We start from the raw sequence: 61,097 nt of genomic DNA on the forward strand, positions 1-61,097 counted from the left end.
CCCCGTGAGCTCGAGCTTTAAACCTCACCCAGCATGGGGGATTGGCAGGCAGGGAGGAAGGGGGACAGCAGTCAACGGGGTCTGCTCAGGGGGTTGATTACCTTGTGGAGAGCCACATGGCCGGCCACAGTGAGAGGGAGATTGAAGAGGTTCAGGCAAAATAAGAGTGAGCCTCGCGCCTGCTTCCGAGTCTGGAAGGGGAGGAGGGCTGGGTGGGCCCCTTAGGGTCACCGCTCATCCTGGTTTGTCCGGACACCTGATTTATGTCTGTCTTCCCGGTGTCCTTTCTAATTGCACCTCCTTTCCCTGTTGGAGGGATTCAGAAAGTGGATGCTGGGGTCCTTGCAGGACCAGAGCAGGGGAGGGCTGGGGAGGTCTCTAGGTGGGACCCAGGGCAGGAAGTGCCTCTGCTGGAATTTCCCAACCAGGCAAGGAGCCTGGGGCTGGGGGCTGGGACTCAGTTCCCCACCCAGCTCTGAGAGCCTAGTAGGGGTTCATATACTGTGTCCTGAGATGCTCAAGCACAGCTCAGCCATTATCTCCCCCGGACAGCTGGGGACCAGCCCATGACCTCCTCAAGCCGCCTTCCTGACACTGAGGCACACAGTGCCAGTCCCTCGGGGCTGGGTGTTCCAGGCCAGCACAAGGAGGACAGAGGATGGTCAGTGGCACAAAAGAAGCTCCTTGGGAGTACCAGGTAGCAGGATCCGGGTCTTGGGGACATCAGAAAAGTCTTTGCAGGAGGCAACGCAGGAGGAATGAGCAGCAGAGAAGCTTGGGACCATCTTAGGCAGTATTTTCCAACAGTATTTTCGTGAGAGGGAGGACCAGTTAATGGCTTGCAACCAGCCTTTTGGGGCTGGAGGTGGGGGGAGGAAAGAGAACACAGAAGAGTATGACACATGTAGTAAAGAGAAACCGGAATTTACAAAATTTGGTCTCAGTTTTAGGTTTCATAAATCAGCATGTCGTGATTGCATGGTGTCCTGATGTTAAATCCATTTCAAAAATGTGTGGAGAACAGGAGCTCAGCCCCAGCCCAGAGAGGCCAAGTGATCTGTGTAAGGTCACACAGCAAACTGGTGCGAGGGCAGGGCAGTGACATGATGTCCTCTGGCCGGCAGCCTACCCGAAGACTCAGTGGCTGATTTTGGAGCTCCTGATCTCTGCCTGCAAGTGCTGGGTGCTGGGACAGGGCTGCTCGGATGACTGAGGCCCTGAAGCCATTTCAGGGCAAAGGATTTATGGGGAGCCCAGAAGAGGGACACCTGGCCCAATCCCCAGGTCCGGGGCTGAGACTGGAAGCAGAGAAAGGCAAGGGAGGGATCAAGAAAGGATTTGGCTCCCCCCAAACAGCCAATGACTCCAGGTCACTGCAGGTCCTCAGCTTAGTCCCGGCCCTCTGTCTGACACCTCTGACGCCTGCAAGCCCCTTGCTCCCTCCACTCGCTCTGGGCCTCGGAGCTGCCCAGCCTACCCAGTCCTCGTGTGCTGCGGAACTCCAGAGGATAGCGGTGGTGCCCACATGGATCCTGGGAGGGGACTCATAGACACTGGGTAAGGGGACACAGGTCTGAAGGAGATTTATGCCTCTCTGCACCCCAGGCTCCTCACCCCCCAGGTTTTAGACCCTCTTCCCAAGCCCCTGGTTTGGAGTGGGGGGTGGCCCAGGGCAGCGTGAACGAGATCCCCCTAGAAACCATCCCTTCCTGGACAGATGTCTCTACTATCTCTCAGCATCCCATTGGAGACATTGTTGGGCTCGAGCTAAAGCAGGGGGTGGGAAGAAAGCCTAATTAATGCAGAGAGCACTGGACTGGAGCTCCTCCCGTCTGCCATAAGCTATGAGATGGGGAGCCAGTGATTTCCCTCACTCTGTGCCCTCAGCTACAAAAAGAAAGCCATCTAAAGTCCCCCTCCTCCCCCAGCCCCAAAGGTTGATGATCCTCCTTAACCTTGACCTCGACCTCTGGAAGTTCTTCTAAGCGTCTAATTGCAATCCCTAGCTCTCTGCAAAATGCATGAGCAACAGTTTGCTTCAGACTGAGAACCCAGGAGCTAGAACAAGACCCCACTTGCCCTGGGATCCCTGGGCAAACCACCCTGCACTCCTTCCCAGGAAGCCCCGCCCAGATAGGGGTCTGACTGAGGAACTAGGGACAGGGTGTTAATGTGCTCTTGATGGTGCTCCTCTGACTGCGGGAGAGTTAATTACTCTGGAGACCAAGGAAGGATGAATACTTCATAAAGCTAGAGCCACCTGTGAATTATTCATTCATTCATCCTCCGTGGTTGTAAGAACAGGCGATGGGATGACTCAGAAGCTGGGGGTGCCCAGATGCTCCAGGAGCTGCCATTGCACACCCAGAAAGACGTGTTCCTCTCACTCCCACCCCAGCCCTGGCGTACACCCAGATGCCGCTCCCTGGGGGGCCCTGGACCCCTTCCTTCCCCTCTCTAGCCCTGGCAACACTTGCATATTTACCTATCAGGCATCTGCCAGGACCCAGACCTGAGCCATGTAACCCCGGGGGTTTTGGGGTGGGGGGTGCTGCTGCTGGTGGCCAAGACCTCCACCTCCCACAGGAGGTGCTAGCCAGGGAGAGAGAATAACCACGACACAAGCAGCTCCCCGAAGGCCAGAAGCAGTCAGGCAGTGGGCACTGGCCACTGTGGGCTAGAGATGTGGGCGTGGGCACTGTGTTGTGACATTTCCCTGTTACACACACACATGAGTGCGTGTGCACACACACACATACATGCAGCTGCATGAGTGGGTGGTCTATGCCCTAGAGATTCCCTGACCCTGACCCAGCACTGTCTACAGCAGCCCCAGGGTCCCCTGGGGGCTTAGAGCCCAAGAAAGCGGGGACTGACCTTGTCCCCACAACAAGAGTCAGTCCTACAACTTCAGCTTCCTGGACTGCCTCCTGAGCCCTTAGGTACTCCTGAGGGGTTCAGAGGTCCTGTCAGGCACAGGGCCAGCTCATCCATCACAGCAAGCACAGATTCCTGGAGATTCCTGCTAGGAAGCTGGGGAGGGCAGCCTCCCTATACCTATGTGGGGCCCTGTGCCCCCTTGAGTTGTTCCTGTGCATTCCAACTTGCCCAGAAAGCCGGGGGCAGGAGTGCCTGGGTGGCTCAGTCGGTTAAGCATCCAACTCTTGGTTTCAGCTAGGTCATGATCTTGGGGTCCTGGGATCGAGCCCCGCGTCCAGCTCCACACTCAGCGGGGAGTCTGCCTAAGGATTCTGTCTCCCTCTGCCCCTCCCCCTTACTCACCTGCACTCTCTCTCTCAAATAAATAAATCTTTAAAAAAGAAGGGAAAAAAAGAAAGAAAGCTGGGGAAAAGGTGCTCCTGGGAATGCCCCCCACTCCCACCCCACCAGGCCCGATGCCCTGACGCAGACCTGTCTCCCTGTCAGGCCAGGCTCAGGCAGGATGTCAGCCCTTGCCTCTCCTGCTCCTTCCCACCCATGGAGCTGAGCCCCAGCCCTGGACCAATCTGTCCTCCCATGGGACACAGAGATGGCTCACCCCAGCCTAGCCCTGCACCCCAGGACAGATGGGGGGTAGGGGACCAGGAGAGGAATGTGAGCACGGGACCAGTATGGGGGACCAGGGAGGGAGGGGAGGCTACCCCAGGGGTCCTCCCATTCCCGCTGCCCTCCCACCTGACTACTGGTACTCTGATTTGCACGGCCTCCCCAGACGCTAATACAACCTTCATCGGAGAGGACACTTGGTGCGGGGCAGACATTGCTCTTGGGCCTTCTCCCCAAGACTCCATCCCCATCTCCGCCACTATCCTTCCCTTGGGTCCATCTCTTACCCTCTCAGGACCTGTCTCCTCATGTTTTAAAAGGGTGCTGTGGGCCTGTGACCTCTGGGTCCCCTTCCTGATGCTCCCGCGCCTGAGGCCTCTTCCCTCTGGCTGAGCTACCTCCTTCTGGATTCCCTGGGGTCTGGTGACCAGCTGTGTGGCCTCAGGCAAGATTTCAGCCTCTCCGAGCCTGTTTGCTCCTTCAGACACCAGCAGGAGCCCTCACCCTGCTGCCTTGGGAGCTTGTGTGAGGATTACACCTTACCAAGGACAGGAGTGTGTCTCAAAGCCATAAAGCTCCCTGCAGAGGTGCGATAGAGGGATAACGTCATTCTGGGGTCTCCAGAGTGACAGCCCAGCTCCGTTTGGTTTGGCCGGTCCCGTGTCATTTATTTGAAGGCCATCAGGTTGAGCAGTCACTGTCCAATCTGCCTGACGCCTCCCTACCACCTATTCCTTGAGACCAGCCAGCCGTGTCATCAGGCTGCCTTGGCGTCCAGCCCTGAGTTCCGTGGCATCAGAGTCCTCAGTCTCAACCAAAGACTTCTGGGGTCCTATGGGTTCCCCCCATCCAGATGGACCACACACGCCTCTGCCTCTGGTCCACATGCTGCCATCCCCACACCCTCCAGTGTCCCGGTGCCCCCAGCCTCCTAGGTCCGTGGGTATGAAGGGGTCCCCGGCTGCCACCTCCGGCCACAGCTGATGACAAATTGTCCCCTGTGGCTCTGAAATGGCTGCGGAGTTTTCCCTTTCTCCATTCAGAAATTTGCCAAGTCTCCCCCAGCCTCGGTCCCCAGTCTATACCCTGCCTGTGCTCCTCAGACCTTAAAGAATATTTAACCACCTGTTAAATGATTTATCCCATTGAGGCTCCGGAGCTCAGGGCATCTCACGGGCCTCCTCGAGAATTAACTAGAGCCATAAATCAAAGCGACATTTGAGAAATTTCCAGCCGCCCCAGACAGCAGGCAGTGACTCGGGCCCAGACAGGGGAAATGGCATTTAGATGGGGGGGGAAATGGCATTTAGGACGGAGAAACAGGAGTGCTGGCTCGGAGCAGACTCCAGGCTTTCTCAGAAGGAGGTGGCAGGCCAAGGACGTCCTGCTTCTAGAAGGCTCTGGAGGGACTACACTCAGCTCTTTGTGTCACACATAGGTGATGACCTCACCCCTCACGCACAAGGAACCTTCTAGGGCGGGCAAAGGGCTCTCCCACCTGTTGTCTCACCTGACTTCTAAACAGCCCCAGAGGCTGGCAACTGCCACTGGGGGGTCGGGGCAACCTTGACTTGCAACAGCCCAGGAATAACAAGTGTGACAGGACGCAGGGACCAGACAGCAACTTGAGCCAAGGCACAGCAGCCAGAAAGGACCAGGTGCGGCTATGTTTGGACTCTGGGCCGGGGATTGGAGGGCAGGAAGGAAGAAGGGTAGGAAAAGTTAACTGATAATGAGTGTCAGCTACGCGCTAAACCCAGAGCCCAGTTGCTGATGGACACCTCAGCTCACAAGAACCTAGGGAGGTAAGTAGGTCATTATTTAATCCTCATCTGACAAATGAACAAATGGAGCCTAATAGACGTGGCTGAAGTTGCATAGCCAGCAAGTGTCAGAGCCACGAACTGAACCCAGATTTGCCGGACTTCACATCCTATTCTTTTCTTCCCCGCCGTCAGGTCTCCTAAAAATAAAATCTAAAATGTACCGGGCAGGGGCGCCTGGGTGGCTCAGTCGGTGAACTGTCTGCCCTTTGGCTCAGGTCATGATCTCGGGGTCCTGAGATCAAGCCCCAGGATGGGCTCCCTGCTCAGCAGGGAGTCTGCTTCTCCCTCTGCCCCTCCCCCTGCTCATGCTCGTGCTCTCTCTCACTCATTCTCAAATAAATAAAATCTTTTAATAAGTAATAAGTAAAATGTACTGGGTACTTAGGCTGTACCTGGCACTCCCCTAGGAGCCTTACCTGCCTTATTACCTGGAATCCTCCCAGCAATCCTAGGAGATTGGTTCTCTTATTCTATTCATTTTACAGATGAAGAAACTGAGGCCTGTAAACCCTCAGCTTTCAGAAGCAGGGCAAGGGCTCCCATGCAGGCAGCATGAATCTCTGGTCTGTACCTGCCACTCGGTATGACAGTGTTCTGTGTTTGGAGGCCCCATGTAGGAGGTCCGATGGCAGGAAAAGGCTAGAGGGAGGCAGTTGGATCATCAGACCCTATCTTGGAAGGAGGGGAGAATGCCACACAGAGAGGGGGTCAAGCCAGATGCTCAAACACCAGACCAGGGCCAGCAGACAATGTTTAACAAGAAAGCTGCAAGGAATCTCTGGGGGTTCTGTGGGCAACCCCCCCCCGCCGCCATGCCAGAGCTGTTGGCAGCCATCCTCAGTGGGCCCCAGGCACCCAGTCAGGACTGGCTAGAAGGGAGAGGAGGGAGGAGAGGGCTTAGGCTCATCTCCATCTGGTGGGGCACCCCCAAGGAGGGCTCTGCACCCTGATGTTTGTAGGCAGTGCCCAGGGGCCACCCTCCTGGGCCACCCTCTCTTCTATCGCTTGAGAGTAAAGCCTCTGGCCCCAGCTGTGAGAACCTCCCCATCATCGACCCTGGGGCCAGAATCCAGCTGACAAATGGCTGCCTCCCCAAGGAGGAGTCATGTCCTCAGTATCCTATCCCTTGTCCTTGTGACCCTTGAAATGTCTTGGAAATGCCAACACTGGGCACCCAGATTTTGTCCCTCATGCTGCTTCACCCCAAGAACAGGACAAAAATTCCCTTTTAAAAAAATGATTGAGAGAGAGAGCGAGCGTGCGAGCATGAGTGGGGTGGGGGGGCAGAGGGAGAGAGAGAGAGAAGAGACTCCCCACTGAGCAGAGAGCCTGGCGAGGGGCTCGGTCCCAAGACCCTGAGATCATGACCTGAGCCAAAGGCAGATGCTTCACCGACTGAGTCACTGAGCACCCCCAAATTCCTTTTTTAATTTATGAGTCACAGTTGGTGGTTTGAAAACTTCCAGATTTGGGAGGAGAGGTGTTAAAGACCAGAGGGCATCAGCTTGGTCTCATGGAGGCCCGAGCCCAGCATGGGGGGATGGAAAAGTAGCATGAAAATATTCATACCCAGCAGCAAGCTGGGGCAAGACACCCCCTGGCCAGAGTGGCTGTACCTTCCCTCATATCTCCCCTCCCCCTGTCTGAACCCCCTTGAGCCTCAGGATCCTTCAGGCCACTGGGGAAGGCCTGAAGCCCGTGCCTCTGGCAGCAGGGATGAAGCAAGGCCCTTCCCGGGGAGACGGGCCCTGGTACAAGAACCCTGCCTCTGGCCACCCCCTCAGCAGCCTGGCTGGTCAGCCCAGGCTAAACCACCCTGAAAAGCAGGACTAGGACATGCCCCTCCCCCACCTACCCCTTCCAAGAGTGTAAATTCAGCCAAGTTCACAAAGAGTCTAGCGCCCCCTAGCGTCTGATCATAGCATATCCCGGGCTCCCTTGGCCTGGAGTCAGTCCTGCTCCTGGGAAAAAGGCTAAGAGACACCTCAAGGGTCCCAAACACAGGACGGGGGCAAGACTGGGTATGTTCCTGACCCCACCTGCCCATCCTGTGACCTCATGCTGCCCTCTTAACAACCCCTCCCCCTCGAGCCCCAACCCTTCCACCCAACTACTCTCCGCAAGTCAGACCCTCCTGCTCTGTTCTGCACATCAGTTTCACTGGCTGGACCCCAGCTGGTCTTGACCCAGAATGTCAGGGCCAGAAGGGGTATAGGGACCCAAGGTCTTCTTCCTGGGCCCATGGTGAACGCTCGTTTGACCAAGGAGCCAGCGCCCACTTTGCAAAGGCTCTGTGCTGAGTGACATCCATGGCTGAACTTGCCCCATACTCCTAGCCACCTACCCCTGCACCATGCTCCAGGCCCTTCTGGGGCCGCCTGCATTTAGGGAGGCCTTCAGCTGCCTCTGGGTCCCCTGAGAGCTGATATAGGAATGGATTCGTGGAGCAGGGAGTGCCGAGACCCTGCAACAGGAAGGTGAGGGCACATTGCAGGGACACAGCGGGACCTCTAGGCTGGAGCAGGGAAAGGACGTGGGCCCCTAAGAGTGGACTCTTTGAGCTGCCATTCTGAGCGACTATCTGAATACCCCTAGCAGATGGAAACGATTCAGGGGCTTCCAGAAAAGGGACAAGGGAGACCATTTCTGCCGGAACCATCTCCTGTCCTTGCCAGGAAAGCAGAGAGGTCTAGAGCCTAGTGCAGGATGGGAGGAGGGATAGACCTGATGCACTGCAGATCTTAGACTCGGGGCCAGAAAGAAAGGACCTACCCTTCTTTGTGATTTCTGTCAGTGGAGCCCCAGGGTCCCCTGCCCCCAAGAGTGAGTTTAAGGGGCTGACAGGCTCTGACAGCTCAGCATGTCTTCAAGCAACAAGTGCATGTTATTAGCACCCTGGGTGCTGAGAGAGCGAGATGGGTACCCTGACTGGCTCTCCTCCTCACCTCAGGGATCTGGGGTCCAGGGTCCTGGGCTGGAACATGGTCTGATGGACGTGGCAGAGTGGCTGGAGTCACCCTGCCCAGCACTTCGGGGGCAGCCAGAACCAGACACTTGAGCTGGAGGCTGTGATGGTCTCTAGAGGCCCCAGGAGGGGCCAGGGGAACAGGGATCAGGGTGGTGGTTGGGGTGTCCTCCCAAGGGCCCCTCCAAGAGACTCAGAGGCAGCTCTAGTACCCTCTCCCTGACCCTAGGGCTCAGAAGGAATCAAAGAGAGGCCCAGCCTGCAGTCAGATTGGTGAGGACAAGCTGTTATTTGGGGGCCCAGCTGGAGGAGACTGATCTATAGAAAACAAGGGATACCCAAGGCCTAGTATCTCACATATTTTCTCGCTTATGTGCCTTGTAGCCTGTCATGACAGTGTTCCATCTTTTCTTTCCTTTGCTTGTTGTAATTAAAGAAGATACGCAGAGGGCATTAGCTGGGAACGTAAGGCAGGAGCTGCTCATGGCATGGTGGCTAGTATTGTTCTGTGTGAGCTGTAGGGACATAGGACAGAGTGATGACCCCCTATTTGCCGACCAGGAAGGAGCCTGAGGCCAAGGACGCAAAATGATGAGCTTAGGGTGCAGCAGTGGGTCAGGGCAGATTTCCCAGTCCTGACTCCCACTCTCCGCTCCTCCCCAGGCTTCCATACCTCCAATCTTGGCCTTTAACACAGCAGTCCCAGAGGCAGACCCCAATCCAGCCCCACTTCTCAGCACAGTCTTTAACCGAGAGCACCAATCCCAAATCTGGTCCGAAGCTTTGTTCTTAAACTGTAATTGACAAGAATCTGCATTCTATCCCAATTCCAAATGAGCCTCATTCCCTAAAGCAACCTTAACCCCAGTCCTTCTTCCCCCCACCCCGCCCCCTCTAGTCCCAGCTCTGGCCACAAGCACATTAGTGTCCTGCTCAGACCCCATGGCAAAGATCTGCCTGGAACAGTGGCAGGTCCATCTCCACTCCTGCTTTGAGGCAGGTGGCGTGAGGTTCCGAAAGATTAGGTAACTTGGCTTCAGTCATGCAGAGTGAGTAGCAGAAGTGAGCCTGGAGCCTGGGCCCTGAGGCTCTGGGGTATCCTGGTGTGAGTGGGTAGCAGATGGCTTGGAAGATGCTGGGGGGTGGGACAGTGGGCACCCCAGGCCAGTGACAGTGATAGCCCTCCATGGAAGAGCTCTGATGGTGGGAGCCCCATAGCATCTGGAGAAGTCAGCAGCTCGGCGATTATTAATCTCCATTTTAGAGATGAGAAGACTGAGGTCCAAGTAGAAAACCCAAAGTCACTTATCAGGTTGGTGGCAGAGCAGGGCAGGAGCCCAGATCCCCTGGGAGCACCCCCCTGCCCCCACCCAGGGCTCTCTCACTGTCCTACCCTGCCCTCCTCCCACTCTGTAGGGACGGGGCAGCCAGCAGGTGCAGAGGAAGAAATAAAGTGATAAATCGTACAGGGTCACACACAGTGGAACACCAGGTCTTTACACCCGGAGACATGCCAGAAACACTTCCTTGGCCCCGAATGGCCAATACGAACTCACAGATGCCTTTAACTGGGAGGCTCTGTGGGCCCCGGAGTGGCCAGCCCCAGAGACCCACCCCACCGTACCAACAGTGGGATAGTAATCAAATGAGCTACCTCCCTGTACCCCACTGTCCCCATGTGTACAATGGGACCTTATAACTACATCAAGATGTTGCTGAGTAGGCACGCCTGGGTGGCTCAATTGGTTAAGTGCCCAACTCTTGATTCAGGCTTAGGTCATGATCTCAGTGTCCTGGGATCGAGCCCTGCGGCAGGATCCACACTCAGTGCAAGCCTGCCTGAGGATTCTCTCTCCCCCTCTCTATCTAAAATAAATGTGTCTTTTAAAAAAAAAAAAAAAAAGAATGTTGGGATGCCTGGGTGGCTCAGTTGGTTAAGCAGCTGCCTTCGGCTCAGGTCATGATCCCAGCGTCCTGGGATCAAGTCCCACATCAGGCTCCTTGCTCGGCAGGGAGCCTGCTTCTCCCTCTGCCTTTGCCTGCCATTTCTGTCTGCCTGTGCTCGCTCTCTCTCCCTCTCTCTCTCTGACAAATAAATAAAATCTTAAAAAAAAAAAAAAAGAATGTTTCTGTAGTGGGATCAGATGAGGGATGCCCGCCCGCCTCGTTGTAGGAGCTCCCCAACATAAGTTCCGGCCTCTGTCTGCCACACCTCGCACCTCGTCTCAGGGGAGTCACCTCTGGGCAGCCCTTCACTCCCCCACCTGTCTCTGTAGCCAGCAAATCGGCTGGGGTCACCTGCTCAGTCCTGGAACCTGGCCAACAGTGGTGGGTTGTGAAGACTGAGACCCTGAGTCCTCAGGAACCCCTGGAAGGCTGGCCAAGAGTATTCAGCCCTGCCCATCTCTGGAACATTCTAGTGGACCACTCAGGAGTGACTGGCAAGTCTCCAGGGCCCAAGTGGAAACATCCACAATTTGGAGTAAGCCTGAAGGCCAAAGAATGAAGAGTGATGGGAGCATACGGCCTGGCCAAGGGGTTGGGGTTGAGGGGCCAAGGAAGGAGCCCCTAGGGGGAGATCCAGGCTGGGAGCCCGCGGTGCTTGGGGCCCAGACGGAGGAGCAGGCAGCGAGTGTCCTGGACAGGCAGAGGATAATCCCACCAGGAGAAGACAAATGGCCAGATGGCAGAGGGAAGGCACGAGCTGCAGTCTCCGCTGGGAAGATTCATTAAGCCTTCAATTAGCGCAAGCCTGCCCCTGTCGGCTCCAGGGGGCGCCCGGGGCCCTGGCTGCCCTGCCCCAGCCAGGAGTTAATAATTCACCCTCATATGAACTCACCAGGGAGACAGCCAGAACACCCACCTACCAGCCTGCCTGCCCTGCCTGGGCTCTGGGCCTGAGGGAGAGATGGGGCGCCTCTCTGGTTCCCCTTATCCTCTGAGAGTCAAGTCTTATCATAGGCCAGCTGGAGAGGGCTGGCACTGCAGACTTCCTTGCCGCTGGGACCCGGGTGTCCTTGTACTAGTCCGAGAAAGGAAGGAACCAGAGCCCCAGCATGCCCGAGCTGAGAGGCCCCAGAGCTTTCAACATTTGCTGTGTCTGACACTGTGCCTGGCACTGCTGGGGACAGAGATGAACTAGAACCAAGCCCTGCCCTCCAAGAGTTCACTGTCAGCTGGTGCAGCAGGAAATGGGGAGGAAATAGACCCGTAACATACCCTTGGACATTGGTCAGAGCATCCACGGCCATGGGGTCAATGGCAGCCACCTCTGCGAGGTATAGGGGATGGGTCTCAGCTCAGGGCTGGGGGGAGAGCTGTTCCAAGGTGGCCAGGTAAACAGAGAAGTCAGGGTCGTAGAGTCCCACCCTTTGTTTTATGGATGCAAAGCTGAGGCCCAGAGAGGGCTGAGGACCGGCCCAAGGTCACACAGGTATTGCAGGGCAGGACCAGAACTGGAACTCAGACTAGAACCCATCCCTGAGGCTATCAAGAGTGTCCCTCCTCACACTGAACAAGACAAACTGAGGTCCCGAGACTCACTTAACTGGGACATGGAATGCATCCCTCCCGGCGTCCACACTGGACTTGAGAATGGCTGGCCATCTGGGGGTCGCCTCACACATCTCACCCTCCAGCAAATCTTGCCCGCGAGGCCACACATTCTTTTCCACTGAGAGTGCACCAGTGGGGGGGCAGGGGGGTGCTCCCTGGGCTGCCCAGGCTCTCCCTGTCCTTTCAGCCGGCCCCTTCCACCTCCATATCTCCTGCTCAGCACCTTGAACTCTTCCCCACAATGCCTTGGGCTGACTGCGAAGGCCACCAAGCAGGGCCCAGTTTTACCTGACGCTCTCCAGCACCAGCCAGGACCAGGTTAAAGCCTGCTGCTCAGAATCAACCTGCACCAGAATCCCCCAGGTAGCTGGTTCAAATGCAGACACCCAGGTCCCACCCTGGACCCAAATGAATCAGAGTCTCTGGGAGCAGGTCCTAGGAACCTGTATTTCAAATCATCTCTCCGAGGTTTTCTCATGCATGTTCTTAGTGGATACACGAATAAAGAAGATTGACCAGCCGTAAGAAGATGGAGTAATGCATTTTCACAAATTGCACCTGTTTACTCACCACCAGATCAAAACACAGAACTCAAACAAGCCCTCGGAATCCCCCCAGGCCTCCTTCCTGTCCTTAACTTCCCCAGAGGGTGCCACTAGCTTGACTTCAAACAGCTTAGATCCGTCTTGCTTGCTTTTGAACTTCTCATGCATAGAATTACACAGACGCTTGTGTCTGGTCTTCTCTGCCTGACTCTGGGAGGCTCCCTCATACTGTTAGGTGCCCATCGTGGATTATTTATGCTCACTGCGGAGTGGCATGCCAGCTGCCTGTGCCATGATGCGTCTGTGTCCTATGGGCAGCGGCACCGAGGTGTTTCCAGCTTTATGACAGGGTTGCTGTGAAGGTTCCAATGCACACATCTCTGTGGACACATGCACAAATTTCCAAAGGGTCCCTATCTACCATGCATAGAACCATTGCGTCCTAGGGTTTGTTTGTGTTCGGGTGTCAAAGATACTGCCCGGTGATTTCCCAACGCGGCTTCACCAATGCGACTTTTGCCAGCACCATCTCAGAGTCCCACTCGATCCACAACCTCCGGGAGGACTGGTACCTTTCTCCGTTCATTTGAGCCATTAAGGTGGGTGTGCAACTGTATCCTTTTATTCCTCAACTTGCATTTCCCTGGTGACTAATGATGTTAAAGCCCATTTCCTTATGTTTATTGGCCATTTGGGTCTCCTCTTTTATGAAATGCCTATTCAGATCTTTTGCCAATTTTGTAATCCGATTGTCTGTCTTTTCCTTATCGATTTAGAGGAGTTCTGTAGATATTCTGGATTCCAGGCCTTCGTTGGACACCTGCACTGCAACTATCTTCTTCAACTTGGCCTCTTGCCTTTTTACTCTCACTGATGTCTTTTGATGAGCAGAGGTTTTTTTGTTTGAATATAGTCCAAATTACCGACTTTTTTTTTTTTTTCACTTTGTGGACACTTTCTGGGATGGGAGTGGAGGCCCTCGAGATGGACAACAGTCCTTGTCATTGCTAAATGCTACTTCCTTCTCCGAGACGCAGAATTCACTCAGTCATGCGATGCGAGCTACACTTATTGAGTATTTAACCTGCTTTCAGGTACTTTATGTGTTATGGCAGACAGGCTTGTGGGCCTCTGCTCTGCCTGTGTCCCTGGGACCATGTGTGCTGAGAGCTGCTTGTGACCCAGATGGGCTACACTACGGTGGCCAAGTCGGCATTTCCCCCAGCACCGTGGCTGTGGGTGGTTGGACGGGAGCAGACACTTACCACGCCAAGCCAATCAGGCACTCTCTCCTGGGGGGGGGGGGGGTTGGAGTTTGTCCTGAGGGGCACCACGCCCAGTCCAGGCTGAGACTGAGGCTGGAGAGGTGGCAGGAGTTCAGGATCCAAGGCTGTCATGGCTGAAAGCCAAGAACACGGTCTGCAGAGGAAGACAGAGGAAGCAGGTGTGTGGAGACAAGGAGAGATGAAGGATGGGGTATGGACACTCTCAAGGTTACCAATTCTCCTGGTTCTCGGCCCTCCAGCTGCACTTCGGCCCGGGGGGTCCCTGAAGACCCCCAGCATCTTTCCACTACCTTCCCCTTTTTGTTGAACGTGGATCCTGTTCTTGCAACCAAGACAGTCTTCACTAAGATACAAGATCATCTCGAATCCTCGGAGCAGTGGATTCTTCCTTTTGGCGAGAAGATGAAATGTAGACTTAAAAGATTGTAAACACGCCCACCCTGCCCCACCCCACCCCCCAACCTGGCTGCCACTAAGAACCAGAGCCAGGACTCCAGCCTTATCTGCCTGGCTCAAAGCTGCCTATTATGTCTCTTCTGCACGGAGCTGCACGCCCTGAGCCTGTGATCAAAGTTTCCCAAAGTGTGTTCTCTAGAACCCTGGGCTCAGGAAATGAACGGGGAGGGAGGGGGTATTTTGGTTCCCTGATGCAGCTTTGGGGACACTGAACCAAACACATATTAAGTAGGATCTTCTTCACCGCAGAGCATTTCAGAGCCTTTGATAGAGGGAACATGCCCGGAGTGTGCAGAATGCAGAATTTCTCGAACTTATTTGGCCACAAAACTCCTCCTGTAAGGAGCATTTCATGAGATTTATGTTTTATGGAAAATGCTGCAAGGAATCAAATTTCTCCTCCCCGCCCCAAGGTGGTCCCCCTGGAAGGGGGCGTCCTAGGCAAATAACTGCAAACGGCTTTCCCTCCGGATATGTGACTCCTTGTTAGACACACACAGAAGGAAGGGATTTATTTTACCAACCTGCCTCCTGGGGGTTGGGCTAACCTGAAGCAACTCCCTTAGGCCTGTGTACCTCTGGATGGATCAACTCAATTTCAGAGCCCTCCAAATAGTTGACGGGCTTTACCACGTCTGGGACTCCAGGCGTACTCCAGGCCACCAGCACCCCCCAGAGCTCAGCCCTGGAGGTCCTGGTTTTCCCCAGCCATCCCCTTCCCAGCCACGATGAGCCCAGGGAGGGGCAATTAGAGAGAAAACGGACCAGGACTGAAAAAAAAAACAAGACCCGAGTGGAAGGCAAGTCAGGAAGCAGATGGCTCCTCACACGCGGGATGGCGTGCCAACGCCAGAGGTGACCACAGGACTCCGGAAAACCGGCAGGCAGCATGGGGACCCATGAGCTCCGCTAACCTGCAGGGGTGAGGGAGACAGTGGGCCTAGAGAGAGCTGCCACACAGGAACGGCCGGGGCTTTGGTACTTTTTAAAATTTTTTTAAACATTTTATTGATTTAAGCAATCTCTACCCCCATGGTGGGGCTCAAACTCGCTACCCCCCCAGAAGTCCCACTCTTGGCTTTTCGACCATAAACACCCACCCCCATTACCCTCCCACCCTTTGATCTTCTGCGGGTGCCTCCCCTCTACCCAATCAGAGGCCCCCAAGGGCAAGGAGCCTGTGCAAGCCACACAGGGGCGCTGGGAGGGGGAGAGAGTGAGGGGGTGATGGGCAGGCAGCCTTTGGAAGCGGAAGAGGAGGGAGGGGAGATGAAACGCAGGGCCGACCAAAAGGGAGAGGAGAGGGGAGGGGAGGCTCAGGGGTGGAAGCAGCTTTGTTCTGCTCCCCCTAAAAACAAGGGGTGGTTACCGAGTTTAAACCCCCAGATCTCTAGGTACCCGAACAACACGCCCTGGGAGGCAGACCTGTGAGCGCAGCCGCAGAGGGACGAACCCGGCCTCCCCCCAACTCCTGCCAGCTCCCACATATCTGGTGGGCGGAAGGCTCTCCACTGAGATCAGTTCGGCAGACCTGCCTCTGATGTGCGCCGTCCTCCCTTTATACAAGCCGCGAGTGCCGGAAAGGTTGGAGAATAAATCAATGCCCGGCAAAAGAATACTCGTTGAAATTCACCAGGAAAACGCATCACTGAGGATCCTACCGTGAGTTCCTCTCTGCAGAGGACAGTTGCCCTCCCCACTTGGTTTTTGTCTAAAAGCAGTTGCTCACACACTGAAGTGGCTGCAAGGGGGCTGGCTTTTTCTAGAAGATTCCATCATGGGGATGTTCTGGAGGACAGTGATGGGTGATGGGCAGCCTCTGCTTCCCAGAACCCAGAATTAAAGGAAGGTTGCCTTCTTGTACATCTCTCCAACTTCTGGTTAGTCTGAGGAGGGAAAGTGTGTATGCCTCTACTCATTCTGCAGAGAGATAAACTGATGGGTCAGCATTGGAGCCTGCTGGTTGCCCAGCACAGCCATCACTCCCTCAACCACCAGCCACTCCCAGATTCTGGCTGGTGCCACAGCAGGGACATGGGGGGAGTGTCACCTTTCTGGTGCATTCCAAACACAACAGCACCAGTTCCTTTGGCAAGATGAATCCAGGAATGCTAAGGCAGGCTGGGGAAAGTAATATCTGAGTCTGGGAAATCCATCAAGGAGGAAGGCAGGTGCTGTAGATCAAAACCTGCTCTGTCTGCCTCTGCCTCTACATCATCATTAACAGAGGGCAGAGGTAGAGGGAGGCCAAGGGGCAGGAGCAGAACCGGAAGAGGGATCTCTGGGTCTACAGAGTAAAAGCTGGATGACCCAGAGGTGCCTGGTGAAAGTGTGGGGGACAACTGCAATGCCCTCTGAGCCCTGGATATGGTGGGGCCACAGGAGGAGCTCCCTACAGGCCCCAGACACATGCCTGGGAAGGAGGAAGCATCTGAGTGAAGTCCTAAGGAGATGCTGGAGGTATCCAAACAATGTGTGGGGAGATAGACCCCTATGTTGAGGGAGCCTTTACTCTTGGGGGCTTAACAGAAAGAAAAGACATCACCAGAAGTCTTGAATCCAGAGATACATCACGAGGTGCCCATTGATGGAGTGGATGGGTGGGAGATCAGGAAAGGCTTCCTGGAAGAGGTGAATTTAAGCAGTACTTTAAAGAAAGGGAGTGGAGAGAGACTGCAGATCTGGCAGACTCCCCAGCAACCTGCCCTCATCAGTCCCAGGATCATTCCTCCTCACTCAGCTGTCGTCTCAGTTTAGAGTTTACACGTCTCTAATTCTTCAACTAACATCAGCCACCTGGACTGTGGGCTCGCAGTTTGGCTCACCATGGAGACATGATGAATGCTCAATATTTTCACAATGAATGAATGAACGAATGAACGAATGAATAGCCCTACTTCCCATGTTGGCCTGGAAATGGAGCAGATTGGTCCCATGGAGGGATTAGAAGGCAGCAGGAGACCCTGGGGATTTCTGAGCACAGGTAGAGCCCGGGCTATTTAGCAGAGCTGTTTGGAGAAGTAAGACGATAAGCACAGAGTTTGTTGTACTTATTTTGGGGGGAACTGGGAAGAAGATGGGGCTTAGGAGTGGATCTAGAGCCTGTCATCAGGAACGTGGGGGTGGCTGGAGCTTGCAGGCATGGGAGCCCAGAGGTCCCAGGATAGAGCTGAGCCTCATAGCCTCAGCACCCCGACCCCAACCTGGGCTTCTCCAGGAACCACTCTGCCCCTGCCTCCGGGCTTCCGCGCTGCCTCCTTGGTCTGATGGCGCAGAGTGATTTGTGGCCCTGACAAGTTGAATTGTGGGTAGAGTGGCTGTCCAAATGGGGAGCAAATTGGAACTGCGGCTCCAGCCAGCGGGTCATCCATCATGGGGAGAAGGGCTCCGTCAGCACCTTGCCGCCCCTAGACCGGCCGCGCCCAGCCCCTCCCTGAGCCTGCCCACGGGTGAAGGAGGCTCTTCTCTGTATCTTGGGTCTGAAGGGGACTGTGGAGGGTGGTCTGGGCTGGGGGCCTAGTTAGGGGAGAGACAGATGGGGGGACTGAGTTCACCATTCCCCATAGGTTTATATTTATGGGACCTATTTTGTTCTTCTCTGTAGCATTTCTATGCTGATGAATGTTCTGTAAGTTTCCCAAGAAGTGTCTATATTTACAAAAGAGGAAACTGAGGCACAGTGCGCTCACATGACAGCCCTAGACTGTCAAGAGGAAAAGGGGCATGGACTTTGCTGCTGGAATACCTGAAATTCTTTTTTTTTTTTAAAGACTTTATTTATTTGTCAGAGAGAGAGAGTGAGCACAGGCAAGCAGAGCGGCAGGCAGAGGCAGAAGGAGAAGCAGCCTCCCTGCCAAGCAAGGACCCCGATGTGGGGACTCGATCCCAGGACGCTGGGCTGTAGGGAGCGGCTTAACTGACTGAGCCACCCAGGTATCCCAAGGAGTAATGGAATTCTTAACAAAGCTTAACAAAGTTTCCAGCAACATGGAACAACTCAAAAGCAGATGAACACTCGATCTGGTAAAACTCCTAGCTCCCTTATGGACCAATCAGGTGAAGGAACCCCAAAAGCCCTATAACCTCTGGGCCCTGCCTTGAAGGACTGGCCATCTGTGAGAGGAGCTTTACATTCTAGAATGAGGTGTGTCCACTCTGTCCCAACCCACAGCTCCCTCTAAACCTCCTATGCGTGGCACCCCACACCTCCATCCATGGGACACACTTCCTGGCCACAGCCTCTTAGACCACAGGTGGTCAACAGAGCCAAAGGCCATCTCCTCAGAGGCAGGTCAGTGACCTTGACTTGGGGCCCAGCTGAGAAAGAGGAGCTAAGCCAATGAGATTGGAAGAATCTGGAATTGGAAGTCAGCAACCCAATCAGGGTATGAACCAAGCTTAAAGGTCACATGTGACCTCAAGACTCCTCTTTCTCAGGGGCCTAAACTCTCTCTGCCCTGCTTCCTTTTCCCTTGCCTCTCCCCCAAGTCTTCCTCCAGAAGACTCTGTGTGTGTGTAGACGGGACAAGGGTGGGAAGCTTGTTCTGTGTCATCCCACCTGCTCATCTCTTGAACCGTTATCCACGTGAGTCATTTCCGTTTCCCTTTGAGGGATGCGATTTTGAAAACTCAAAAGCTGGGTCATGACTGCTTGTTTCTCTCTTTATGCTGACTCATCCCTTCCCTGAGACGACAGCTGTCCTGCTGGCTGCTGAACTGGAATGGCCGAGGTTGGGGATGGGGGATTACCATGGAATACAAACTGACATTTCAGCATGTGACCCAGCAGTCCAAGGCTATGTGTGGCCAAAGACCCCAAACACTGGAGTGTTAGTGTTTGGGAGAAAGCACCCTTCTGCCTCCTTCTAGGTTGTGTGTGTGTGTGTGTGTGTGTGTGTGTGTGTGCATGTGTGCTTGTGCGTGGCTGGGAGGCACCTTCTCTGCAGACACAGCTCCAGATTTCACTTCTGTGTGGTCCTTCGAGGTTGCCCTGGTCCTGGGGCCTCTCACGACCTATTGGCTTCTTGCTAAATGTCCAGACTGTTGGCACAAAGTACATTTGTGTCTGTTTCAATCAAGGTCCAGTGCAGGAAACAGAAGAAGCGAGGGGATTTTAAGCAGAGAGGGAAGTCATACAGGGAACGAGGTGTTTACCAAGTCAGGGGAAGAGCTGTAGGTATCAGCTCTAGAATGGACCTCCAGGAATGTCTCAGAGCAACCCTGCTGAAGTGGTCCCTCTGGGGAGGGCTAGCCCCATCAGAAAGGTGGGGAATCCAGAGCCAATGGGACACAGGGCTACAAACAACTGTCACCACCATCCCTGCATCTGGGCTCCTACAAAGCTGGTGACTGGAAGTGGGGACACCCGCGTGCCATCAGCAAACAGCTGAAGGAAAGGAAGCTGTGGTGTTTCCCTTCTGCCCTTCCCGCTCTCATGCACGTACACTGATTCAGCAGGACCGAATGTGAGCTACGAGCCTCGGTGCATGGGAGTCTGGGAAACATTGTCTTTAGCTTTGCAGCCTCTGCAGCACCAGGAGGAATAGAAGAGATGCTGAGCCCGAGCACGGATCTCAGAGCAGAGTACCAGTTTGCCCAGAGACCCCACGGGCTGACTCAGCCCAGGTCTTATAGCCAGGGCAGGCTGATGGCTCTTGCTGGAGGCCTGGCCATGAGGAGGATGTGTGAACCCAGAGGGTTTTGTTGGGCTGCTGGTCAGGGCAGGAGACTGAAGAGCTGGTTACATATATGTGAGTCAGTGTGTGTGTGTGTGTGTGTGTGTGTGTACGTATGCACTCATGCACACACATGTCTGGGGAAGAGGAGCAGAGGACATCTTTGGGGTGGGGAGATCCATCCCAGCTCTCTCCACATTCTCACTAGGACTCTGAGAACAGGAGCAGCCCAGGGAGTTAAGGTCAATTGTGGAAGTCAGAGGTAGGGGGTGGGGCACCCCATAGACCTGAGTCATTACAGTTCTTGGATCATTACAGTCTTCTCTCCCTGAGCTATATTTTTGGGTGTCCAGTCATCTTGAATTCAAAAAGCAGACTACCTGAGTGTCCCTCCCTTCAAAATGCAGTTGTGACACAAACACTTGGGCTGCAGGTCCCCTGAGGGAACTTTTGCTGGAGAGAGGTGCACCTGCACAGGGGCTCAGACAACTCACCCCACCCCCATCCCACCTACAACAGTGGTCCAGGGCAGAACTGCGAGGACCAGAGAGGCCAGACCCAGGAGCCACGTGGCCCCGAGGCTGGGAACTTCCTCTACTGGAGCCCTCAGTGGGATCTCTCTGTCCCCTGCACTTATTCCTCATCTGAGGCCCTGCATGCCTCCCTGGGAAGATGAAGGGAACCCCCCTCCCCCACTCCTGAGGAGGGAGGGTGCATGGAGGCTGAGCCCAGGTTGTTGGAGGATAGGGACAAACCACCCAGGAATGTAACCTGCTACAAGGCAGACAGGACATCCTCTCTCTACCCACCCATGCCCTTGGAGACGTGCTCCAGCCTCTGGGGCAACAGGGGCCTGTGAGCAGCCCCTGGCCTCCTCCTTTGTCTATCCTGTAGTAATATCTCTTAGTCCACGTGGTTAGGTGGGGCCAGCCCCACTCTCCTGCCTGCCAGGTTAGGAGTGTAACCGGACCTAACCAATCAGAGGCCCTCTGTGCTCTGGCCCCAGTGATTGGCTTAGGTTTGGGCATATGACTCAAGCTGGCCAATTAGAGCCCTCCCCTGGGATTTTTGTCTGAGCTCTTCCTCTGGGATTCTGAGCCACAAGGGCGGGAGGGAAGGCTGAAGACACGTCCCCCACCTGAAGATATATTCACTTCCAACACCGAGAACCTATGAAGGTTACCTATATATGCCAACTATAGGATTAAGTTAGAGGTCTCGAGAGAAGCTTAGCCTAGATCACGCAGGTAGGCTCTAACTGCTATGACAAGTATCCTTATAAGAGGAATTGGACACACTCAGAGGAAAAGGTGACGTGAAAGCTGAACAGAGAGAGAGAGGTGACTGCAAGAGGTGACCAAAATGCTGACAGTCTCCAGAAGCTAAGGAGGCAAGGAACAGATTTTTCCCTGGAACCTCCAGAGGGAGGAAGCAAAGCCTTGCTGGCACCTTGATTTCAGACTTCCGGCCTCCGGAACTGTGAGAGAATACATTGCTATTGTTTGAGGCCCCTTTTTGTTATAATCTGTTACAGTCCCCCTATGGATAGAATACAAACAGTAAGCACCTGTTGGGGGGAGGGGACGAGGTCCTGTCTGAGACGAAGCTGATTCTGAGGAAAGCAGAGGTGAGTGTGGAAAGAGGGGGACTAGTGGGTGGGCAGAGCCCACAGGTGGTTACCCCTGAAAGCAGTCTTCATGTCCAGGGAACAGATGGCATCCTCGGGGCAGTAAGATCCATCCCAGCTCTCCCTACATTCTCACTGGGGTTCTGAGAACAGGAGCAGCCGAGGCAGTCAGGGGCCTCCTGGCCTTTTCAGCAACATAAGCCAACACATGTCCCTCCTTATTTAAGCCAGTTTGAATTGGTTTTCTGTCCCTTGCAACGTAAAGAACCCAATAATTACCAAGAGCCTTAAAAAGAGCTCAAACCTTTGACCCAGTAATCCCAGCTCTCTGCCCTAAGAAAATAATTTGTATAAGGACAGTCACTGTGATGCGGAAAAATGGGAGGTGGGGGTGGAAACCCTCTATATGTAACCACAGGACATGGGTTCATAAGTTATGGTGCATTCCTTTACGGGGATATTATGCAGACATTAAAAATCATGTTTCCATTCATTATAAAATGTTAAATGAACAGCAGGACATCAAAACTATGCACACACATACAAATATACAGAATGAGCCCCATTTTAAAATTTTGTCTTAGAGCATTTTTTTAAAGAAATAAAACATTACACGCAATGGAATTCCTTTGTATACTTCTCCCCAGGTCCTTACATGGCTCCTTCTCTCTCTAAAGGCAGTCACCCTAAACTGGTGTCATTCTCATGCCTGATTTTAAACATACATACCACCTACGTATTTATCCATAAGTAACACATCATATTTGTATGTTTTTATAGTTTTTTAAATAGCACAAGGCTTTCTTCAAGTTGCTTTCCACATGTCTGTGCACTTAATCCATCTTGGTAACAGGTAACATTAATATTAACTGCTGTCAAGAATACCATTTAGAAGTATCCCACACTTGGGGCACCTGGGTGCCTCAGTGGGTTAAAGCCTCTGCCTTTGGCTCAGGTCATGATCCCAGGATCCTGGGATCAAGCCCCAAATTGGGCTCTCTGCTCAGCAGGGAGCCTGCTCCACAACTCCCCTCAACCTCTGCCTGCCTCTCTGCCTACTTGTGATCTCTGTCTGTCAAATAAATTAAAAAAATATATCCCACATTTTATTTACCCTTTCTCTGGTTAATAGATGCTGAGATTATGGACAATATTTTTTCCCATAAAATGCTGCGGCTCTGGGGTGTCTAGGTGGCTCAGTCCGTTAAGTGTCAGACTCTTCGTTTCAGCTCAGGTTGTGATCGCTGGTCAGATCAACCCCCGAATACCGCTCCATGCTAAGAGTGGAGCCCCTACGAGATTCTCTCTCTCCTTTCCCTCTACCCTCCCACCCTTCTCTCTCTCTCTCTCTCTCTCAAAACAAAAAAACATGCTGCTGCTCTTAGGTTTCCTTGCGCACGCAAGTGAGATGGGCTCTGGGATTTAAACCCCAAAGTGCATTTGCCAGGTGGCAAGGCAGGCCCACTTTCCCCTTCCCAGGATGCCCCCAACGGTATGCTCCTAAGCAGGGATACCCAGAGTGGAGAGTTCCCGTTTCCCACGGGAGAGACATTTCGTCTTTGTCAATCCAATGGGCAGGAAATTTTCTCTCACTGTGGTTTCCACCTGGACGTCTCTGTTGACAGAGCCCAGCATTTTTCCGTATGTTGGCCCCATTTGCTTTTCTCCTGTTACATGCCTTCGCCTGTTCTGCTGAGATGTTTGCCTTACGAATAGAAAATGTACGTCACAGCGATCTCGCACTTCCTTTGCCTGACTTCCCTACTTTGGGAAACACTGCCCTACCACACAAGCTATGTGGACCAATGGGATCTGATCCCACCTCACAGACTACAGTGATTGGCCCAGGGTGAGGCTTGTGATCCAAGCCAGGCCAATCAGAGCTCTTCCCTGGGGTTTACAGAACTGGAGTGGTTAAAGAGCATTTCTCTCCTCCTCCATCTTGAAAGTATGAAGGAGTGAGACCAGTCTTGCAACCTTAGAGAGATGGGCAGCCTGAGGGCAAGGAACATGTATGCTGAAGGGACAGGAGTGAGAGTGGGGACATGTCTAGCCCACCTCAGCCCTCCTGGTCACCAGGTAATGGCTTCCCTCCTGCCTGCATGGGCTCCAGTTGGTGGCTCCTCACGAGCCACCCAAGGGGCTCTAAGGAACATAGTAATACTTGCCTGCATTTTCCAAGTCCTTGACAATAGGCCCATATGTTGCTATTTATAATCAGAAATTCAATAGTACATATATTGTTAACTCTCACTTGTCTTTCGAGGTTAGATATAAACACCTGTCTTCCGTGAAGGCTGTTCTGATCACGTGGCCAAAGCCCTGACTGTGGGCTGTCAGACCTGGGGCCTGGCCCTGGGCACTGTGGGAAATAGAGGCAGGAGGGAGCTCCTCCTCAGGAAAGGGTCGCCATGGAGATGGGGGGTTGGGGAGCAAAGGACTGGGATTCTTGGGGCGCCCTGGGTGGCTCAGTGGGTTAAAGCCTCTGCCTTCAGCTTGGGTCATGATCCCAGGGTCCTGGGATCTCTGCTTAGCAGGGATCCGGCTTCCTCCTCTCTCTCTCTCTCTCTGCCTGGCTTTCTGCCTACTTGTGATCTCTGTCTGTCAAATAAACAAAATCTTAAAAAAAAAAAAAAAAGGACTAGGATTCTGGCCTCCACTGAATGGCCCTTGGAGGATGAGGCCTGGCCAGAAAGCAGCCCCTACAGGGATTTCCTCCACCACCGCCGCGGCCACCGCCACTGCCTCTGGCTGCCCCCCATCAGGGGAGACAACACGGGCTCTGGCCTTTCAGACCGAGGACTGAGGAAGAGCCTGCTTTAGATGCTGGAGCAGCAACGCCACCAGGCTTCTGCACAGACCCCGGGGCCAGGCTGACCTGAGGGGAGGTGGTTGCCAAGAGCAGACCCTCCGGGCCCACTCCTGTCCCCACATGTCTTGCACTTCCCCTTCTCACTGGGTCTGGAGGCTTAATATGAGAAGCGTGTTCCCAAAGATGAGGCTTATGGGAAAACTTCAGCCAAATCAATTAATGATAAAACCCTTGAGCAAACACAGCTACTTTTATCATTTTTAAATGTTGTGATTTGAGCAGCAAAAGAAATTAAATTAAAAACGCAGAGTCTCTGGGTCAGAACCCCAGCTGCTCTCGTTGGTTTTTAATCTCCTATTAAATGATATATCTTCTGATGCCTTTTGTCAGCTTATTCAATGTAATAACACAGGACATGTGGCCCAGTGACCCTCCTCCTTCCCTCTGCACAGCTGAGGGGGTGTGTACCACCAGCAGCCAGGTCAATTGACAAGCTTAAAATGAAGACAGAGAGATGGCCTGGGGTCAGGGGGAGGGACAAGAGGCTATGCGGGTCTGTACAGTATCAGAGCTGTATTGGCAGAGGGCAGGGCCACGGGTTGCCCTGGGACCACCTGTCTAACCCCTTACGTTACAGATGAGGCACCTGGGATCTGAAAGCAAAAGTTTTCCCGAGTCAACCTGAGTCAAGGTCAGAACGCCGGGGTCCCAATGCCCAGCCCATAGCTCATTCTGTTGAACTACCAGCCTAGGTCATCCAGAAGGGAGACTGTGCTTGGTGCAGGGAGTGAGGTCACCAGCCTTCACCCTTCTCTCAGGGCCTTAGCAGTGGGGCTTACTGAGCTCCATCTGGAAGATGGAGTTAGGATTCCAGTCCCCATCTTTGGGGAGACCCTGACCATTTGGGAAAGAGGCTGTCCTCAGGCTTAGGTGCCTCCCGGTCTGATCTTGGGACACAGATAAATACATGAAGCAAAACACACGATGGCAAGAAAGGATGGCTTGGAGGGGTGCCTGGGTGTCTCAGTGGATTAAGCCTCTGCCTTTGGCTCAGGTCATCATCCCAGGGTCCTCGGATCAAGCCCTGCATCGGGCTCTCTGCTCAACAGGGAGCCTGCTTTGCACCCCCCCCCCCCACCTCTGCCTGCCTCTCTGCCTATTTGTGATCTCTGTCCATCAAGTAAATAAATAAAATCTTTTTTAAAAAGAAAGAAAGAAAGGCTTGGAATTGGTGTTGGCTTGACCATGGAAGGCTTCCTGGAGGAGGCTGAGACTTAGGGAGGAAGAACGGGTCTCATGACAGCTTAGGCAGAGAAGCTGAGGCAAGACAGAAAGGCTGGAGTTGGAGAGGAAAATGACACAGAGGATGAGCTGCCTCTGTGAGTTTGTACCCACACACAGGCACGTCGATAAACACACGGGCCTGTGTGCATACACTCACGCCCACAATGCACATACTCAGCTGTGCACACTCATACCAGCGCACTTACGTGTCAGGTGTAAGCACACACGAGCTTTCTCATACCTCCACACGCACGCACACACACGCACCCACGCGATCATGTACAGACCTAGAGTGGCTAACCCGGCTTTGCATATAGCTCAAATGTACTCTGTTCTGCACACAGGTAGGGGGCCCTCGTGGCCCCCAACCCACTTGAGTCTCCCAGCCTCATATCACCTGCCTGCGCTTCTTGAGCTCCATCTCTATCCCCGGCCCCTGCCACGGTCCAGATACACGGTCCCTCCATCTGCTGCCTCACCTTTGGTGCTGTGGCTGGGCGGGGAGCTAGGGCTGACTCAGAGGACACACCCAGGGAGGCCTCGGGGAGCTTCCTTCTGCCCAGAGGACCCACAGGCTGAGGAGGAGTCTACGGGGTTATCTGTGGCCAACTGCCAGCTTCTGAGTGGGACTCCCTACAGCCACTCACTGGCCCCCTCTTGTTTCCTCCAGGTCTCTGACAGGTCAGTTCCTGGGAGACAGACCCTGAGCTGGAGATTCAAGGGCAGGTTTCCTGGGAATGGGACCCTTGCGGGAGTGAAGGAGGCAGGACGGGGCAGAGTGAGGAGCTGGGCCCTGCTGCGGGCACAGCAAAGGCCTCGGCCACCCCCACCGCCACTCCCAGGAGCTGCCACCCCCAGGCAGCGCACCAACCCGCCCCAGGAGGCAAGGAGGACCTTCCTTTATGCTATGCTTTTACCAGTCACTGGATGCAGGCTGCCTCCAGAAAGTGGGGTAGCCCTGAGGAAGGAGGGTTGCTTCAGCCAAGTACACTCAGAAGCAAGAGGGGCTCCCGTTAGAGCTGCCAACCGCCCGCGTTCCCCACCGTGCAGGGAGAGCAGGCACTTGAGTCTTAAGGGGACTATGCGAGCAGCTCGGTGGTGCCCGCTGCAGTGGGCAAGGGACCCCCTTCCACCTGCAGGCCAAACTTCAGTCCCTCCTGCTGCAGTCAGATGCTCCTCTTAGGTTTTCTGGGCCCTGCTCCCTTGTTCATCCTTCCCGCATCATCCCATCTCCCTGGACTGGTGTTGACAACTCCATGTTGCAGGATCCTGTTCCCATCCCAGAAAGCCAAGGATGTGGCTCCCTCCAGCACCCCCCCCTCCTTTCCTGGGGGCCAAGATCATTGCTGAGCATGGAGAGCTGAGTAATCGGGAGAGGGGTTCAGACCGTCTCTGCCCGCCTGCTAGTCCCCCATGACTCAGATCAGGGGGACAGGGGCTGAGGCCATCTGTTTGGCTCTGGGCTGACAAGACAATGGCGTGGGCTTGTGACTTAATTATTCAACAGGCTTTGTGGGTGGTAGATTCCTTTCCACTTTCTACTGGCAGGATCCCCTTCTTGGTTTCCCCAGTCCTCTGTTGATATCACCCCCATCTCCGGTTCTTCTCACAGACAGGCCTGGCAAGGGTGGGAGCCAAAGCCTTTGGATCGGAGGCAACCCTGTCACTGCTTCCTTTCCAGGGAAGTTGTGAGCCAGAGAGTGCCCAGCTTGGAGAGGAAAGGCCTCTTTCACCTTCCCGACAACCGTATTTTACCAAAGATGCACATTGCTTCTCACATTTTAATACTCCTAAAACTAAGCACATCCAGTAATTGATGGCTTACTCCGGTTTAATCGGCCTCATTTTCCCCCTTCTTGTACCTGCAACAACAGTCACTCTTTAAATGAATGGAATCTTAGATTTGATGTGACCGAGCCTCGCCACCTGAAGGTGGAGGTAGGGAGGGGACAGGAGCTGTCGGGGTCTCAGCACCCCCTACCTGAGGTTTTCACAGCGCAGCATCAAGATCCAGACCCTCCCAAGGCCTCCTGCAGGCAGATGAAGAGCAGAACCAGGTTCTGGAGCCAAATAGAAAATTATTTTTAGAGACTCAGGGCTGAGGTTCGCTTCCGGTGCCCCGCAGACCTCATCTGCTGGTGGCTACAAGCCTCCTTGTCAAGCCGAAATGAAAGTAGCTGGATGCAGCCGAGAGGATATCAGGGATGTAAATGTGGGTGCAGACATGCCGGGGGAGAGAGCTCGGGGCTGCGGTGCCACGTGAGGTCTTGTAAAGGGGTACACGGGACTGGCACTCTCTCCAGGTGAGGGGAGCGGCCCTGCAGGGTGCTGGCTGTCCAAAGCCGGGACATGAGGAAGAAAATGTCTCAGAGGAGGAGAGGCAAGTCTGGGGGAGCCAGGGATGCTGAGCTCAATGGGGGCAGAAAGATGTCTAGCCACAGGCAGCCCAGAGACCCCGGGAGCAGGCTCCCAGGGGAATAGCCTCACTCGGCAGCCAGGCCCTCACTCTGTTCTCCTGAGTTCCCAAACAGCCAGCTGATCAGACCCTTGCTGGAGGACGTGGTCGTGGTCGGTGGCTGATGTGGAGATCAGAGCCAGATGAGGTTTCAACAAGCAGTAGAGACTGGAGGAAGCCATTTCAGGGGCAGGGACAGGGACAAGTATGACCGGGGCCCAATGGGAGACAGTGCCAAAGAGGCTGGAGGACTGAGCTGGGAGGCGGGAGGAGGCGGGCAGTGTAGTCTTCCAGAAATCAGAAGCTCCCAGCAAGGGGCCCCGGGGAAGAGAATTTTGCAGGAGAAAGACAGGAGCACTTACCACCCCCAGGACCACAGGGCTTCCTGCCAGCCCAGGTCAGCTCTCATGCATTACTCCACTCACGCAAATATGTTCTGAGCACCCATGACAGGCCATACCTGAGCAGGGTGCTGGGGATTCAGCATCGAAGCAGACAGGCTAAAACCCCCCCTCTCGAGGAGTCTGTGTTCTAGTTGGAAAGTGATAATAAAATCAACACACAGCCAGTGCTAAGCGCTGCGGAGAAAGAGACACCAGGATAAGGGAGCTGGGGAGGCATATGCGTGCTCTTTTACTGGTGTGATCAGGCAAGTCCCTCTGGAAAGTTTGACTAGGTATCAAAATGAGATGAGGGAGTGGGCCAGCAGGGTATCCGCAAACACTGCACTTCAGGCTCAGGAAAGCGACAGGTGCAAAGGCCCTGGGGCAGGCATGAACTTAGAAAGGTGAAGAACTAAAAAGCCCAGTGGCTGAAGTGGAGGGAGCCAAGGAGAGATGAGGATGCAAGGGCAGGGAGGTAAGTAGCATCCTCTTCCGCAGGGCTTGCTGGCCCATGGAAATGACTGCCTCTCATTGTGAGTGAACCTGGGAGCCTGTAGAGGGTTCGAGCAGAAGGGCATGGTCTGGCTTCTGTTTCAATAGGAGAGCAGACTGTAGGGGGTGAGGGACCAGAGGCAGGAAGCCCCATCAAGAGACTATTGTAATCTTCCAAGTAAGAGATTACGGAGGTTGGATTCTAGCTATATTTGGAAGACAGAGCTGACAGATTGGATTCAGGGTGCTTTCCAGTTATGTGTTTCCACATAACAAACCACCCCCAATACTCGGTGCTGAAAACAACCACACTCGTTCATTTTGCTCATGAGTCTGCGTTTGGCAGGGCTCAACAAGGAAGACTCATCTGTTCCATGTGACATCGACTGAGCCAGTCTGACAAGAGCTACCAGAGCCACTTCCAAGATGGCTCAGTCACAGCAAGTGTGTGCCGGCAGCGGCTGGGAGCTTAGCCCGGGCTGTTAGCCCAAGGTCTATCCCTCTTCCCACGGGCCTCTCCCAGGTTCGCTGGGCTTCTCGCAACATGGCAGCTGGTGACAAGAGCCAGCGTTCCAACAGACCAAGGTGGCAGCCCCTTATGACCAAGCACTGAGTCCTAGACTCTCCTTCCACCACCTTCTATTGGTCAAACCATTCCAGTGCCAGCCCTGACTCAAGGGGAGGGCAAGTAGCCACCACCGTCATCCTTCAGTGGAGGAGAAGCTGATCTGCTGATCTGCTACAGGGTGTGCAAGGGAAAGAGGCGAGTCAAAGGATGGCTTCAGGATTCGGAAGCTGGGCCACATCTGTCCTGACTGAGGTTGCCATCTACACCCAGAGACAAAGCTGTGTGACCTTAGCCAAGTCCCTTCCCCTCCCCGGACCTGTTTCTTCCTGTCAAATGAGGAGCTTGAATTAGGAGACGGCCGTCCCTTCCAGCCCCGGTACCTTAGCTACACCCTGTATTGTGGCTTCCCAGAGACAGATGACCTCTCTAGCCGGGGCTGCTCTCAGAACCATGGCTGGTGGGCCTGAGGCTCGAGCCAGAGCAGCTGGACCTGGTAGGCATCAAAGGCATCAAACAACAGGATCCCAGCTCTCAGCTGTCCCCTTCACATCCTGCCCCTGTGAGGCTCGAATGCAGCCCTCCCTACCACGGAGGACCTGGCCCAGGTCACAGCTGCCCATGGTGGCCTATACCCTCAGGAAAGAGGTGGAAGGGCCCAGCCTGCTAATGCCAGGTTATGGTTTCCAGATGTTTCCAAGCCCTTTATTTATCTAGGCCTAACTACACAGCAAGAGACCCAGAAGCAATCAGCTGAGCCGCTGCTGCTCCACTCTGGGGTGGGCCGCCTGGTGGGGACGAGGAAGGCTGTCCCAGGGGCAGAAGAGGAGTGGAGGGGGCGGGATTGTGCAGTGGCTGCGAGCACACAGCGGGGCGCGGAAGGCGCATACGGCGCCCCCTCCTGGAAGCAAGACCAGCAGCACGGAGAGCCTTCCGGGAAAGCTTGCCCGCAGAAAACTCTGGTGTGCTTGTGAGTCTCTGGGGCAATAGCGTTAAAATGCTGACTCTGATTCAAAAGCTCAGCATGGGGGCCGAGGCTCTGCACCTCTCCCCAGTTCCCAGCTGACATCAGTGCTGCTCACCCACAGAGCAAGGGTCTGGTCTAGCCAGAACTACGGCTTCACAGGTAGACACTGTAACACAGACAACCCGGGTGGAGGGACGATCATCCAGCCCCAGGTGACCTGATCAGCAGCCATTGCGCACTGAACACCCAGTGGGGACGAGCTGGGTGCTCCTAGGCAAATTCCTTCTCTCTGAGTTTCAGTCTGTTCATCTGCAAAATGGGGGAGAGTTCTGGACAGTAGGAGAGAGGAGGAAAGGTTGAGGGAGGAGTCGGGGAGGGAATGGGGAAGCATTCCCCCAGTAGACAAAGGGGAAGGATGGAAGGGGAGGGGGAGGGGAAGGCAGAGTGAAAGAGGGCAGCAAGCCCAGAAACCCTGATCAGGAGTCAGCGGGGAGAACACCGAGAAAGCACGCTGAAGGGGGAGATGCAGGGCCAGGACAAGGAGGGAACTCGGATGAAAGGGGGGGGTGGGGCTTGAAGGGGAGGCGGTAGCTCTCATCTTATCCTGAGCTGCAAGGCGCTAAGAAGAAACGAGATTCTCACTGGAATTCTTCTGGGAAACATCTGCCTCTTCATTTATGAGAAAAAAGCAGAAAAATGACCAGGGGAGATGCCATTCTGCTTTTTAAGCAGTCGAAGCAAAAAATGTCACCACTGGGAGTGTAAAGCCCACCAGGATGGTTAAGTAATCGCCTGGCCGCCTTCATCAGGCTCAGCCACCCACAGACCCCCCTTCCCTGGGCCATATTTCACCCCAGGGCCCCACAGCCCAGACTCACCTGCCATCCTGTAACGAGCCGCTGGACAGGCATAAAATGCCACCAGCAGTCAGCTCGCGCGCAAGCCAGGCCCTTCTGATGCAAGACACAGAACTTGCGAGGCCTTGAGTGTCCCACCCTGTTCCATAACACAACCATAGGGAAACAGAGGCACAGATATTCCCCACCCCTTTCTGGACCACCAGACTTACTCATTGTGCTGGCTTCTCCCACCCAGTGGGGTCTACAAGGGACCAGAGTTGTCCTTGGGCTCAAGGAATGACAGTTTGGGGAATGCCTTAAAAAAAAAAGAGAGAGGGACGCCTGGGTGGCTCAGTTGGTTAAGCAGCTGCCTTCGGCTCAGGTCATGATCCCAGCGTCCTGGGATCGAGTCCCACATCGGGCTCCTTGCTCAGCAGGGAGCCTGCTTCTCCCTCTGCCTCTGCCTGCCATTCTGTCTGCCTGTGCTCGCTCTCTCCCCATCTCTCTCTCTGATAAATAAATAAAATCTTTAAAAAAAATTAAAAAAAAAAAAAGAGAGAAACAGGGGAGCACCTGGGTGGCTCAGTTGGTTAAGCGTCTGCTTTTGGCTCAAATCATGATCCCAGTGTCCTGGGATCTAGCTCCGCATTGGGCTCTCTGCTCAGCAGGGAGCCTGCTTCCCCCACCCCCACTCCCACCTCCCTCACCCCCTCCGGCCTCTCTGCCTACTTGTGATCTCTGGCTGTCAAATAAATAAATAAAATCTTAAAAAAAAAAAAAAAACTACAAAAAAAAATAGAGAAATGGATTTCTATGCTTTCCTGAAGCCCACCCCACCCCCCCCCAGATAAAAACTTTCTCTTTGGAATTTTGCCTGGAAACAGTTCTTGGCTAGGTAAGGCTGGCATGGGGAGGCAAAAGGGAGGCCTTGGAAAAAACAAAAGAAGAGGCTGGCATCACAGGCCTCTAAAAGATGCCAGGGCAAGGAGGGCTCAACATCTGTCCAGGGTATAATTAGCAAGGACTCTGTGCTCAAAGCACCTGCCAAGCTCAGGCTTGGCATGGGACTGGGCTTTGAATTAGAAAGAAGGACGTCTGGGGCAGCCCATCCCCTCCTGCATGATGGTGGGGGGTGGGTTGGGGAGGTACTTGGGGGAGGGGGCTCCTGCCAGCCTTCCTGGACAGGCCGTGCCATGCCAGCTCACAAGTGGAATCCTGTCCAAGGAAGAATCTGCACCCCTGGGGCCAGTCTGGTCTCTTTCCGGAAACATACCAGAAGGCCCTTCAAGGCAGAGCCTGGTACCAGCCCCGGCTCATGGGAAGAGCATTTGGAAATTCCCTTTCCCCAAGGTGCAGAAGGGGCCCAATCACACCCAGGCCTGCAGGCTCTGCGCTCTGAGCTGCTCAGCTCGCCTCGCTGTACCCACTTAGCCCATGGCCCTCCCCCACCACCCACTGTCCTTCACCGATTCTTTGTTGATTGTCTCCGCCTAGAATGTAAACTTCATCAGGGCAGGCTGGTTTTACCTGTTTCCCTCACGGCTGGATATCTGGCACCTGGAATAGTGCCTGGCACATGCTACGTTCTGAATGAATGCTTGTTAGATCCCATTCTTTACCAAGGTGGAATGTACGCAGGAGAGTCTTTCTTCGAACTGGTCTACAAACAGAGGCCACACAGTGACGCGCCCGTGCTTTGTTCTGCATTGGGAAATAGCACGGGAGAGGAATGGGTCCTTTCATACTATTTTGGGGTCTTGCCCCTTCCCTTTGGAAACTCCCTTGAAATTCCCTCATCTGGACTTCAAGCCCTCAGAGAGCTCAAAACACAGATTGTTGTTGTTGTTGTTGTTGTTGTTCAGGACCTGGAGAATATGTAGAGAACCAGCACCTTTCTGAGATGAGAGCAGTATAGTGACTTGCCAAATATCACACACCCCATTAGTGTCGCAGCCAGAGCGCCACCACCACACCCGGCCCCAGGGGAAGGGGATCAGCCACCAGCCCACGCTGGCTCTCTCACTCAGACGGAAGGAGGCCAAAGACAAGGAAATTAGCTGACTTTAGGGTTTTGCTCCAAAATAAAATGGGTCTGTGATAGGGGTTCCACCTGCGGGTCCTCCACTCCTGGCTGGGTCAGGGGGGCTGCGGAGGGGAGCTCTGGCCCCAGGGGCTTCAGCATTCCTTGAACTGGTTTTCAGTCTGGGACTCTCACCTGGGGACAGAATGCTGGGCCTGGTCCCCAGGCTGGCATGGGGCTCTAATCTGCATTTCTAACAGAGGCTGATGCTGTTATGGGGGAGGGCATCACCTTTGAGGACCACTGGCCTAGAGAAAGCCCTTCTGGTGGTTGACAGGCTCACCCTGGGGAATTTGATTGGGAGAGAGAAAGGTATGAGGGACTTTAGCTTTTTACTTATCCATCTCAGTGTGGTTATGAACATGTAAAAGCCAAGGGGACGATTTCTGCAATGGTTTTTTAAAGCTTTAAAAGAAAACAAGCAATTCGTGCGGGATGTGAGTGGCAATTACCTGTTTCAAGTAACAAGCATTTATTATGTGCCTTCTGTGTGCAGGGCAAAATCTGAAAAGAATAAGATGCAGTCCCAGTTTCGTCTGGATGAGAGAATCAGATGGGGAGTGAGACAGATAAAGCAGCAGTGATGGAAAGAAGGAGAGACTGCCTCAGAGGTGTTTACAGGTATGCCGGGAGCACAGGTGGCCATCAATTCCACCCGAGGAGTCAGGGAACACTGCCAAAGAGAAGGGAGCATTTTCACTCAGCCTTGAAGGACCCCAGCCAAGGGGAGCAGTGTGCCCAGACCTGAAGGAGCACGGCACCTGCGTTTTTAAGGAACTGGACTAAGCCTGGGATGTAGGGAGGACTCTGGGATAGAGGATGCGGGGATGGAAGATACTGGAGACAAGCCAGAAAAAGCAGGTGGCAGGCAGGTGAAAACCCTTATCTATGGAGTAAGTGGCTGTGACTCCACAGAGAACCCTCCAAGTTGGGAAGCAGGAAGATGAGACCCTCCACTGTGCTTCCAGAAGGACATCTTTGCACAACATGTAGGTGGCTTGCATGGGACAAGGCAGAGAAGAAAGGCTGTATACCAGGATAGGTGATGGGGTCCTGGGTTGGGGGCAGAAGGGAAGTGGGCACAAAAAATGCCCCTTGTTGTTTCCAGACCTTAGAAAGGGAGAGGCAAGAGCAGATCTGCTCCGAGGTCCCCAGCTTGGCCCTAGGACTCTGGGGGCCAATGTTCTGTATCATGTGACCCTGCCTCATATCCCTAGCCACAGTCTGTTGGTCCACATTCGGGCACATGATCTGATGGGGGATGGGGGGAAAAGACTGGCCCTTGGGGATGAGATTCTGCCAGAGCCATGTTCTAGAGGATTCCTTGCAACAGATGTACAATGAGGAGCTCAGCCCTTATACCCCACCCTCCTGGTCCCAGCACAGGACTCGGCACTCAGCATGAGATTCATTCAAAAGGAAGGTGGGGGACGCCTGGGTGGCTCAGTTGGTTAAGCGGCTGCCTTCGGCTCAGGTCATGATCCCAGCGTCCTGGGATCGAGTCCCACATCGGGCTCCTTGCTGAGCAGGGAGCCTGCTTCTCCCTCTGCCTGTGCCTGCCATTCTGTCTGCCTGTGCTCGCTCTCTCCCCCTCTCTCTCTCTGATAAATAAATAAAATCTTTAAAAAAAAAAAAAAAAAAAAGGAAGGTGGAAAGGGCTGGAAGCATGGAGGGCTTCCTGGAGGAACACGTTGGATTTGGATGGGCAGAAGCCATGGCAGGAGCGCAGGGCCAAGCAGGTCCTTCAAAAAGCTCTCCCCCTCTCCAGCCCTGCAGCTCAGAGGGAGCCCTGACTTCCTTGCCCCCTTGGTCCTTCTAGGGTAGAGTCTCTGAGAGCAGCTCTGGCGGGGAGTGTGGGCTCCCAGCAGCTGAGGAAATGAGCCCAGGGAGAGCAGAGACATGCCTCAGGTCTAATAGCCAATTAGTGGCCTTGCCGAACCCCAGATCCAGGCCTCTTTTTCTTGGGGAGGTGGTCAGGGCTGGCCAGACCTCCAGCATGTATGGGACACTGAAGACTGGCCCAGAATCGCCGACTCAGAGCCTGGAGCCTGGGCCGTTCTGCAGACCTGGCACAGATACACCCAGAAAACCCTTCCGCTCCAGCCACAGGGTCCTTGAGGCCCAGGAGAGGACGCTGGATCTGGGGGGCTGGGGGAGGTCAGGTGGTGACAAGTTCTATGATCTCAGGACCTTCAGATCCATATCTTCGGATCTATACCTCCCTGCCCCCCCATTCTAGCCACCACCCATTTAACCTGGGGAGCTCTTTAAACCCTCCCTCCAGAGCTTGAACCACAAGCTGCCAGACACGCAGATAAGGGGAGAAGCAGTGAAAGAGGCAGGTGCCAGGCTGAGTGCCCACAGAGCTCTCCTCCGTGGTAGGGATCCAAATGGAGTAACAACAATGACAGCCACTGGGTGCCTGACTTACAGATCAATCCACTCAGACATCAGGTGGTTATACCTGTGTAGCAGGAGCAGAAGGAGGGTATGGTAGCTTCTAGAGCTGGGGTACCCCCCAAAACCAGGAGGAACCCCCCTCTGGTCACCAGCCCAAGCCGGAGAGCAGCAGGAAGCCCCCAACCCCACGGTCCCTGCCTCCCTGTGTACCAAACTCTGTTCTCCCTCTGTTCTCTGCCCTCCCCACTATCTGTCTCACACCAGCCCTGCTTTAGCCCTACCCTCTTCTTCTCCTGCTCCCTCCCCTACCTTGGAGGTTATTCTGGTGAGTTAAGCATTGCCCTCGTCCTGTGTCCTGTTTTGTCCATGTTTCACCTGTCTCAAGATGCTCTCGTGACTAATGAAATGCAAATTTATCCAAAGCATCCCTGACCCCATCGTGGATTTTCGCCATTATGAATTTCCCACCCAGCAACACATTTCCACTGCAAGGCGCCATTGAAAGCTTCTGTTTTCAAAGGAATGCTGCATTTTCTGTTTTGTTTTAATTCTTCATTACAGAGAATTGCAAAATGACAAAACTGCAGAGAAGGTTCTAATGAAGGCGCAAGTACCCCTCAGGCAGGGTAAAGGGCCAGCAGCCCAAGGCCGGGCCTGGTGGCCACGCCCCAGCCGCGCCCCTCCCTCCCCATACTTGGGAAGCACGGCCCAGCGTCATATGTCATACGGATTCACCTTTCCACACCTGACCACAATTCTCCAAATGATAAGGATGCTTCACACTTTTAAGTGGCATCAAAGTACCATGATCACACTTAATACTTACTGGTCACTAGGTCATATCCTGTCAGTGTTCAAAGCTGTTCAAAGTTGATGTCAAACATGGAGCCCAATACTTGAAAAAGTCATGGAGCATGCTTGTCTGGGCCTTCATGTCTCCCCTTTGATGGTAACTGTGCCTCCCTCTTAGTCCCCACCCCAAGTCACCCTCCATACAACAGATGGGAGCCATCTCAGGCCAGAAACTTAGTCCAAATCCTCTTCTCACCCCCATGGGAAAAGTGGGTCGGGACCACCACTTGTGGGGTCCACAGTGGGGGCTCCGGAAGCATTTATTCAGCTGTAGTGAGCTGCACCTTATACTGAACACAACTGTAAATCTAAGACCTGCCAGGAGAGGAGCTGGGGGAGGACCCAATCGCCCCCCCGCCCCCGCCAGGTGGCCGGAACATGGCTCCCATTCCCAGATACTTTCCTGAAGGGCCTCATCCTCCTGACCTCTTGCAGCTTATTAGGCCCTGAGAGAAGCTGTCCCTGAGCATCCTGCTTCCACTCTGCCTCTAAATGCACCTCCTCCAGGAAGCCCTCTGGGAGCCTACTTACCACTGAAGGCCCCCTGACTCCAGACTTTGCCTGGCCCACCCCTCCCTGTGGCTCATTTGCTGTAAGCTCCTGAAAGGCGGGGCTGTGTCTTGTCTGTCTCCCTACCCGCCCCCCGCCCACCCCCCCCACTCTAAGTGATTGTTCACAGCCAAGAAATACCAGAGCATCTTTCTACCCTGAGATTTTCTTTTTCCCTGCCCCCCCTCACTAATTCTTCTGACCCTTTAACCATTTTCTCCCTCTCTCATTTTTTTCTTTTTTTTTAAATTTATTTAGAGAGCTAGAGAGCACAAGTAGGCAGAGCCACAGGCAGAAGGAGAGGGAGAAGCAGGCTCCCCCATTGAGCAAGGAACCTGATGCAGGGCTGGATTCCCAGGACCCTGGGATCATGATCTGAGCCGAAGGCTGTCACTTAACCAACTGAGCCACCCAGGCGCCCCATCTATTTTTTCTTTTTAAGACTTTATTTATTTGAGATGGAGAGAGCATGAGCAAGGGGAGCAGCAGAGGAAGAGGGAGAAGCAGACTCCCCACTGAGTGAGGAGCCCAAGTTGGGGCTCGATCCCAGGACTCTGAGATCATAACCTGAGCAGAAGGCAGGCAAATGCTTAACTGACTGAGCCACCCAGGCACTCCCCATTGCCTCATTTTTTAAAACCAGGGCTTCTCACCCATAAATCCATTTATTTTGCAAACTCTAATTAAGCGCTGCTGCATGCTGGGTGTAGGTCAAGCCCTCAAGGGCCAGAGAGAGGAGAAAGTGGGGTCACTCCCCCCAAGGGGAGGTCAGCAGGGGTGCAGTGCCCAAGACGATATCCCACATCTGACTACAGGCAGCTTCTCCAGACCCTCCACGTGCAGCTCATGCCCCATAACCCCTTGGTCCACACAACTCAACGAGGCCTGGCTCTGCCCCACATCCAGGTGTGGCCACCCAGACCTGAATCAGATACTCAGGCCCATCCTCAGCAGCGATGACAGTTGATACAAGGGATACACAGAGAGTTTGTGCCTTGCCTGAGGTACACACACAAGGCAGGGAGGGAGAGGAAACTGGACGTGAACCCAGTTTTTTACACCCCTCAGTGGTCCACACAGCTGACCACCAGGGACCACTCTAAGTAGAGAGCTTGCCCCACAACCACCATGCTGGGTCTGACCCCTTCCAACTCCCCGTCATCACCAAGAAAAGTGTCCCTCACCCTCTCTTCGGTATTGAGAAAGTTGGAGGGGGTATCTCAAACCCTCCAGTACAGCCTTCTTTTCCCCAGCTCCTTATATTACAGTTGAACTACCTGAGCCAAGAGTGGGGGAAATGCCTCAGCATTTATTGAGTACCTACTGTATATACCAGATTCTTTATATTCATTATCCATTTAATACGATGCCCTAGCTGGGCAGATCTTATGATCCCCATTATTCACTTGAAAAGGGGCTCTAACCAGGTCAAACCCCAATATTTCCGCAGCCTCCATGTCCAGAAGTGGGCACAAACTTCTATAATCAAAGCCATCAACAGTTCTCTGATCTGTGTTGTGGAAAGAGCTCCTTTGTTCTGGGAAAAATGATTTGGTAGGTTTTCTTGTGTCAAAGTGCAGCCAAACTCCTCTTCTTGACTAGAGGGGATGGCTCTGATAAGCACAAGGTTCCAAAGGCAGGGTGGCCTTTCTCTCTGAGCCCAGCAGAGAGTGGGTACCGGGCTCTGGGTTACAGGGCCCTGGACAAAGGCATTCTCACTCAGGGTGTGAGGGGGGGCCATAGCACCAGGTCTAAGCTAAGACAAGAGCCACCCTGGGGGAGAGGGGTAGAGGGCTGCCCATGGAGAGCTTGGGGCGCCCACTAACCCATTTCACTTTGTCGCTGGCTAAGCCGCAAGTAAATCTTGTTTAAACCCCTGACTCGTATAGAGCCAGGCTTTGGGAATTATGGGAATCAGGACTGTGTCCCAGCTTGGAGGGAAGGAGTTTGAGAAGGAAGGAATTGGCCCCAAAATGCCCACATAGGGTAGAGACAGCGGACCCCAGGGACAGCTGTCATCTGGAGGGAGACGCCGGTGGATTTGGAGAGGAACCTAGGCCAGACCCGACTTCCTGCACACAGCGGGAGGGGCTCTGAGCCTGGTGGGGTGGGTGCTGCTGAAGTCCAGTCTCTGTAGACTGGAGAAGCAGGAGGCCTCGGGTTAGTAGGGAGGAGAAAACTGAGGACCCCACGGGGAGGTGAGGCAACTTGCCCCAGGCTGTCAGAGCCCTGCTCTCCAGCTGGAACCAGAATGTCACTTGAGGGCTTCAGCCTGTTCCTCTTTGGAACCAGAGGTCCCCCTCCAGGCCAAGTGAGTGAGTGGCTCAGGTCCCCTCGGTCACCATCACCTCTCAACCAGAAGCTTGTGCCCCTCTGCAAAGGGATCCAGGGCTCTTAGCGGGAGGTGGCCAGCCCTGCTTCGCCAGGCTGCCCTCCACATTGGCTGATTGATTTTTTATTTCCCTGCTTGTCCAAGCAATAATTAGGATCCCCTTTTCCGTATCAAGCAGCAGCTGTCATCACCACTTCACGGCTCTCCTGGTCACATTTTCTCCTCCTTCTCTTTATCCTGGAGGCCGGTTTCTGACAAGTCGGCTGTTTCCTTGTCACTGAGAAAAGGCAGGATGTTGGACAGGGAGGCTGGAGAGCAGTGGGGGAGCCGGGGAGCTTTCTTAGAAGATGAGCAAGGCTGGTTCTGACTTCCAAGGTAGATCCACCCAAGATGGACTAGGTCACGTTCAGTCTCCCTGCAGGGAAACTAGGAGAGTTTCTTAGGCCTCCTGTCACGAAGATCTGAATCCCCTCCTCAGAGATTCATTCCTTTGAAAAAGGGCACTTTAAGAATACAGATAAATTCTGGAAGGCTAGTTAAACTGTCACTGCGATTTCTGGTGGACATCTGTTTGACCCCTGCCTGCTTCCCCTGCCCTCCCTCTGCTCCTCTCTATTACTGCAACTGCCCCCAGAAAACTACATTTCCCTAGGCTCCTTGCCTGCGGGTTTCTGGTCAGATTCAGCCAATGGCTGGAGACTGGCAGGAGGGAGAAGAGGAGAAGCCAGGGTATTTCTTCCCTCTTTCTGACTCATTGTCTCTGCCTGTGGCTGCTTATTGGGCATTGGCTACATCTCTGCTCTGGCCTCAGTTTCCCCAGCCTGGGAGATCCCTTAGGTAGCCCCTCCCCCAAATCCTCGTTCCCACCAACCAGCCTCAGACCCTGGGCTGCTGGTACCATCACGTCTTCTCTTATACCTCTTTCCAGGGGGCAGGGTGTGCGGAAGGGTGTGGGAGTTGGGGGTAGAAGGGGCAGATACCTATTTCTCCACTTCCTGTTTTAGCTCTCCAGCACTCCTGCACCTGGTTCTGCATATTGTATTCCCTCTATTAACTACCTGGCAAAAAGATCTGTTTGCTTGCTTGGACCCTCTCTGAACAAAGCTCTCACACTTAAAATGTGCAGCACAGAGCTGTTGCTTCCACCTGCCCCAACATGGACTCTTCCGTCCTCAGTCCTCCTCAGGACTGTCCACATAGTATCCAAATCAGAAACCTGAGCATCATCCTTGATTCCTTTTCCCATCTATCCATCATCACCAAAGCCATTTTCAAGTACAGATCGTGAATTCCTGGTTTTCCTCCTGCCATCATCTCCCACCTGGCCTGTAGCCTTCCAGATGGTATCCCTGCTTCTTTTCCTGCCTCCCAGTAATCCACTCTCCATACAGCATCCAGAAGGATCTTTTAAAAGATTCTTTGCCTCAGGGAGTGCCTGGGTGGCTCAGTCAGTCAGGTGTCTGTCTTCAGCTCAGGTCATGATCCTAGGGTCCTGGGATGGAGCCCCATATATCTTATGTCTAGCTCCCTGCTCAGCAGGGAGCCTGCTTCTCCCTCTCCTTCTACACCTTCTCTTGGCTTGTGCTCTCTCATGTGTGCATGTGCTCTCTTGCTCTGTCAAATAAATAATCATTTAAAAATAAGTGAATGAATGAATGAATGAATGAATGAATAAATAAAAAGATCTCTGACTAGGTGTACCTGGGTGGCTCAGTTGGTTAAACACCTGACTCTTGATTTCAGTTCAGGTCATGATATCAGGGCTGTGAAATCAAGACATGTCAGGCACTGTGCTGGGTGTGGAGCCTGCTGAAGATTCTCTATCTCTCTCCCTTTACCCCCTGCCTACCGTAGGCGCAGCAGACAGGCATGGGCTCTTCCACCCCACCCAAGAAAAAGAAAAGAGAATGCTCCCTGCCTAAAACCCCTCAGTAGCATCCCATTTGAATCCAGACTCCCAAACAGGGTCAATCAAGATGTGCTCATTCATATGTAACACTATCTTTTTCTGTCTAGCATAAGAAAAGAAGGCTCTGCTAGCAGATATCAGGCCTTAGAATTGACAACAGGAGACTCTAGGTTTGGAGAACAGGTGAGAAGCATCTTTTGGCAGAAACAGCCAGGAGAATATACTCAAAGCTGCTAGGCCCCACATCTCCCCATCACCACCTAGAGAGAGCCTGACTTTCTTCACATCTTTGGCTACTTGAGATTCAAAGTCCAGGGCAGGAGAGAGCAGTTCAAGTGCCAAGCCAAGTGCCATAACGCAGCCAAGAGAGAGAATCTGGTCCTTCTGGCCAGACTCCTTTCACTGCCCCAGAAAGGTAGAAAGTTGGATGCTGGACGGCCAAAGCATGATCAAACCCACAGGCAGCCTTCAGGCACTGCATGATCCAGCTCTTGCATTCCACTCATCCCTAGTTTTCACATCCCACCAGCTCCCCCTGGGTTCAGTCCACACCATGCTGACCTCTCAGTTTCTAGAACATGGTCAAGCTCATTCCTGCCTCTACAGTCTGTCAGGGCTGACCCTCACAGAGGAGCGATGTCTCATCATCCCTCTTGCCCGCAGTCCTCTTACTTGTTTTACTTTCCATGCTGGAAGGAAGGGAGGGGTGAGGGAGCTATCCTATGTCCAATAGGTGCCCAGGCCATGCTCTAGTCTGTTGTGATGGGTGACCCTAAATCCAGCTTTCAGGGCCGGCACATTCTCAGAGCCCAGGTGTTGTCAAGGTAGCTTATGACACAGGGCGGCTTTTCCCAAGGGGCCTCTCCAAATCCAGTCACACCCTCCCCCAGACTTAGCATCTTCCAGGGGGTGCTTCTTCAAGAGCATGATCTCAGGAATCTGGTCCCTCTGTGTCTCTTCTCCCAAACGCACCTCCTTCTATCACCCCCCACCCCCTTCACCAAACAGCTGCAAAATTTCAGCAGAAGCATAAAAGACAGGTGCTTGTCTTTGGCTTTGTTCTTTTAAGAAGAAAAACAATGAAGAGACAAGCCCTAGGAAATCAAGTGGGGAAAAAAAACCAACCCTGCGTTCTAGGGAAATGTTAGATCAGCGAATTAAAATGCTGGTGATGAAAGTGGGACTGCCGGGTGGAGCTCGTCACACCCGCGCTCTGGTAATGACAGCGTGGAGATGGTGGGGGGACGCAGGCAGTGTCAGGTTGTGAGGCTTGACGGCAGCGCCCCCACTCTGCTGGCTCCTAAGTTCCCTTCTGCTATGGCTTTGTCCAGCACCTGGGCTCTCCCCCTTTCCTCCTCCAGCTTGGACAGTTGGGGTTGGGGGAGCTCTCTTGCCTCTGCCCCTCCCCACCACCAAATTGTCCTTAAGTCCCCCACCCCCACGCATCATTTAGGAGAGCACTCTCTAATGGTGGAGTGATATTGGAATTTAGAATAAGAAATACATATTTGGTCTTCTTACTATCCGGATTAGAGCTCCTAGAACCCTTGGAATTTCCTAAGTAGAGCAGTGGGAGCATCTTTCGTTAATGTTTGTTTTTTGGTTCCTGATACAGCCCAGAGCCATGATGATGAAAGGAGTGTCTTGTTACCATAACAAACCCCTTTCTATTGCCCCTGGGTTTACATTAATGAGGTGACTTTTGGAAAGCACCTAAGGGTGGGGGCTTGTTGCCAAGGGGAACCAGCCACTTGACTAAGAGGATTGGAACTTTCAGCCCTTTTCCTCCACCTCCAAGGCAGATTGAGTTTAGTCACCAATGGCCAAGTCACCAATTGATTTAATCAATTGTGCCAGTGTAATGAAACTCCTATAAAAAATGCAAAAGGACAGGGTTCAGAGAGCATGTGAGTTGGGAACACGTCTACATGCCAAGAGGGTAATGTACCCCAGTTCTATGGAGACCGAAGCTTCTGTGCTTGGAACCCTTCCAGACCCCACCCTGCATACCTCTTTTATTTGGCTGTTTATCCTTTATAATAAACTGGTAAATGTAAGCTTACCTGTTACAGAAGTTGACGTCTGTGAACAAATCAGTCAAACCTGAGAAGGGGCTCATGGGGAATCTCCAATTTATAGTCAGCCAGTCAGAAGCACAGGTCACAGCCTGTACTTCTAATTAGTATCGGAAATGAGGGCAGTCCTGTGGGAGTAAGTCCTCTAGGTAGATAGTGTCAGAATTGAGTTAAACTGAAGGACACCAGCTGGTATCACAGAATTGCTTGGTGCAGTTGGAGAAGACACACACTGGAGATGGCCTCAGCAAGTTGGTAAAGAGATGGTGGCCTCCTTGGCTCTCTAGAATCCACCTCTCAGGCCCTGGTCTTCCTGTAGACCTCTGTTCCAGAGAGAGTTGAGCCCCCAAGGAGATGGACTATATTCCTGTTTCTTACGGACATTCAGTCCTCTGGTCGTTGACCTTGACCATGGATCAGTTGATTTCGGGAGGTTTCCAGGTAGATTAAGCTGGGGGCGGGGGGAGAAAGAGGGGAGAAAGAGGTGGCTGACAACCGTGGATTGGGCCCCATCAGATATACTACTCAATGAGGAGATGTAAGATAGGGTATGAGAGAGGAAATGAAGAACATTTGGAGAAGAGATAGAAACTCAGAGAGGAGCCAGTAGGATAGAACATGGGCCAAGTGGGGGCATGGGCATGGGCACCCCCTCCTGGGACCTGAGCTTGTAACTGAGTCAAGTGAGCATTTGCCCACCCAGTGCACAACAAGCCAATAAAACCTGACACCGAGCTCTTGCAGTGAAGACACATAGGCTCCATATTGGTGTGGTGCCACTCAGGAGAATGGGAAGCTAATGCTCAAAAGTCCCAAACTCCCCTAGTAGCTTGTGAGTGAGGGTTTTTAAGGGCAAAATGGAGACCAGTGGTCTCCTGACTCCATTGACTTCATCAGGCTTCCTGGAGGTCTTTTCCATCTCAAGAAATTTGGAAGCTGAAATGCATCTGTATTGTTTATGTTAGAGATTTCATGGGGTAGATCTGGTTCATCAGGCATATAGCGAGTATATCTTTAGAGTGTGTTGATTAACTGCTTGTGAGCTAGTGGGGTTGCATTCCTATAGGTCCTTTGGCTGGTCCAGCCCTGCCTGGGGGCGATATGACCTCTAGTGTCCGTTCTTGTCATCTGAACTGACAAGATGGACTATGGCTTCAAGCCAGACCCAGGCCTGAGGTGATCCTACAGGACCTCAGGGAAGGCAGCTTGTGAGTTGGAGGGTGAAGGAAAGGTCTGATGCCCAGCAGCATGGTTAGCACCACACCCAGATTGTTTCATCCTCTAATGAGCCCTCTCATCCCCACGCAGCATCTGCCTGTGTGGGTCTGTGTGGTCTGTGCTGCTCTGTGACAGTCTGGTCTCACTAAGCAGCTGTGTTTTAGGACAAAGTGGGACCTTCCTCTTGGCACAGAGCTGGGCCTGTCATCAATGATAAGGGGACAAATTGGACTTCCTATCCCTATACAAGCCTGATGAAGTCAGAGGCTGAGGGAAGGATGGCTGGGCTGGCTCTTTTTCTCCGGGCTCCTCTCTTTTGCGTGCTAATAGGGGGCTCCACCCACAGCAGGAACACCACAGTGGAGGCTGCCCACACTCCTTCTTGTTCTCCCAGCTCCCAGCAGGGTTGCTGAGTACCACTGAATGAGGGGTAATCATTTCAGAGATGCAGCAGGGGTTGTTTGGTCACCTATAGGGGAAGGGGAAATATATCCATTTGTTTAAATCATTCAGCCCTCCAGGGGTGCCTGTGTGGTTCTTTCAGTTAAGTGTCCATCTCTTGATTTCAGCTTAGGCCATGATCTCAGGGTCACGAGATCAAGCCCCACACAGGGCTGCATAGTGAGCTTGGAGTCTGCCTAGGATTCTCTCCCTCCCTGTCCCTCTGTCCCAACCCCCCTCATCTCTCACTCTCTCCCCTGGCTTCCCTCTTTCCCCAAAAAATTAAAAATTAAGAAAAATTATTCAGCCCTCCAGGTTCCATAGCTGCAGGAAGTAGTGCCCTGGTTTGGCCAGAGAGGCTGGTTAAGTAGTGCCTTCAGCACCACGGACAGTGCCCTGGGCCAGACCACCGCGGTCTGGCAGCTGAATGACGCTGAAAACTAGGCCCTATTAAAGTCCACATTGAGGCCCTGAGAGCATGTCCCTTTCACTGCAGCTTGAAGGGACATCGGATAAGGAATGTCACCGCCAGGCCCAGTTGCCTGGTAATCAACCATTCTCAGTGCCCTGCATGGAAAGGCAATTAAACCAAGAATTAAAAAGCCATAGCATCATTTAAAATCCAATAATACGGCTGGCCTGAAATGTGTGTTCAGTCTCTGGGGAGGGTGGAGGTGGGGTGTGGGGAGGTGCTGAGGGCAGAGGGATGCAGCACAAGGGGAGAGAAGGAAGGGAAAGGCAGAGATGGTGGCATGGTGGTGGAGAAGTTTTCTGAGGCTCGTATGACTTCCCACTACCCTGCTAGCCTGCCTCACTGATGACTCTGGCCTTAAGGAAGTTGTCTCCTCTGGAGTCCTCTAGTGCATCTTATGGTACTCAGTGTTGCTTCGTTGTTGTCATCTTTCCTTCTCAACCAGAGCCTATGGCCCTGCAGGGACAGGCTTGCTTATGTCATCAGTGTCCACTGCCCATCACACCTAGTGCCTAGCACAGAGCTGAACCCTGTTTAGGTGATCATTAACTATGCACTGATTGGTTCAATGGCTGAGGCTTTTAATATAGTCCCACCATTCCCCCCATTATTTACCCACCCCTCAGCAAGGCCATCCATAAAAGGAGAATTATAAAACTCAAGATCTTCATGAACCTGTGTGTCAAACACAAAGCAAGTCAGTCTGGCCATTTCCCCTCCTTTTGTTTCCAGTGTCTAAAAAGGGTTTATGCACACTCCTTCATGGAAAAGCTCAAATTTGCTTTTCATTCCTAAGAGACCTAGAGAATTTCTAATCTGCTAAAATGACGTTAACCCTTTTCACATCAAATAAAGCCCTCCTGCAGGTAATCTTCCTGTCACAAGCTGGCTGCCTTGATGTGACTTGGAAGTGAGTGGGGATACTCCGTTCCCTTTCATATTCCGTCCTCCTTAGTAAAATCCTAAACCGGGAGGATTCAAGTTTGATTGGAGCTGTTCTTGCAATTTATGCCTCCTGTCCCTTGGGAGCTTACACGTGCCTATTTTAAATAAATTCCCCCTTTTTTCTCTCCTTTTTTACAAAGAAGAACTGCAAATCTTCTCTGAGGATAGCTTTTCTTTGGGGTGGAATTCAGTTCTGACAGTCAAACACTCAGGAGATGAGCCCTGGGTGAATAATGATTAGATGAATTACCACTGTGATTGGGTCTTGCCTGGGACCTGGGAGCGTCCTCTCAAAATCCTGCAGTGTTGTTTGGCTGCAGTTTTCCAGTAATTTGGTTGCTCTTCCAAGGGAAATATTATTCTAGGAAGTAGAAAAGGAAAAAGAGGAACGGGCGCTGCAAGAGGAGGTGAGGCTGACGAGCTCTAACACCCTTGTCTTCAGAGCTGCTCAGGGCAGGTCTTGTTCAAGATCCTAGTAGGAGTAGCTGAGTCTTGCCACTATCTACAGCACTTGCTCCAAGCTCATCTTGTCCCCATCCTGGCTCCTGTGATGCCTCTGGCTCGCCCCATTATCCCAACTGAGATCTTCGGACCCGCCCATATGGCACATGCCTCCCTTAGATGTGCCCCACAGGAAACTACAGCGGTTAAGGACCTGAAGAGCATGCTCGCTGTGGTGGCAGACCAGGTCTCTGCTCAGACGGACACTATGAAGGCATGGAGCTGTGAATGGCTCCTGAGCACCAAACCTGAGCCACCAACAATTTCTGCTCAATTCCTAGGTGAAATCACCCTCCTTCACCTCCTCCACTCTTGCCCATCCCCCATCTGGCAGTTCAGCCCTGGCCATGGACCACAGAGGAAACAGAATCGCCTCTTCGCCCCTGCCTCTCGCCTCCAGAGTGAGAAGGTGGGAAGGAGGTCTGCGTGACTGCCACTGGTGTCAATGGCAGAAGCTACATGTAGCACATGGTTCCCATCAGCAGCCACCGGCAGCCCCCAAAATCCAAAACCCACCAGCCCAGCAGGTGTGGGGAAGCCAATGAATGAGGTTCGTTGATGCCATGGTAGAGAAAAAGTTTGGACAGCTAGCTCCTTTTACCTGAATCTACCCTGGATTAGGCTGACATTTGAAATGATTTTGGCTCCTATCCACATGGCGTAAAACCTCTACTGAAACTCCTTTCCTTCTGAAACATGAAAGTACAAACTTCTCTCAACCACGGACTTCCTTAATCATTTATGAAAATGTGTCAGCTGTCCCTGCCTCCATGTTCTAGTGCCTCGTTCCCTCCGATCAGGGTGCTGGGAGCCCCCTGCCCTGAAGGAGTTGAAGAAAAAGGAGAGGCTTTGGCTTCCCTTATAATTAATTCGTCACTTCCAAAGCCATCTGCTTTCCCTTCACACACATCCATCATCTCTATAAAAACATAAATACATAGATTTAAAATTCAATTACAAGGAGACTTGGTGTCACCAGCTCAATTAACAGAAAGAACAGAAAAAATAAATCCCATCAAAGTCCAGCCCATAGACACAGCTCTAAGCACCGTCATCGTCCCTGGAAAAAAAGTTATGTGACCTCTTTTTTAAATTTTATAGCAGCAGCTTTTGTGATAAACCCCCATAAATAGAAAGGGAACCCAGAAGCACATTAGTGACTGGGACATTTCTAGGAGTATATTAACCACCCGGGGAAGTATTGACCGGGAAGTCGGCAGGAATGCTATTGTAAAACTCAACAAAGTTCCCAAATTCCGTGTACACTGTCAACAGTCTACAGAGCTGAGCTGAACAGGAAAGCATTTTATTGGATTGTTTTGGGTCCAGGGTTGTTGGCACACATTGAATGGACTCAACAGGAAATCGGAGATGCAGGAATGTTAATTCAAGTATCAGATGTAACACACAAGAAGATCAACAAATTGGAAATTAAATCTGGACGGACCCTCTTCAAGTTTGTGTTTTCCTTTCCACTCGCACTATTTCTATACGGGGGGGGGGGGTTCTTGGTGTATGGTGTCTGCTGTGTATCATTTCTCAACAAATCATTTGTGACTTCTGAAAAAAGAGCCCGAGCCATGGAAGGAAAAGAATAAAAATACCCCACAGGTCACTAAAGCCTGTGTCCCATGGGCCAGGACACTGTTGTTGCCTAAAATACATCTTTCAGTGCTTTGCTTGCCCTAGTTTTTTTTTTTGTTGTTTTTTTTTTTTAGATTTTATTTATTTATTTGAGAGAGAGAGCATGTGAGCAGGGGCAGGAGCAGAGGCAAAGGGAGAAGCAGACTCCCCACTGAGTACAGAGCTCTATCCCAGGACCCTGGGGTCATGACCTGAGGGATCATGACCTGAGCCAAAGGCAGATGCCTAACTGACTGAGCCAGCCAGGGGGTCCCTGTCTACCCTAGTTTTAAATGCCATCACTGTCAACTAGTATTTGTGCTCATGAGCCCAGTCACACCCCTCTAGCTCCAGGAGGGCCGATTGTAGGTGGAGCCGAGTCTTAGCCCCCCACACCCCCACCCCCCACCACTGTTTCTGCCTTTGAGACACTGCGTTCTTTGCCTCTCCTTGGCCTCTGTTCAACGTCAGCAATGCACATTTAATTCTTACCAGCATTCTGGGCAAGCCAGTCTTTCGAAACCTTTCATTTTTCATTTTTATACCTTAAGCTTTGGCACTCCTAGCAATCTCCGGGCAATTTTGACTTATCTGGACTCTTGTCTTCCTCTAGCCACTGTCCTCTGCCTCTTTGAGGGTGCCATCTGGAAAACAGAGCAATGTGTTTGCCACCATGCTTCCTGCCCCCCCGCCACGTCATCCCGGTTGTAGCTTTCCTTCTTTGCTGGCCTCTCCTCACCATCCACATCTCATGTCCTCAAGGCCTTGATGACCTATGTCCAGCAGCTCACCTGGCCTTTTCCAGCTTATAGTTCTAACCTCCCAATGTCTTCTTGTATTAGGAATCTGTCCTCCCTGATGTTTGCTACATCTCCCAATTTAGTATCCTCTGCAAATTTAATTAACACGCGGTTGCCTCCCTGTTCCAGGCCATTAATGAAGATGTTATGCAGTACCCAGCAAACAATATTTTCAAGGTCATGAGGAGAGGCGAGCTGAACTGTTAATACTTCTGCCCAACATGGGGGAAAGAGGCAATCAAGGACCCACATGTGGTTTGAGTTGCTTCCTCTGAGTTTTGTGAACTTCCTTTCCCAGACGTGGGTCAGGTTTTTTGCCTCCCCTCTGCTTCGGCCGCTGCACATCGGAGGCGGTCCCAGATCAGAGAAGGAAGAACAACAGATTATGCCTGCCTTTTATTTTTGTCCAGTTTCTAGCAGAAGAGAGAGCCACTAATTGAGCATTTGTAGGGCGAGACAGTGTACATGGTAAAGACAAAGTAGTTGTTATTAGGCTTGTTATCCACCATCTCTCCATTTTGGAAGCACTACGCTCGACAGAGGAAAATATACCTCAAGACTGATGCCCTGGACAGAGAGGAGAGAGAAGACATTCTCCTGGTGAGAACCTTCCTAATGGTCAGACCCCCACGATCCGCAGCCAAGACGAGCAGGAAGAAGAGGCCCCTTCCTCCTTACAGCTTGTGACTCCAGAACAGAGGCCACAGCAGAGCCCCAAACTGGTCCACGTTCCCCCCTGCATTATAGGGAGTAGCTCCCTGGGAACCCCGATTTGCGTTTCCTCCAGACCAAACTGCAGATATCATATGTAACACTGCAAAGTGCTTGGATCAGAAGTCCTGAGTCACAGGAGAGCTCCAGGATAATGCTACTCATGCCCAGAAAATTGATCCCAGATTATTTACTGTTTCCAGCACCTCCTATCTCCCCATCTCTCTTAGCTGTCCTGTCTCCTGTTCCCAGGTTCCTATCATTTCTCAGACAGAGTGTCTCCGGATCAGAGCCCGGACTGGGCCAGCAGAGGCAAGGTGCTGGTCTCAGAGGCCTGGTGTAGAGGGGTGATGGGGAGAGGCTTCGAACTTTCCCTTGTGCGTGGCGGACAGCCTGGCCCACCGCATGCAGTCCTCCCCTGGTCCGGGTCTGACCTCTCCAAACCCGAGAACATACAAGAACAACCTGCATTTGTCGCAGTTGGTCCATTCCGACTGGGTCGTGCTCAGGCACCTTGCCAGGGGCTGACTTAGGAGAAAGTGGCAGGTTTGTAGAATTTCTACGGGGCCCTATCAAGGGCCTTCCCCAGCTGTAAACATCCACGTGTTCACTCATCAAACATCAAGTGGCAAAAACCGCAGTGGGCTCTGAAGCCAGGCTTTGAATACCGGCCCTGCCGTTTTAATAGGTGTGATCTTGGGCCCAATGTTTCGCCTCAGTTTTTCTACTTGTAAAATGGAACAATACCCGCACCAGCCTCAGAGTATTGTATGATTTCAAAAAGCTGATACGTAGGATGTCTGGCTGTTATTTTTTAACTTATCAAGCACCTTCCATGCTCCAGACACAGCAAGGCCAAGGATAAGCAAACTTTCTAGAAGGCCCAAATAATAAATAGCTCCAGCTTCATGGGTCTTAACGTCTCTGTCCAACTATTCAACTCTCTTGTTAGAGCCAAGCAGCCACAGACAGCAAACAAATGAATGAGAGTGGCCGTGTTCCAAGAAAACCTTATTTATGGGCACAGGAATTGGAATTTCATAAAAATTCACATGTCACCAAAATCCTTTTTCTTCTGATTTTTTGAATTATTTTAAAAAACGTAAAAACTACTCTTAGCTCACAAGCTGGATTTGGCCCACGGACCACAGTTGGCCTGCCCCCCACCTCACCAGGTGTTAGAGATGAAGGTACGGACCTGAGCCCTGTTCTCCTCTTCCCTCCCCCAGGAGAACATGGTGCTAACAGAGACCCCCGGAGTCTGGGAAGTGGGGAGGGAGGTACTTCTTCACCTTGCTCATGCTATCTTGCCACCACCAAGATCTGTGACCATGTCTTAAAGGCCATTCCTGCAACCTGGGGTAGGGTGGGCAGTGGCATCTCAGTTCCAAGCCCCGGCATTTCAAGCTTTCATTCCTCTGGGCTAAGTCTCAGGGACTGCAGAGACCCAGGGGACAGGCTGAACAGCAGTTGGCGAGCCCACGATCCAGCGATCCAGTGTCTGACCTGGCCTTGGAGTGGAATGCCCAGACCCCGCTGGCAGGAAGCCTTGATGAGCACAGGATTGGGTTTGTAGCTCCACAAACATTTGTTTCTTTCTGAGGAGAAAAGCCACGGCAGAGAGGTCTGACCGGGGAGGGGTTCCTGGACCAAGAGCAATCCCCATTTGGATGTGTGCAGCAGCCTCTCTGGAAAGTGCTACTGGCCAGCAAGGTTCCACTGGGGAAAGGGTCTCCACTAGCCCACGCCCTCTGGACCTCACACTCTGTTGTTTGTTTGTTTGTTTTTTAATTTTTTTTTCTTAATTTGACAGACAGAGATCACAATTAGGCAGAGAGGCAGGCAGAGAGAGATGGGGAAGCAGGCTCCCCACTGACCAGAGAGCCAGATGCGGGACTCAATCCCAGGACCCTGAGATCATGACCTGAGCCAAAGGCAGAGGCTTAACCCACTGAGCCACTGAGGTGCCCCACAGTGCTTTGTTTTGTTTTTTAATTTTATTTATTTATTTGACAGAGTGAGCACAAGCAAGGTGAGGGCAGAAAGAGGGAGAAGCAGGCTCCCCGCCGGACAGGGAGCCCAATGCGGGACTCGATCCCATATGACCTGAGCTGAAGGCAGACGCTTAACTGAGTGAGCCACCCAGGTATCCCCAGCAGCTGAGTTCTAAGTGGGCCAGAGAGTGCCATCTGGGTGGGAGATGGCCTCCACCAAATCCTGACTGTTGCCTGAGGCAGAAGCCTTCCAGGAAGGCCCCAGAAGTCCACAGGTGGCAGGCCCTGCCTGCTGTTTCCATGAGCTTCAAGAATCTGGGCTCCCCACCCAAAGCCCCTAAGGTGTGGCCAAAGGTTAATGGGCTCCCAAGGACGGGCCAGAGGGCCCATCAGACCAGCCAGATACCAGATATAAAGACCGGTCAGATCAGCCAGATACCAGAGGACAAGCAGACACAGACTCCGCCAGTCCCATTCACACCGCGCTGATGTGAGTAGCCATGGTTGGGGGGGAGTGGGGAGAGTTCAGCATTAGCCCCAGGGCAGAACAGCGGTGCAAGCAGAGCCAGCCTGTCCAAAGATCTCCCCTGTGTCTCTCCTGCCGCCTTCCAATACTTCACTAGGCTTTGGACTGCAAGCCCCGGAGCCGATTTCCAGAGTAGCAGGTTAAAGCCACTCTTGTGTGTGTTAAAGCAGGACTGCCCCGGAGCAGGGAAGCTGGAGGGAGGAGTGGGTGGGTGCCTTTCCTGGCAAAAGAGAGGCTGTGTGGGTGCACGGTGCCGTTGACTACAACTACAGGCCAAGAACACAAACCAGAGCTCAGTGTGGACGCAGGACCCCCGCATGGCATGGAGGCTTCACTCTGGAAAGATAAAGGTGAAGCGGGTCCCTATGGAGATTGAGTGACAAAGCCAGACTCGCCAGAGCCGGGGATCCTATGGGAGGGCAGGGAGCAGACAGATGCCCCCTCCTCCAGCCTGATCGCTTGAAGACTGGAGCCCCATCCTGGGAGATGGAAAAGGGAAGTCAGTGTCTCATCATACAGCGAAAAGCTCTCCCACTCTGAGCTCCCAGGAACGCAAATGAATGTAGGTGACATGCCAACTGCCAGTTGGATCAAGAAAATGAGCAGCAATTGGATTTTGCCTTTTTTTATTTAAGGTTTTTATTGATTCTTATGGAGGGAATTAAATGTGAACACCAGAATGAAAAGGGCTCTGTAGCATCTCTGTGAAGGAAACGGGATGCCATAGATGTGACGCATTGTCTCCACCTGGGGAGGGGAGTCAGGGCCCTCCAGCCTCCATAGGGAGAGGGAGGATAGGAAGAAGAGTGATTGGGAGCCCTCCATCCCTGCCCAGACTCTGTACTACTCCAGGTCCTCCTGGGGTCCCAGACCAGATCTCGGCTGTCCCCACAGATGGGGAAGGCAGTCGGTGGGTGGGTGGTCTTCTGACCCTGAATTTGCATGTAGCTGGCATGGGAGGCTTTGACTGTCTGAGTTCTCATGTTCTATCTCATGGAGTGTTAGCCAGATGGAGAGAGAAAGTAGGACGGGGACAGGAGGCTTCAAAGAAGGCAGAGAGAGTGTCCTGCTTAGTAGAGGTGGCTTCAGATGACTGAGGATAAGGGTCCTGGACGTGGGGAGGCAGGACGCAAGTCGGCATTCTTGGATGATTTTCTCCAAAGGGGTTAAGGGGGGTTGGAACTGCAGGGAAGCTTGGAGACCAGTCCAGGGCCGGACTCTTTCCTGCCAACAGAATCCAGTCTGCCCAAGGGCTGTGGGAGCCCCAGGCTGACTCCCTGAAACTCTTTATCTGCAACCCTATAACCCTCCCAACTCTGCCTGCTGTGGAGGCTGCCCGTTGTCTCTCCTCCTCGCTCTGGGGCCTGGCCCCTGTACTCATCAGCCCACTCAACACAGGAATGTTGGGACCTGGATTGCGTTCAGCAGGCTGCCCCCGCGATGTGCTTCTCCACTTTCTGTGAGCAGAGGCAACGTGGAGTGGCGTGCAGGGCCAAGCAGCAGGCCTCAGGAAGCCAGCCTTCCAACTTCCACCATCTCTGAATAAGTCTCCTCACCTGTCTAGGTCCCCTCCCCTCCCCAGATAGCACCTGCTCCCAGGTGAGTGTGCAGATTGTGTGGGAGAGGGCTTTGAAGGAGGCACTGTGCACCAGGGTAAGGAGTCAACTGAGGCTGGCACCCAGCAGGCAGCACCCTCCCCCACCCCCACCATAGGACCATTTGGACCCAGCCCGGAGTCTGCTCAGCTGACCCCATTTCTCAAGCCTTTGTTCTCCTGGGGTCACCACACCTACCTGTTTCTGGTAGGTGTCTGCGGCCCACCTTCTGGCCCGCCAATCCAGACATACCCACTTCCTGGGACACGAGGCCCCACACGTGCAAGCAGGCACCCCCAGCACTTGCAGCATTCTGAGGTGTCAGGGGAGGGGGTTGCTGGGAACAGACGCACTCTGTGTTGTTTCTAGACAACCAACAGGCAGCTAGCTGGAGCTCTGAAAGAGTCTCGTTCCAGAGCCAGTGCTGGCCCCTAGAGGGGTGGAGACCCCACTTCAGCTCTAGGATGCTGTTCCCTGCTGAAATTTTCCATCTGGCTCTGCTTCCATCTGGGCAGAGTGTTCCAGCTCCTCTCTCCAGACCCAGTGCCACCTGGCACACTTGGGGAAACCTGGGGTCATCTGGGCCTGGGTCTATCCCTTTTGTCATCCTCATCAGCTCAGGGCACAGGGAGGGCTCAAGGGGGTAGCACAATTCTGTTGATTATCTAGTCTTTCTTCTGAGACATGGGTCCTTCCCACTTTATGAGCTCTGCTGACCCTGGAGGACTGCAGCTGTGACAAAGAGGGGAGCTGACACATGGACGACTTCTCCCCCAGCATGTGGCAGGGGCCGGGCCACCTCTTCTCAGGCCTGGCTCTGTGACAGAGAAGGGCCTCTGAGCTCCTCTGGTAAAGCCCCACACCCGGCCCGCATCAGGAGAGGCTAAGTGGCTTGCTCAAAATCACAGCTGTAGGGAACGTGTGCACCATAATCCCCATGACAAGAGCTTCTTGTCACTATCCAGCTCCAGGATGGTGTCCCGAAAGGCTGTGGCTGCTCTGCTTGTGGTGCACGTGGCTGCCATGCTGGCCTCCCAGACAGAAGCCTTCGTTCCCATCTTCACCCACAGCGAGCTCCAGAAGATCCGGGTAGGAAGTCTCCCCGCAAACACACACCTCAAGGCATGCCCACCTCCCCTGTGTGGCCCAAGTGGCGCAGAGCCCTGCTCAGCACTCAGGTGGCCTTAGTCTCTCTAAGGCACAAGTAAGTGTCCCTTTGGTAAACCCTTGTTTAATCAGCTGAGCTAGCCCCCAGCTCCAGCTGTCTACCTGCCACCTTCACTCCTCCCCAGCACCACACAAAGGTGACTGCAGCTCCTACACGCAACACCTTTTCTTGCCCCTGCCCATCCTTCAGAGGAGATTTTCAATTAACAAGCCAATCAATATTTGCTGAGCATCTCTGCGGTATAAACGGCCACGCTGGGTGAGAGGCCAGGCACACCTGAAAATTTCACTAACAATAGAGAACAAGAGAAATGTCACGAGGTAGGATGTGATTAATTGCCCAGCGAGTGACGCTGATGGTAAGTGCGAAGCTCGGAGGAGGGAGAGGTCTCCACAGGCTGGCGCATGTTGGCAGCCTACAGAGAAGAGGTGAGCATGGATCTGTGGGTCTTTAGAGAGAAGGAGGGGCACTTGGTGGGAGCAAATGCCCAGAGTGGGAAAGAAGAAGCTGCTGCTTCCTGAAGTGTCAGCCAGAGCCACCTCTTGAGAACCCAGAAGTAAACCAGGCAGACTTAACAGAACTCAGGGGGGCAGGTCCCCTGAAAAAGTGACCACCAGACCTGGCTCCCCGTGCCTTTTACTTTAGATGTCCAGGGGTTCTGAGTATCTTGTACAGATAGTTGTTTCTCTCCGACCTGAGGAGGTGAAAAAATGGGACTTTCGTGTCCCACCTGTCTGAGACCAAGGCTCCACTAGGAACAAAGACATGAATCCATTCTCTGGGAGGTTGTGTGGCCTCTGGACCCACGTGCTCTGTACAGGGCAGGCTGCCCCAGACCCAGTGACCAGTGTCCTCTGCCAAGGCAAGGCTGGCCAAAGCCTCCCTTCTTCGTGGGGGTGGGGCGTAGCCATGGAAATACAGAGGAGATGTGGCAGTCTCTCTAAACACACTTCCTCCACCACCAGCTTCCTCCCCAGAAGAGACAGCCCATTGTTCTAGAATCACCATGTCTCAGGCAAGGCCCTGAACTGAATCCCAAGGGTGCCATTAGGGAAACCAAAGGAATGAGGTGTGTCTGATCTCAGTGCCCTGGGACCCAGAAAGCAGGATGCCACGTAAGATTTGGGGCAGAAACAGTCAAACTCAGTAGAACATAAACTAGCAAAATGGCAACCAAAGGACACTTCGCATTAATCCGCTCTATGGTTTTGCTCCTTATAATTGCCAGGCACCAGGATTTTTATGAAGAAGCTGCAACCTCCTTCCTCCATAATTCATCTCCCTGTCTCGCCTCTTATAAATCACCTCCCAGGGACTCCAGTTTCTGGGCCACCCCGTGGTGCCCTCGCAGGCTAGGCTGTCTTGCCACCTTTTTTATAGGCTCTCTGCTAAGAAAAACCCATTTTCACGCTTAATATGCATGAAGGGCAGCCATTATTTTCAGCATTTTAACTTAATTAACAGTAACAGCCTGGGTGCGGTGCTGGAACGAGAAAGGAAGGGATTCTTCTGCAAGTTGACCTGTTGGTGGACAACTCGGAGAGGCTTCTGTGGCTGGGACTTGCCGTACAGGCACCTGGGGAGAAGGAATGCTTCTGTCCCTGTGGGAAGCTCAGGTCACTTAGCACCTTGGACAGAGACAGGCAGGTGCCCTCTGGGCCCTGGACAGACCCCGGTTTTGGGTTTTGTGTGATTTTGTGCTCTGCCCTTAGGAAAAGGAGCGCAACAAAGGTCAAAAGAAGTCCCTGGTTTTACAAAAGAGGTTTGAGGAAGTGGGGCCTCTGGACCTTGTGGAGCCCACAGAAGAAGAAGAAAACCAGGTTATCAAGGTGAGCAGACAGGGCGACAATACAAAGAAACCTAGTGGGTGGGGGCAGGGAATGGCTCCCCTGCTAGCCACCAATTGTGCTAGGATACAGCAGCGAACCAGACATTTAGGCACCAAGCTCCCTTCTAGGAGAAAGGGAGGGAAACACCAACGAGGAGACAGTAAACCATTTCAGGCACCAAATAAAGGAGGCATATCCAAATAAAGGATAGAGAATGACACGGTGGGGCTTGGGGGTATTCCGTCGCCAGAGGAGGGCTCAGGGAAGGCCTCTTGGAGGTGGTGACATTTATTTTCTTTGAAACCAGAATGATGAGAAGGAGCCTCTCATGCAAAGCGCTAGAGTGAGAACATTCCAGAAGGAAAAGTGCAAAAGCCTTGCTCAGGAAGCACATAATAGGTGTGAGGCCCTCAAGGCCAGGGCATACCGGGAGAGGACAAGAGGTTGGCGGGCCTGGTGGTCCAGGCGAAATGTCTATGTCACTGGGGTTCAAAGCAGGGTAGTGACCTGATCTGACTTAGGAAGATCTGGGGCAGCACAAGTGGAGGCAGGAGACCCATCAGGAGGCAGGTGTGGTCCTCAGGGGACAGATGGCAAGGGTGCCAGTTCTTCCCCTAGCAAGGAACCTTGGGGACAGCTACAGTGTGAACCCCCCTGGGTCAGTGCTGAGTTTGGATGCACAGATTGGCATAGCCAGAGCCAGTCTTGGGTTTGTCCAGCACAGCTCTTTAATTTCACAGACTCATTTGTCCAGGAAGTAAGTATTTACCGAGCCCTAAGTGCGAAGCCGGGCTCTGGGCCCTGGGGATAGTGTGGTGAACAAAACAGATACATCCTCTGAGCTCGTGGAGCTCACAATCCAGTTGGGGGGGGGGGCAGAAATGAGATAACAAAAGGACCAGCAATGGACTACAACCAGGATAAACAAACAACCTTCCTAGTGTGGCCGGTGGTGGCAGGTGCCATGGAGGAAAATAAAGCAGAGAGGGGAGATGGATGTGTTGCAATTTAAATAGGGTGGTCAGAGCAGGCTTAGTCAGTACATGGTATTAGTACACAGACCTGGAGACAGTGAGGCACTAAACCGCTAAGATGTCTGGGGGAAGAGCATTCCAAGCAGCACAAGTAATCAGTGCAAAGGCCCTGAGGCAGGAGTAGACCTGGCGCATTGTGGGAACAGGGAGGAAACTGGAGTGGCTGGGGCAGAGGGAGTCAAAGAGAAAGTAGGAGGTGAAAGCAGACTCTGCAGTTTGGACTTTGCTTTCACTCTGCTGAGATGGGAGCCACTAGGGGCTTTGGAGCAGAGCAGGGAGAAGATCAGATTACATTTTAAAAGCATCTCCCCAGGGGAATCTGGGTGGCTTAGTCTGTTAAGCATCTGACTCTTGATCTCAGCTCAGGTCTTGATCTCAGGGTAGTGAGTTCAAGCCCCGTGTTCGGGCCAGAGGACCTAGAAGGATGGGTTCGTGACTCATGGAGACAGTGAAGCCTATGGTTAGCTGTAGGATGGCAGGAGGAAGGTCAGGAGGTCAGATAGGACCTGTGAACTTTAAGATGCCTGGTGGGCGCCCAGGTGGAGGCGTTGCCCAGGCAGGCGGATATAGATGATGGACTTTAGGAGCGCTTAGGGCTGGAGACATCCCTCCCTGTGGGAGGCATCAGCAATTAGCTGGAATTTCAAGCCAGGACCGGGTGAGATCCTGGAGAGAGTAGGCGTGGATGGAGAATGAAGGGGGTCCTGGGTCTGAGCAGGGGACACTTCCCTGTATAGGGATTTGGGAGGGGAGATGACTGATAGTAGGGAGAGTGAGAGCCAGGGTGACACAGTCATCAGAGCAAAACTGAGCTGGACTCCAGACCTCCTACCTCCTGCCAGACACCAGCCAGGGATCCTTCTACCCCCTCGGGTCGCCATAGCACACTGTCCACAAACAGGGAGGTCAGTTGTGGCCCAGAGAGGGACTTCGGTGCAGTCATCACACTGGGTGGCAGGGTTAGGGGAGTGTGCCTTCCCTTCCCACATGCTCCTTGGGCTCCCTGGGAGGAACGGGGAAGGACTGGTTCAGCTGGCAAAGGGGAGCTCACTTGGAACTGCCCTCTACCTGCACCCTGGGCAGTGGTAAAGCACGTGTTACATCCTAAAGAATGTCTTGGGGAGGCTGTTCCATCTCCCTAGAACAGGATATATGGGTCGGGAGGTCCTTTCCAGATCATTCCATCCAGCCACCTCATTTTAAGGTGAGGACGCTGATGCATAGAGAAAAGCATAGCTCAGCAAGAGGATGGCGTGGGCAGAGGATGGCATGGGCAGGGCTGGAGACCCTCTGCGTGGCCCTTCAGGCAGCCTCAGCCCATTTCCCACTGCCAGGGAGCCCCTGGGACTCCTCCATCACAGCTCTCCAGACAGGCAGGGAAGCTCGGCTGGCCTGTGAACCAAGACTACTGAACCAGGAAGCTCTGGGGTGGTGGCAAGATCAGTCAGGCCCCCACCCCTCACCCCCCCAGCTCGGCCACAACAACTTCTCTTGGTGGTGAGCCTCCAGACAGCTCCTTTGGGGTCTCACCTGTGTCCCCATGGTCCAGAGAAAGTCTCACCTGGTGGCGCAGATCCTGGAGTCAGACCCCCTGGGTGTCACACCCTTTCCCTCCACGATTTAGTACCTGTGTGGCTTTGACCAAGTTACTCTACCTCTTTGCCCTCAGGTTCCTCATCTGTGAAATGGGCACACCACTAGTCATATCTACCTCTAGGGCTATTGAGAGTCTTCATACACGCAAAGCGTTTGGAGTGACGCCTGTGCTGCAAGGCTCCAGGTGCCAGCTCTCCTTATACAGGAGAAGAGGGACGGAGAGTTTCCTCCCACAGGAAGAGCCAGGGGGTTTCCTGCAGACCCCTCCCCTCCTGTCCCAGCTTCCCAGCCAGGGGAGATTTGTTGATCCTCCTCCCAGCAAGACTGGGGTGACTTCCAGGATCCAGCCCCTTGGTTGGAGTTTGGGGGGGGGGGTTCCTGCCAGAATTCTCTGGCTGGCCCTGGAAGGCCAGAGGCTTCCCCGGAGGATGGATCAGGAAAAGTGGGGCCGCCGCAGAGCCGTGTGGCTACTGGCCATCCCTCCTGCCACCTGTGAGGCACCCGGGGGTTAATGGCGCGCTCCGTGTCTTTTCCTTCTTGTTAACTCTGCCTTATTTCACAGCTGACTGCTCCCGTGGAAATTGGAATGAAGATGAACTCCAGGCAGCTGGAAAAGTACTGGGCTGCCCTGGAAGAGTTGCTGGGTGAGGCGCTGCTGTCCACCCAGAACGGTAAGGGAAAGCGGGCGCCTCTGCAGCTGGGACCTGGCCTCATCCACCCTGTGTTAATATTCCAGGAGCGTGTCTGAGCGCAATCTGGGGACGGCGATTTGTTTTGCTGCCTTGCACTTGAGAACAGGAAGCTGCCTTCTTGGGGGAAAGGGTGCCCCTGTCCCTGAGGGGAGCCTCATCACAGACAATGGCAGGCTCTGAGAGCTCCTGGGAACCACTGAGGGCCAATCCCCAGCCAGCGGCATCTCAAGGCTCTGCCCCATGGCTCGGGCCCCTTTTCCACTACCACGACCCTGCTCCAGATACGTTCATTCCCTCCCCCAAAGCACCACCAGCACTGGGGGCTTCCTCTGAAGGGAACTCTGGAACAGTCTGGCTCCCGAAGCCTGCATTTTTTTTTTTTTTTTAATCTGTTCTACAAATCGTAGTGCTGAGCTGCACTCGGCCTTGCCCCGTTCAAGGTCTGCCAGAGTAACTTATGCGAAGCTAGAACTTACC

The 61,097-nt window shown here is 53.3% G+C and overlaps 1 protein-coding gene across 1 annotated transcript; it reads left to right on the forward strand.

Annotated features, from left to right (window-relative positions):
* The first annotated feature begins 55,273 nt into the window (after positions 1 to 55,273).
* Positions 55,274 to 60,676, forward strand: MLN (motilin). The gene is made up of 3 exons (XM_032341363.1): positions 55,274 to 55,390; positions 57,182 to 57,298; positions 60,491 to 60,676. The coding sequence occupies exons 1-3, from the start codon at positions 55,274 to 55,276 to the stop codon at positions 60,674 to 60,676; spliced, it is 420 nt and encodes a 139-aa protein (XP_032197254.1).
* Positions 60,677 to 61,097: the final 421 nt, after the last annotated feature.

This window comes from Mustela erminea, chromosome 4 (genome assembly GCF_009829155.1).
Source record: "Mustela erminea isolate mMusErm1 chromosome 4, mMusErm1.Pri, whole genome shotgun sequence".
Lineage (NCBI taxonomy): Eukaryota > Metazoa > Chordata > Mammalia > Carnivora > Mustelidae > Mustela > Mustela erminea.

Bases quoted from the DNA above. Each gene is read 5' to 3' on its own strand.
- MLN (XM_032341363.1), top strand. From the start codon at position 55,274: ATGGTGTCCCGAAAGGCTGTGGCTGCTCTGCTTGTGGTGCACGTGGCT. The intron at 55,391-57,181 runs GTAGGAAGTCTC...CTCTGCCCTTAG, and splicing joins GCGAGCTCCAGAAGATCCGG to GAAAAGGAGCGCAACAAAGG. The intron at 57,299-60,490 runs GTGAGCAGACAG...CTTATTTCACAG, and splicing joins AAGAAAACCAGGTTATCAAG to CTGACTGCTCCCGTGGAAAT.